This window comes from Pituophis catenifer, unplaced genomic scaffold (assembly GCF_029215685.1).
Source record: "Pituophis catenifer annectens isolate HBS135680 unplaced genomic scaffold, rPitCat1.0.hap2 SCAF_25, whole genome shotgun sequence".
NCBI lineage: Eukaryota > Metazoa > Chordata > Lepidosauria > Squamata > Colubridae > Pituophis > Pituophis catenifer.
Window position 1 is genome coordinate 694,671 of NW_027256905.1, and position 71,912 is coordinate 766,582.

The window sequence follows — 71,912 nt, forward strand, 5'->3', positions numbered from 1 at the left end:
CAATCGTCTTCTTCTCATCAGGATCCATTCCCTTATCCAAACTAAGTTTGCAGCCTGATAATAATATTCCCATTTTGGTAAGCCGAATCCCCCTCTTTCTTTCACCTCTTGGAGCATTTTAAGTTTAATTCTGGGCTTTTTATTTTGCCAGATAAATTTAAGGACACATTGATTTAGCTTTTTAAAGAAATTGTTGTCTAATCTAGCTGGTGCTGTATAAAATAGATATGTCCATTTTGGGAGGATATAGGATTTTATAATCGCGATCCTACCTAATAGAGACGTCTGAAGGTTCTTCCATTGTTCTGTTCGTTGAAGTAATTTCAAGTAATTATCTTCTTTGATTGTTGAGCATTTGGCTGTTAATATAATACCTAGATATCGTAATTTATTGACAATTTGAAATCCCAAATTCGCTTCTAATTCCTTCCCCTGCTTTGTTGTTAAATTTTTAATGATAACCTTAGTTTTTTCCTTATTTATTTTTAAGCCCACTACATTTCCGTATTTTTCTAACTCATAGATCAAATTTGGGCCTGATAGAATAGGATCTTCCAATATAAATACTAGGTCATCGGCATATGCTTGTACCTTATATTGTTGGTCCTTAATATGCAATCCTTTTATCCCCGAGTTGCACCTAATTTCCCTCAATAAAGGTTCTAATGTTAGGATGAATAGCAACAGAGAAAGCGGGCACCCCTGTCTAGTTCCTTTCTCAATGCAGATTTGTTCAGATACATCTCCATTAATTAAAATTTTGGCAGACTGCTTCGAATAGATTGTTCGAATTGCCCAGATAAACCTTTCCCCAAATTGCATGTGTTGTAATAAGCCCACTAAAAAACTCAGCTCACTCGGTCAAAGGCTTTTTGCACATCCACAAAAACCAAAGCCAGTTGTTTATCAATGTGGGTTTCATAATGTTCCAAAACATTCATGATTATTCTCACGTTGTCTCTAATCTGCCTACAGGGTAAGAAGCCATTTTGATCTTCATGTATAGATTGACTTAGGAAACCTTTTAGCCTCTCTGCTAATACTGCCGCAAATAGTTTGTAGTCTGCGTTAAGGAGCGAAATAGGTCTATAATTCTGGATTAGGGATAAATCACTACTATCCTTCGGCAAGAGGGTTATTAATGCTTCTGACCAGGAGTTCAGGATCTTTCCCTCCCGGATTACCCCATTAAATAAGTCTGTCATGTAAGGGTTTAAGACTTCCCAAAGTGCCTTATAATATTCTATCGGGAGACCATCCGTACCGGGAGTCTTTCCTATTTTTTGTTTTCCCATAACCCTTTCAATTTCCCCTTCCATTATCTTTCTGTCCAGTATTTCCCTAGACATATCCGATATTTTAGGTAGGTCAGATTCTTCCAGGTATTTCCTTATTTCCTGTTCAGGCTTATCTTCTTTTCTATATAACTTGGTATAAAATTCCTGCACTATTCTTTTTTTCCCTTCTTCCCCTGTGATCCAATCACCATTTCCATCTCTCAAGTTGTGAATTCTACTTTTTTCCTTTTCTTTTTGTAATCGGTATGTAAGTCATTTTCCCCTTTTTATTTGCATTTTCAAATTGTCGTTGTTTCATCCACCTATTTTTGTTTCTAAATCCTCTTGGTCTAGTAAATTAATTTGGTGTTGCATTAATTTCAAATTCATATTAAGTTCTCTATCATTTGGGCCCTGTTGCAACGCAACCTCACTTCTTGTCAGGTCTTCTAATAATTTGTCTCGTTTAGCCTTCTCCTTCTTCCGTTTCCCAGCTGTATAATTTATCACTAAACCCCGAAACACTGCTTTAGCTGTTTCCCATACATTTAAAAAGTTTGCATCTTCATTATTATTTTCCCGGAAGAAAAAACCCATCTTCTTCTTTACATAAGTTAAAAATTGTTCGTTTTTCAGGACCCTCACATCCATTCTCCCCCTAGGCCTTGTTTTCAACCCTCCCCATGATATCAAGAGTGGATTATGGTCTGCCCACTCATTGACACCTATCTCTACTTTCTGTGTTCCCTGCCGCAATTCCCCCGATATCCAAGCCGCATCTATCCGCAACCAAGATGAGTGCCTGGCGGAGAAGTACATGTATTGTCTACCTTCTGGATGTTTTTCCCTCCAAATGTCTTTAAGTTCAAATTCTTCTTGTATTTGATGGCAAATAGTAGGCAGCCTTTTCTTTACAGAGCTCTTTTTCCCCTCCTGTTTCCTGTTTTCAGATATATAGTCTTTATCTTTATCATCTATGGCGTTAAAGTCCCCCACTACACAAATGTGTGAGTAATCATATTCTACCAATTTACTATAGAGACTCTGAAAAAAGTCTTTCTGATTCCCATTGGGTGCATAAATACAAACCAGTAAGCATTTTTTACAACAAATTTCTACTTCAATCATTAGAAGTCTCCATTCTTCATCTGCAAAAATTAATTTCGAGTTTATATGCCTTTGGACATAAATTGCTACTCCTCTTTTTTAGTTTCCGCTAAAGACATATATAATTGACCCAGTTTGGTATAATTCAATAAATAAAGATGTACTTCTTGAAGGCATATTATATTCAGACATGCTTTTATTAATTTATTAAAAATCTTTTTTCTCTTATTTGGGCTATTCAGCCCATTGATGTTAATTGACAATAGACAAATTTCCTCCCCCATCCCTTCTCTCTTCTGTTGCCCTTACTTGCCTTCTGTTTGGAGTTTCTTTTTTGTTTGTCTTATTTCTCTCTGGCTCAGTCCCTCAACTCCTATCTCTGGCTCAATTTGCGTCTGTCATTTCTGACAGCTCCCAGCTCCCCTTTAAGATCTGATGTTAAGTCCTCTAAGTTTTTGGAGATAACTTCTTGGTTTTTTGTCATCACCTCGTACATTGCCTGCAATATGTTCTGTAGATTTGATAGCGATGGAGGTTTCCCTGCAGCAGCTAGATCATCCAAAGATTGGATGATCCTGTCACACCCCATTGTAGCATTCTTAACAACCGTGTCACTCATTTCACAACTGCTTCTCTTCACCATGGTGACAAGATAGGGCAAAAACATAAAATGTTTTTGCCCTAACGAAGCCAGCTCCAGACTTCGTTCGCCACGGATGGGACTCATCTTTCCAGGGCCAGGAAGCCCAAACCACTGTGAGATGGTGGCTTTCGGACTTTTTCTGACTTTTCCCATCTTGCCTTGATTAGGATGGCCAACCACCATGAGAGGGTGGTTGGATAGTTTCCCTCAGCTGGACTGAACGTGAGGACTCCTACCCATTACTGTGAGAGGGTAATGGTGACTCTTCCGATTAACTTAGTCTTGCTTCCTGGACATCTGAAACCATCATTATAAACCCCTAGGCCATGTCTAGGCCAAACTTGTATTATCACTCTAGTGTTAAAATGTATTCTAGGGCAAAGCTTCTTGCGCTGCGAGATTCCCCCCTCTCGCAGGCCTGGCCCTCTATGTTATCGAGGGCCCACCTTAATGACGGATCTTGGGACCCTGAGAGGTGGCATGTCGCAAAAAGGGGATTGAGGGGTTTTTTAAAGACTTTTTTAAATAGACTTTTAAGGGGTTCTGAGGGTGGGGGAGGTTATGTGGGTTTGGGGGAAAACCCACGGGGGTTGCAGACCAGTCCGGTTGCTATTAATGGTGCCGTAGGGGGTGCGGACTCTGGGGGAAAGGGGACTGTTAGAATGCCCTCTAGTGAGGGCTTCTCTATTAACACGCTGAGTGGGAGGGGCAGGTATGGCGGGAGCAGGGGGCCATATCATGTGGTGGGGGCATGTGCTCGCTATCTCCGAGCGATTGCATGCCCCGGTCCCCTTAGCTCTTCCCGTTCCCCAGGCTGCTTAGAGTCTCAGCGCCCGAGTCTCCAGCTGATGTTATGTAATGCCAGGTCCGTGGTAAATAAAGCCCCCCTCATTTGTGATCTTATTCAGGAGGGGGGAGCGGACCTGGCAGGTATCACGGAGACCTGGTTGGGCCATGAGGGGGGAGTTCCCCTCGTGGAGATGTGCCCATCAGGCTTCCGTGCATTTCATCAGCCGAGAGCTCAGGGCAGGGGCGGGGGGGGTGGCGGTCATTCTAAAAGAAGGTCTTGATCCGAGGGAGACCACTGTACCTCAGATAGCCGGATGTGAGTCCCTTTTTGTGAAGTGGGGTCGTGGGGCGCAGATGGGTCTGTTGATCACGTACCTGGCTCCCTGCCATGTGGCAACGACCCTGCCCGAGCTCCTCAATGTTATAGCTGAGGTGGCGGCTGATACCCCCAGACTTGTGGTCATGGGGGATTTCAACCTGCCATCCATCGGTGAAACATCTGAGGTAGCTCGGGAGTTCATGGCTTCCATGACGGCCATGGACCTGACCCAAGTAATTCACGGCCCTATTCATATGGGGGGACACACTCTGGACTTAGTTTTTATCTCTGGTCAGTGGTTGAGTGGCCTTGATATAGGGGATGTAGATATTGAACCCTTGTCATGGTCTGACCACTCGCTCCTTCGACTTGACTTTCTGACTGCCGTACCCCGTCGCAGGGAGGCGGAACCGACCAGGTGGTTCCTCCCCAGGCGCCTGATGGACCCTGATAGGTTCCAGATGGAGTTGGGCCATTTCCTGAGACTCTAGCTCATGACTCGGCTGATGACCTGGTGGCCGCCTGGGATAGGGCGGCTGCCGGGGCTTTGGACCGGGTCGTGCCTTTGCGGCCTCTGACCCGGCACCGAACTCACTTAGCTCCTTGGTTTTCCGAGGAGCTGAGGGAGATGAAGCGCCGGAAAAGACGTCTAGAGAGCGGTTGGAGGGCCAGTCGTTCCGAGTCTGACTTGACACTGGTAAGGTCTCATATTAAGACCTACCTAGTGGTGATAAAAGCGGTGAAATCTAGCTATTTTGCCGCTCTTATCGCGTCATCAGATAACCGCCCAGCCACCCTGTTTAGGGTGACCCGCTCCCTCCTCCATCTGGGAGCGCGGGAGGACCCCTTGCAGGGCCGAGCTGAGGATTTTGTACAGTATCTGGATGATAAAATAACTCAGATTCGGGAAGACTTGGCCGCCGACTGGGTTAGTTCAGACGAGATGACTGAGGCAGGCCTTGAGAGTGTTATCTGGGAGGAGTTCGATCCTGTGGCTCCCGAGGACGTGGACAGGATCTTGGGACGACTGAACGCAACCACATGTTTATTGGACCCGTGTCCCTCCTGGTTGGTGCTGGCTTCCCGGGAGGTTACACGAGGCTGGCTCCAGGGGATTATCAACGCTTCTTTGAGCGAGGGTGTCCTGCCGGCCGCCTTGAAAGAGGCGGTGGTGAGGCCTCTCCTCAAGAAGCCATCCCTGGATCCGGCTACTTTGGCTAACTATCGTCCAGTCTCCAACCTTCGCTTTATTGCGAAGGTTGTTGAGAGTGTGGTGGCGTGACAGCTTCCCCAGTACCTGGATGAAGCTGTCTATCTGGATCCGCTCCAGTCCGGCTTCAGACCTGGGTACAGCACGGAAATGGCATTGGTCGCGTTGGTGGATGATCTCTGGAGGGCCCGGGATAGGGGTTATTCCTCTATCCTGGTCCTATTAGACCTCTCAGCGGCTTTTGATACCATCGACCATGGTATCATGTTGCGCCGGCTGGAGGGACTGGGAGTGGGGGGCACCGTTCTGCGGTGGTTCTCCTCCTATCTCTCCGACCGGTCGCAATCTGTGTTGACAGGGGGGCAGCGGTCGACCCCAAGGCGCCTTGTTTGTGGGGTGCCACAAGGGTCGGTCCTCTCGCCCCTCCTGTTCAACATTTATGTGAAGCCGCTGGGTGAGATCATCCGTGGTTTTGGGGTGGAGTTCCATCAGTACGCTGATGATACTCAGCTGTACATTTCCACCCCAGACCATCCCAATGATGCCTTGGAAGTGATGTCCCAGTGCCTGGAGGCCGTGCGGGTCTGGATGGGGAGAAACAGGCTTCGACTCAACCCTTCCAAGACCGAGTGGCTGTGGCTGCCGGCGTCCCGGTATAGCCAGCTGACGCCATCGCTGGTTATTGGGGGCGAATCATTGGCCCCCACTGAGAGGGCCCGCAACTTGGGTGTCCTCCTGGATGCGCGGCTGTCTTTAGAAGGGCATATGACAGCCGTGGCCAGGGGGGCTTTTTGTCAGGTTCGCCTGATACGCCAGTTGCGCCCCTTTCTGGACCGGGACTCCCTACGCACGGTCACTCAAGCACTCGTCACTTCTCGTCTGGACTATTGTAACGCTCTCTACATGGGGCTCCCCTTGGGGTACACCCGGAGGCTCCAACTGGTGCAGAATGCAGCTGCGCGGGGGATTATGGGAGCGACGGGGCGCTCCCATGTGACTCCTCTCCTGCGCGAGCTGCATTGGCTTCCGGTGGACTTCCGGGTGCGCTTCAAGGTGTTGGTGATCACCTTTAAAGCGCTCCATGGCTTAGGGCCAGGGTACTTACGGGACCGCCTTCTGCCACCAATAGCCTCCCATCGGCCAGTTCGCTCCCACAGAGAGGGCCTCCTCAGGGTGCCGTCGGCCAGACAATGCCGGCTGACGACCCCCAGGAGGAGAGCCTTCTCTGTGGTGGCACCTACCCTATGGAACAATCTACCCCCAGAGATACGAGTGATCTCCGACCTCCGGACTTTTCGTCGGGCCCTAAAAACTTATTTTTTTCAGCTAGCCAGTCTGTCCTGATTTTAGGGTTAGTTTTAAAATTTTAATATTTATTTTAATTGACAAGTTTTAAATTATGGGCCAAATTTATAAATTATTTTAACTTTATTTTTTAACTGTGATGTTTGTATAGATGTTTTTTATCTGGCTGTTCACCGCCCTGAGTCCGAAAGGACAAGGGCGGTATAGAAATTCGAATAAATGAAATGAAATGAAAAAATGTGAGGACAGCCGTAAGTTCGAGGACTGGTCAAAAGTGCAAGGACCAGTCAGAAATGACTTTTTTCAGCCCTCTGAGTAGTCCCTATGCAGATAGCCATGACCACCGGGTCACATGACCAGCTAGCCATGCCCACCCAGTCACATGGCCACCAAGCATTTGCAGAGTGGCAGAGGCAGAAGACCTGGCTCACATCCTATTTGATTGCTGCCCGCAGAAGAGGGTGAGAGGCAGGTACCTTGGTCCATAGACCAAACGAAGGACCCATTGGGAATCCCATATCAAAGCGACTCACCTTATCTGTAGCCAGAATTTGAAAACAACATTTAATACAGCTCAGTACTTGAGCAAAATGGCTCGGTTGAGATCGGCATTTGTGGGGCTGATTGGGGTAGGCTGAAGGGGTGATATTGAAATATAATTTTATCATATTTTATTTATCCATATATTATTGTATTTTATTCCAATCTCATTTTGAATTACATTTTATTCAAATTCCATTTTAAATTGTTTTTATCGGCTTTTAGTAATAATTTGTGTTTGGAACTCTGCACTTTGATTTGGTCCATGGACTAATCAATCAAAAAAAAGAAACATAACCTTCAGGTGTTGTAGGAAAAATTTAAAAAGGTTAAAAATTATTTGAGTATCATTTTGAAGACAGTTTTTATCCACTTAGTTATCATACCATCCGCCCCTCAGTTTTCTAATCACATCACACAATTGTTTGTGAGTCCGATACTGAAATCCAGTGATATCACCAGAGTTCCCATATTCTATTTAGGAAGTGCAATGATGGGTGAGAATGACTTTTGGGATGAGGAGAAGAGAGGCTGCCTAGGGAAGGATCAGAGAAGAGGGGAGAATCCAGGGGTGAAATTCATTTATAGCTCTTTTTTAGCTCTTTTTTTAGCTCTTTTTAGTTTTTTGCTTTTTAAGTGTAAATTGGGTTTTAATTGGATTGTTTTAAATTGTGGGCCAAAGTTGTATAATTCTTTTAATTGATTTTAAATTTTGTATTAGTATGTTTTTTATCCTTGGCTGTGCACCGCCCTGAGTCCAAATAGGAGAAGGGCGGTATATAAATTGAATAAATAATAATAATAAAAATTTACCTTCCCTACCGGTTCGCGAATGTGTGCGCACTACCACAGAGCCCTCATCAGAGCCTCCCCCAGACTCCAGGACTGGCCCATGTCCCTCCCCAACCTCCTCACTGTCCGAATCTGCTGCCAGCTCCACTGGCCACTGGTGGGCCACAACAGCTACACGGATTCTTCCTTCGGCTTCTGTCAATCCTGTCTCCAGGCGCAGAAGTGCATTTGAGACACAACGTGGCATCTGGAGAATTGATCTGGTGAATTTGGATTGAACTACTTCTAATGATGTAAAACATGAAGCTGACGGTCCGAGCAACGTCCCATAAAGGAGCTGTGCTAGCGACTTGGGCACAAAAAGCTTAATAGCAGCAGGGACATAGTATCCTCCCTTTGTGCGGAAACAATGAAGAATGGTGCTGGCTGATCTTTGGCCCAGGGCAGCTGCATGTTTCTTGAACCCTTGGCCTGAATGGCCACCCCCAGGGATTTGAAGGTGCTTCCCTGCTCTATTTAGTGGCCATTTAGATACCATGAATAAAGTTTTGGCCTTTTTGATCTTTGTTTTCTCATCATTTATGTCCAGTTGATTGTAATTGCAGTGCTGGAGAAGGGCTCGCAAGGCTCTTTTAAGGCCTTCTGGTGTCCTGGAGAGGATCACAGGGGCATCTGCATAGAGCAGGAGGGCAATGCTTCGGTCACCTATTTTTTTTGGGGGGGGTGATTTGGTTTGTTTAGCCATTTTACCATGCCAGTTATGTAAAGGTTGAAAAGCAGGGGGGGCAAAATGCCCCCGTTTAAGTTTTAACTGACTTCGAGAGGGACCCCTGCATATCACACCTCACTTTGAGGGATGTTTTAGTATGTAGGGCAGGTAAGAGATGAAGAAGCCTGTGGTCAATTGAGGCAGCTTCCAGCTTCTCCCATAGCTTAGTCCTGGGAACCGTATCAAAGGCTGCCTTGAGATCTATAAAGCAGGCGTAGAATGATGCAGGTCTATTTGATACGTATTTTTCAATCAGTTGATGAAGAGCCTTGATAGTACAGTGGTTTAGTGCACCCTGTTATTAACACAGCTGCCTGCAATTTACTGCTGGTTCGAATCTCTCCAAGGCTCAAGGTTGACTCAGCCTTCCATCCTTTCTAAGGTAGGTGAAATGAGGACCCAGTTTGTGGGGGCAATAAGCTGACTTTGTATAAAATATACAAAAGTATGAAGGCTATTGCTTAACGCATTGTAAGCTGCCCTGAGTCTCCGGAGAAGGGCGGCATATAAATCAAATTTAAAAAAAAAAAAAAAAAAACTAAGCACTGATCGGTAGTGCCTCTCCCCTCTCTAAACCCGGCTCCCTCTTCAGCGATCAAATTCTCCAGAGCCAGCCACTCTCCATCTGGAGGTGTTTTCCATCAGGATGACCAGGGAGAAGATTAGCCTGACACTTTCTTCTTGATCAACCCATGCTTTCTGGGAATCAACCTCTTGTTTTCCAAGAGTTTATGGATCATCTTTTTTTCCCTCTGTTCATTTTATTTGTCATCTGCTCTAGAATGTTCCCTATAATTGACCAATTGTGTTAATTAGATTTTCTCTATGCTTTGTCAGTATATGATGGACAATTTTTTCTTAAACTTTCTCATTCACTTATGAAGATAATGACAGTATTTGTATCCTATTTAACAATATTTGGCGATTAGACAATTGTGGAAGAAAGATTCAATGTGGGATAAGAAACAAAGTTTTCTACTTTTCAAATTCCTGGATGTTCCCATTGTAGTTTCATCCCTTTCTGGAGAAGAATGAATATTGGAATATTTCCAGCATTAAATTGTACTTGGACCAAAATGGAGAGTTGACAGCAGATCTGGTCATCAAAATCTTCTTGGTTCTCCCCGATGAGGATCCCAGGAGAGAGATTCTGGCGTATTCTCTAAGACAGAAACTTTCTATCGACCAAGATGTTCTTTCACAGCTAAAGTTGCTCAATAAGGTGGGAGAAATTTTGGTGTCTTTTCTCTGTTTTCCAAAGCCTGAGGTCCCATTTCAAGTGGGCAAAGCAGAGGTGAAATGTTACCAGTTTGCTCTGGTTTAGGCAAACCGGTAGTACCGTATTTTCCGGCGTGTGACTGGGCGTATAAGACGCCCCCCCCCCCCCAATTTTCCTGTTAAAATATAGGGTTTGGGCTACACTCGCCATGTAAGACTACCCGCACACCAAATAAAAATTAAAAAAACATCAGATTTGATTTCAATATGGTAATTTTAATTCAAATGCTTATGACATGCAGGTACTTAGCAGGAAAACTGTCACTTATAAACATATAATTGACTTGGTGTGTCCAAGTCAATGTCACTTCTTTGCCCTTTTTTAACCTACAAAACACAACACAACACAACTGGCTCACCCACAATGTAAAAGCAGCTGTGCTAGACCTAAAATGGCCCCTGCAACAAGCAGGAACCCCACACAGCCACAAAAAGCCCAAAAAGAACAACTTTCACACTTTGCACACACACAACACAACACAAAACTAGTTAAAATGGTATTGTTCTTACAGTGAACAATGTGATTCAGAAAAGTCTAGAAAGAAAGGGGGGGGGCTTTCTGAGCAATAGCTTAACAGAAATATTTCAAAAATAAACAATTTATGCAAAAGAACAATGGAAAGTTAGTGATGCAGAATCACACCAGGCCATGGAGACAGTGGGTTGCTGGGGAAAATAAGGCCATATTGTTGAACAGGAGCTCTGGATAGGTCGAGAGCTTGCTAGTCTCCAGCCAATGGGGAAGCAGGACAGTTTTGAGTGATGGGAGGAAGAGCATAAAACCTCTTGCATGCTTTCATCCGGGTCCACCTGGTGGATTTGAATAGAATAGAATTTTTGTTGGCCAAGTGTGATTGGACACACAAGGAATTTGTCTTGGTGCATACGCTCTCAGTCAGGGGTGAAATCTAAATTTTTTTGCTACCGGTTCTTTGGCCGTGGCTTAATTAGTGGGCGGGGCTTGGTGGTAAGGTGACTGGGTGGGCGTGGCCAAGTCAATGTCACTTCTTTACCCTTTTTTAACCTTCAAAACACAACACAACACAACACAACACAACACAACTGGCTCACCCACAATGTAAAAGCAGCTGTGCTAGACCCAAAATGGCCCCGCAACAAGCAGGAACCTCACATAACCACAAAAAGCCCAAAAAAACAACTTTCACACTTTGCACACACACAACACAACACAACACAACACAACACAACTGGCTCACCCACAATGTTAAAGCAGCTGTGCTAGACCCAAAATGGTCCCTGCAACAAGCAGGAACCTCACACAGCCACAAAAAGCCCCAAAAAACAACTTTCACACTTTACACACACAAAATTCCACATACAGCTTTGTGAGATTTTGTGTGTTTGTGTAGTTAGAGTGAAACACTACAGAAACACACTAAAACTCAGAAAGCTGCACAAATATTATTTTAATTTATTTTTATTTTTATAAACTTCCTAAACTTTAAATGGCTAGGTCTAAAAAAAGAACAACTAAAAAACCCCCCAATTAACTATTTTTTTTAAAGCTCCCAAAGGGGAAAAAAACTTACCCATTAGAACAGGGGTCTCCAAACTTGGCAACTTTGAGACGTGTGGACTTCAACTCCCAGAATTCCTCAGCCAGCTTTGCTGGGAGTTGAAGTCCACAAGTCTTAAAGTTGCCAAGGTTGGAGACCCCTGCATTAGAAGGTACAAGGCAGGCAGGAAGACAGGCAGGCAGATAGAGCTGCTCACCGATGAGCTTGATTGCAGGCAGGGAGATTCAGTTGCTTGCTGATGCAATGGATTGCAGGTATTGCGACCAGCAGCTAAGGTAAGCAAGCTGGAGGCCATTTAAGCCATTTAAAAGAAAAACAAGGCTCTGATGATTGCGCGGCTCAGCTGGGCATGGGGGTGGGGGCAGGGATGTTTGCTACCGGTTCTCCTCTTCTCTCCGGCGTATAAGATGACCCCCGACTTTTGAGAAGATTTTCATGTGTTAAAAAGTCCTCTTATACGCCGAAAAATACGGTAATAAAAACTATCAGTTTGGGCAAACTGGTAGTAAAAAATACTTTTAAAAGGTAAAAAAAGGTTCCAATGATCATGCAGCACAGCTGTGATCATCGGAACTTTTTTTCTTTAACCTTTTAAAGCAATTTTTTACTACCTATTCGCCCGAACCGTTGGTAAAAAAAATGCTTTAAAAAAGTAAAAAAAAAAAAAAAAGTTGGCCAAGCCCACACAGTCACATGACCACCCCAAGCCACGCCCACCAAGCCACACCCACAGAACCAATCACAACAAATTTTACATTTCGCCACTGGGGCAAAGCCCGGAGTCTCCAGGGTGGTTGGCCTCCCATGCCAGGTGGTGTCATCTCATGGAAGCTCTTCAAGAGACGGGACCTAAGTGGAGTGGCTTTGCCATGTTTTATGGAAACTTTTCAAGGTCTTAATGGTCAGAGGTTTCTTTCTCCATCACAGTTTTACTCTACATTAAAAAATCTTATTTATTTATTTATTTATTTATTTATTTATTTATTTATTTATTTATTTGTTTGTTTATTAGTTCGATTTATATATGCCGCCCATTTAATACAGCTCAGTACTTGAGCAAAATGGCTCGGGTTTTTTTTTTTTTTTAATTTATATGCCGCCCTTCTCCAGAGACTCAGGGCGGCTTACAATGCATTAAGCAATAGCCTTCATACTTTTGTATATACCTGCTTAGTAGGGCTTTAAAAATCTAATGGAATAAAAGCTTCCTAAAATTTTTACAGTAAACTTTGTTCTCAGTTTTAATAAGAATATATCATCATACTTAAAAAAATATCAATTCCATCTCTCTAGACTTTATTAAATAGAAAATTACTTTATTGTAATGTTAAATTCTAAAAGCAAAAGGGAGGAACTAAAGGAAGAATCTGCCAGTTGTTATACCTCCTGCATCTGTTTAGAAGTAGTCAGAGGTTTCCTATTTACCTCAGTGAAGACCAGAGGCTACTTGTCTCCATCCATTTCTGCCTCCATTTTCCATGGACGGAGAGTCCTAACACCTTTTCTTTGGCATTCCTTGATTTTTTGCTCAGTCTCTGCCTCAGTCCAAATGTGTGGAAAGTTGCCATCCTGGATTTGTCAAGAGGGCTCGAGAAGGAGAGCCTGTTTGCTGCTATGACTGCGTTCCTTGTCCGGAGGGGACCTTCTCCACTCAGGAAGGTGGGTCACACTGAAGAAAATGGGAGGCTTTGTGGAACTGGATCCATCCAGAATCTTTTCATGAAAGTGCAAGTTAAAAGACAGATGGAAGCTCACCTGGGGTTTTTTTATTTTTAATCTGCACAATTTCTTATCTAAACGGAGGTAAATCAAAAAGACTTGGAAGGAGGGGCTGGGAAGAGATGGGAGGAGGAGGTGGCAGACGGGGCAAGCTTTACTAACAGCAGAGGAAATATCTCTTCTGCTTTTTAGTTTGGATATGTGCTGCTAAGTTCACCTTTCTAGGAACATCTGAGGTCTTTGAAACTAGATGAATTGTTTCAGGTCCACCTTCTGAAACACCTTGCAATTCATTGTTTATTGGCCTCCCTTGAGGATCACTGAGAAGGTGTCACTGGGCCATAATCTGGTGCTGTGGATAGTTATGGGGGGGAACTCATTACACAAATATTCTGCCAGTCATGTAGATCAATCAATCAATCAATCAATCAATCAATCAATCAGAATAGAGTAGAAGGAACTTTGGAGGTCTTCTAGTCCAGCCCCCTATTCAAGCAGGAGACCCTATACCATTTCAGACAAGTGACTATCCAGTCTCTTCTTAAAAACCTCCAATGTTGAAGCACCCACAACTTCTGGAGGCCAGCTGTTCCACTGGTTAATTGCTCTCACTGATAGGAAGTTTCTCCTTAATTCCAGGTTGCTTCCAGATGTTACAAGATACTGTAGGTATCCTCCAACTCCAGTATATTAACTGCCATGTGGGAAGACTCAGGATGTTTGCCTAAAAAGATTATATGATTCATTATTAACCTCTAATAATGTAGGTTCCTATGAAGATTCTACACATTACACTGGAAATAATTAACATCCTAGAACCTCTCTCAACTTCATATACCTAGCTACATTTTTTAATAAAAAAAATCCTTCTTATGCTCCTTTTAATGAAATAGTTAAGAAATACTTCTTGGAAAATGCCCATGGTAACAGCTGTCATCCAAAAAAGCTATTTCTTGAAATGTAAAAAAACCAGTATATTGCTGTTTGAAATATTGCTTTTTGGCTTTCTCAGATACACAAAAATGCACCAAGTGTCCAGATGATAAATATCCAAATGTGGACAGAGTCCAATGTATCCCCAAAGTCGTAACCTTCCTTTCTTATGAGGAACATCTGGGCATCATCCTAGTCTCTTTTGCCCTACTCTTCTTCCTAACCACAGGCCTTGTTTTAATCATCTTCATGAAATACCGAGAAACTCCCCTTGTCAAAGGCAACAACCGGGACCTCTCCTACATCCTCCTGTTCTCCCTCCTGCTTTGTTTCTTGTCTCCTTCTCTCTTTATTGGTCAACCAAGGAAAGCCACCTGCCTTCTCCGACAAACGGTTTTCAGCATCATCTTCTCAGTTGCTGTTTCTTCTCTCTTGGCCAAAACCATCACGGTGGTGCTGGCCTTCCTGGCCACAAAACCAGGAAACCGAGTGAAGAGATGGTTGGGGAAGAGTTTGGCCAACTCCATCATCCTTTCTTCTTCTGCTGTCCAAATTATCATCTGCTCCATCTGGCTGGGAGTTTCTCATCCCTTCCCTGACTCTGACCTCCACTCCCATCCTGGAGAGATCATCCTGCAATGCAACGAAGGGGCCGTTGTCATGTTCTACGTCACCCTCAGCTACATGGGCTTCCTGGCTGCCATCTGCTTCACGGTGGCTTTCCTGGCCAGGAATCTGCCTGGGGCCTTCAACGAAGCCAAGCTGATCACCTTCAGCATGCTGGTCTTCTGCAGTGTCTGGGTGACTTTTGTGCCCACCTACCTGAGCACCAAAGGGAAATCCATGGTGGCTGTGCAGGTCTTCTCCATCCTGGCCTCCAGTGCTGGTCTGCTGGGCTGCATCTTCATCCCCAAGTGCTACATTATCCTTCTGAGGCCAGACCTCAACACAAAGGAGCAGCTCACAGTCAGAACAAATGTAAAAACATGAGATATAACACCATTATGATACTGGAAGAATTGTTAAAGATTTTATTTGAAAGGAGATATTCTTTACATTTAGATAGTATGCAGGAGTCAAAGAAAATCATATGTATATGTTTCAGATTTGGAAATTATTGAATTCTTCACAAAGGAGCAGCTTACAGCCAGAAGAAATGTGTAAATGTGAGACTGAGGAATTTCAACTTTTAACATTTTCCAGTTCAAACATAGATAATGGTCCAAGCTCTTCTCCATGCATGAGTGAGACAACTATTTTTCTTGAAATAAATAAAGGGTGTGTGGAAGATTTTAAGGAGACAAATTTCTTGGAGAAATGGGAGCATGTTAGCAAGACAGAAATATAGAAGGAATGTATAGAGCAATGTTGATGCCTTCATTTCTCAGTACATTTTACCCAAACTGCTTTGGCAACGCAACTGAGACTTTTTTTTTTGTTTACACAATAACTCTTTCTTGAGGGTAGCAACAATTCAAGGGTGGGGAGATAACTTGAGTCTTGCTAATTCTGAATATTCGTGCGTACATCATCTATTAAATGAAATATGCATATGTATGATTATCATTTTCTCCTCCTTTCCTGGTATGTATAAATATGAGTCCATCCTTCTGTCTGTAGGATTTCCTCCCACTATTTTCTGGGGAGAAATTCCTCCAATGGACACTGAATAAATAACAACTGCTGTGAGCCTGGATTATTGGTTTTTTTAGGTCCTGTGTTTGATTCCATAGAAACTGGTGTCAGGAGTGGGATTCACAATCTTCCATCTGCCACCAGGGACAACAGATGGGGCAGCCCTATAGGGAGAGTGTTGTGAGATTGATCCCATAACTCTTCCCACTGCCACATAAAGGCACCATTGAGAAGTGTGTGAGAGACCACAGTCTGTGTCTAAGTGTCTCTTGTGGCTGGAAAGGTTTGTGGGGTGTTTGTGGTCCCTTCCGTCCCAATTTCTCAGCCGCCCTGGCCCTGCTGTGAGCTCAGCCGAGTGATATCTGGAGTTATCCAGGAACTGAGGGAGAATTTGGGTTTGTGGAGTGAGTGGGACACTCTGTGTGGAAGAATGGAGGCTGACCCAGAGGCTCTGTGCAAACTCCCTTTTTCCTGTTGTCTGAATGGAGGAATTCAGCTGATCCTAGGCAGGGAGGGAAGTGGATGATGGGGCTCCAGCAGACTCTGATTGGGGAAGGAATTTTTCCCAAAAAAACAGGGAAACCTGCTGTGTCCCAGGGCTGGGAGGGGGTCCGATGCCCCCACTGGTGCCCCCAAAGGCTGCAAAAAAGTGATTGAGTGAAGTTGGAAGGGATGATTAAAAAAAACACCTCTTCCTCCTTGTGAGAAGAGAAATTCCTGTATCTGCACAAGGCTGTGACAGAATCCATGCAAACAGAAGCAGGAAAGCCAGTTTTTATTTTTGTTAGATTTTATTTTCATTGTTTTATTATTTTTTCAAATAACTAAAGGAGGTGAACATGTCCAACTCTTCTTCTTCCTCCTCTTTTCCCCACAACAATCACCCTGTGAGGTGGGCTTGTCTGAAAGAGAGTGTCTGTCCCGAGGTCAGCAAACAGGCTTTCAGGGCTAAGGCAGGACTTGAACTCAGGATCTTCTGCTTCCTAGCCTGCTGCCTTAACCATTGTCAATGTTAAGGTAGGGCGGATTTTGGGCAAAGGCCCTGCTGGTCACCACTGCCGCCTCGTCTTCCAGCAGGAAGCCCCAAGTCCCCCCACCCCCTGGGTCTTTTTGGGGTAGAGCAGCCCCATCCGAGAGCAAAGGAGAGAACCTCCTGGACACAGAGAGCCCCCCCCCAACTCCTCGGGTTCTGGAGGTGGGTCCTTGCAATAGTCATTGTCATTAACTGAGTATTTCCGACATCAGCTGGTCACTCTGCAGGTCCCACAGGAATGAAAGCCCCCCTGCCCTTGGTGTGGTGGGATCAGCCCCATGAATTGGATGGCTGCATCCAGGCAGTTTTCTTGAGAGCAGGAGAGGTCGGCCTCTGCCTTTTTCTCTCTCTCTGCTTTTTCATTTTTTTCTCAGTTTATAATATAAAATGCAGAAATGCAGGAGAAAATGGTAGGGAAAACGGGGGAGGGAAAAGGGAGAAAAAGCTTCTGGCTCCCTTCTCATCCGAACCCTGGCATCTCCTGGTGGTCTCCCACCCCTGTTTAAATCCAAGTCTGCTTCAGCTTGTCCAGATCAGTCCACTACTGCATCCTCTTTTTTTTATTGAAAAGTTTTATAAGAAATACAAACAATTTCTCCCCTCCACCCTTTCCCCTTCCCCACATAATAGAAATTGTACATTTTCTTATACATAAGAAATCCTACATATACATGTTTCCCTTAAAGAAAGCATTAAAATAAGACATTTTAATTACATTCGGAGTTGCTCTTCTTCTCTTTCTCCCCTCATTCCACAACAAACCTTCTTCTTCTCCTCCTTTCTTTCCCTTCCCTCCCTCCCTCCTCTTCTCTCCTACTTTCTCCTGCCTCCTCTCCCACCTCATCCTACTTTAAGGTGACCAGATTTTAACATTGGTAAAGAGGGACATTGTGGGCGTGTCTTATTTTGTGAGCGTGGCTAGTTGGTCATGTGACTGGGTGGGCGTGGCTAGCTGGTCATGTGACCGGGTGGCCATGGCTATGTGTATAGGGTAAGGTGAACAGATTTTAACATTGGTAAGAGGGACACCATTGTGGGCGTGGCTTATTGTGTGGGCGTGGCTTGGAGGCCATGTGACTGGGTGGGCGTGGCTAGCTGGTCATGTGACCGGGTGGCCATGGCTATGTGTATAGGGACTACTCAGAGGGCTGGAAAGTCATTTCTGACAGGTCCTCACACTTTTGACTGGTCCTCACACTTATGACCATCCTCACATTTATGCCCGTGCAGCATTCTTAACAACCATGTCACTCATTTCACAACTGCTTCTCTTCACCATGGTGACAAGATAGGGCAAAAACGTAAAATGTGAGGACAGTCATAAGTTCGAGGACTGGTCAAAAATGCGAGGACCAGTCAAAAATAACTTTTTCAGCCTTCTGAGTAGTCCATATGCACAAAAGGACTAACCAGAGGGCTGAAAAAAGTCATTTCTGACAGGTCCTCGCACTTTTGACTGGTCCTCACACTTATGACCATCCTCACATTTATGCCCATGCAGCATTCTTAACAACCATGTCACTCATTTCACAACTGCTTCTCTTCACCATGGTGACAAGATAGGGCAAAAACGTAAAATGTGAGGACAGTCATAAGTTCGAGGACTGGTCAAAAATGCGAGGACCAGTCAAAAATAACTTTTTCAGCCTTCTGAGTAGTCCATATGCACAAAAGGACTAACCAGAGGGCTGAAAAAAGTCATTTCTGACAGGTCCTCGCACTTTTGACTGGTCCTCACACTTATGACCATCCTCACATTTATGCCCATGCAGCATTCTTAACAACCATGTCACTCATTTCACAACTGCTTCTCTTCACCATGGTGACAAGATAGAGCAAAAACGTAAAATGTGAGGACAGTCGTAAGTTCGAGGACTGGTCAAAAGTGTGAGGACCAGTCAAAAATAACTTTTTCAGCCCTCTGAGTAGTCCATATGCACAAAAGGACTAACCAGAGGGCTGAAAAAAGTCATTTCTGACAGGTCCTCGCACTTTTGACTGGTCCCCACACTTATGACCATCCTCACATTTATGCCCGTGCAGCATTCTTAACAACCATGTCACTCATTTCACAACTGCTTCTCTTCAACATGGTGACAAGATAGGGCAAAAATGTAAAATGTGAGGACAGTCGTAAGTTCGAGGACTGGTCAAAAGTGTGAGGACCAGTCAAAAATAACTTTTTCAGCCCTCTGAGTAGTCCATATGCACAAAAGGACTAACCAGAGAGCTGAAAAAAGTCATTTCTGACAGGTCCTCGCACTTTTGACTGGTCCTCACACTTATGACCATCCTCACATTTATGCCCATGCAGCATTCTTAACAACCATGTCACTCATTTCACAACTGCTTCTCTTCACCATGATGACAAGATAGGGCAAAAATGTAAAATGTGAGGACAGTCATAAGTTCGAGGACTGGTCAAAAGTGTGAGGACCAGTCAAAAATAACTTTTTCAGCCCTCTGAGTAGTCCATATGCATTAAAGGATTACAGCAATAGAGAGGGATGAAGGAATGGAAATTAGAGTAGGAGTGAGGGTAAGAGAGGGAGGAAGAGAGGAGGAGAAGGAGAAAGAAAGAGGAAGTAGGGAGGAGAAAAAGAGGGTGGTGGGAAGAGAAAGTAAGAAGGAAAGAAAAGAGAGAGGTGGTAGGTTTGAGGAGAAAGATTGCTGTACAATAAAAAAGATGAAAGGGAAGAAAGCCAACCCCAAACAAATATAAAGATATTAAGATAAAGAATGAATTGTTAAACTTTAAAGAATAAAAGAGAACAAATATGAATAAATAGCAATAATTAGAAACACACATACAAACATACAATGTATTTTCTTTGAACAGAATATTTGGCTGGTTCACAAATTTAAACAGCGTTTAGTCATTTCAATTAAATTTACAATTTCTATATTTCCTTTTTGCCATATTTATTCCTCATCTATTTTTTAAAAAAACCAATATTACCCTTCATCCTCATCTCTAATCTTAATCAAATTCAATATTTCCCTTCTATTCTATATTATACCCCTTCCCATTGTCATCTATTTTTATATCCATCCTCACATTGTTTAATTATGTAATTATGTAATACAGTTGTTTAATACAAATTCAACATTTTAATATAAATCAATTAGTTATAAAACTATCTTTTTTGTATATTAATCAATATGAACATGAATATTCCAATTATTTCCATGCAATCCAATTTCTTACAAATCAATTAATTATATTTACCAATAATAATAAACCAAATAATTTCTCCCATATATTCCTCCGAACCACAACTTAACCATTTCTGCTTTCAACACAATATACAATTAATAGTATCTCAATTATTACAATTCCCTAGTTAAATACAGCTTTTTTTCCTTTGTGTTTTAAAATTTTGAACTCTCCTCCTAAATTTCCCATTGTTTGCAGTTTTTCACCTACCTTTTTTGGGGAGGAAAAATAAAAATAAAAATAAATCTCTCTCTGCCTCATTTTGTCACGCTGCACCAAAGACCCTGGTTTCGGTTTCGTTTTCGTTTCTGAAGCTTAGCTAGGGGAAAAAAAAACTGCTTTACACTGATTGCCTGTAGGGCGGCCCTTTGAAGCCCCGGGCAAGAGTTTAAACAGTTTTTTTTTCTTCTAGCCATCAGCTGGGGCTCAAGAAAAATCGGGACTTTTTTGAAACGCCACGGGACGCGGGACAAATTGCTCAAAAGCGGGACTGTCCCGCCAAAAGCGGGACGTCTGGTCACCTTATCCTACTTCCTTTCCCTTTCCCCCACTTCTCTCTTCTTTCCCCCTTCTCACCTTCACTCCTACTCCTGTCCCCTTCCCTTCCCTTCCTCCTCTCCTTTCTTCCATTCCTCACCCTCCCTCTCCTCTTCCTACCCTCTCCTCCTCTCTCCTTTCTAACTTCTTTGCTGTGAAATATTTTCCTCCTTTAGTGTCTGAGCAACTCCTATATTCTACTCATAGAATATACTTTCTTCTGCTACAACCTTTCTCTATTGACCACTTTCCCCCCCCATCCCTTATCCCACCCTCCCCACCCCCCCTGACTTCCCAGAGCAAAAACAGGGTATAGCATCTAACAAACATATGCTAAAATAAACTAACAAATTATAAAGTTCAAAACTCTCACATGTTCTTTAACTCCCTTGCTCCAATTCATCAACCTCCCTTTTATATATTCTCAAAACCAATTAAATTAAGTTCATTCTTCCTACTTATAAATTTTTTTTTTCCTTGATGTATAATCCGATACTTTAGCAGTCTTACAAACAGTAAAAATCATGAATAAATTCCATTTCTATACCCTCGAACATCATTCTTTTTAAACATTACTCCCTAGTGAAATTCTGAGTTTAATATTAATCCTCTTCCTTCAAAGAGAGAAAAGAAAGAGAAAAGAAAAAAAAAAGGAAAGAAAAATTTTTCATCTTAAAATCTTACACATTTTATCTCATATATCTTTTAAAATAATATAGTCTTATGTTAAGCATTTTAAAAATATCTTGGTACCTTTGAAACACTTGTTTACCAAATATAAATTTCAGAATCTACAGGAGGATGTCTTTCAAATTTTCAATTAACCGTCTTAATACCTCTAACATTTTAGAGAGCAGCCCTTTACTACCAAAACTAATTATCATTTTGCAATAAAATTCTGAATTTAACATTAATCCTCTTCGCTTCAAAGGGTTAGGCATCTTAAAAGCTTATACAATTTATCTCATATATCTTTTAAAATAATATAACCTTATGTTAAACATTTTATAAATCTCTTAATACCATTAAAACACATATTTGCCCGATGCCAATTTCAAAATCCACAGGTAGATATCTTTCTTAATCTTCTGTTCTTCTCTTCTTTCTATATTTTTTCCAATCCTTTTTTTTATAAATTCTTTCAACAGCCCCCCCAATTTTATTTTTGAAACTTTTAAAATGGTGATTTGAGGTTGATGTTTCTGAAATACTCGCTCTCTTCTTGAGGTCACGTTTTCTAACTTGAAATCCCCAGTTCGTCTTGTCTTGCTTGTATAATCATTCAGTCCATTTCTTTGTCCATATAGCCAAAATTTGTTGCCATAAAGATTGTCAGCTTGCAATAAAGAAACTATTTGTTGCTTTTCTGTCATTTGACTGGAAACGTCCACCAAAATCTTTGTTTCAACTGTGCCAGCCAGTCTCTTAATCCTGTCCATCTCCTGATCTTCCAAAAACAAATTCTTCTGAATAATTTCCTGCTGTCCCTCTAACAACTGCTTATATTTTCCCAAGCTGTTTTTTGAAAAAGCCCCTTTCAATTGTATTCAACAGGGCTGAAGTAAAAGAGTCTAGAAGTTCTTGAAAAGCCTGGACAGTCACGGCTTGGGAATTTGCTGATTCACCAGCCCTGTTGTCAGCCATATTTCAGCCACTTTGTATTCATCCAGCTATCAGGACAACAATTCAACTCTTTTCCACACCAGATTTTAGTTAAAGTCAGTACCAAATTCTTTTCCTCAATACCAAATTCTTTCCATGGACGCTTCCCCTTTAAAACTTTCTCTTAGGGTGTAATCCAGTAGCTGTATCACTGTTGCAAACTTTAACAAGCCTTAACAAGCACTTTCCCTGGTAGTTTCCTCCTCCCGCCCTCAGGCGCCATTTTCTGCATTTTAAAACGGAGTTTAAGTGTTACTTGCAAGTTTTCCTTTTGTTTTCTCCTGATTTGCTCTGTCTGGAATCAAAGTAAAGATGTTAAAAGTCCCCCCATTGATTTTCAGCAGATTTTGGTCGCAGCTTCTAGCTCTGCTTTGGTGGAGTCGTCCCTGGTCTGGAGCAGCTTAACAGGCTTCTATAGGGAGCCCACACCCTTTGCGCCCCAGGATTTCTCCTAGCACACTTAGGGGGCTCTACCTCCGCCTGTCGACTCTTCTCTCTCCCCTTTGCCTGGGGAGAGGGTTCCAAGCCTCCAGACAGCTGTTTTTCGGCTGTTCTGGGGCTTTTACGGAACCGGGGATCGGGCGCTCGTAAAAGAGCGTCTTCAAAGCTTGCGGAGCCAACCGGAAGTCCGTGTTTTTCAAACTTTTAAGATGAATGGACTTCAACACCCAGGATTCCCCACCCAACAATGCAGGGACTTCATCATACTGGCCAGGAGATTCTGGGAATTAAAAGTCCATTCTTCTTAAAATTCCAAGCTTGAAAAATGCTGGTCGACATTATTCCCTTATATAAGGAGTTAAAGCCCTGCACCAAAACTTGGCTAATTCACACATTGCTGAATAAGCCGGAGACCATTTTGCAATGAATCCTAGTTTGTTCAGCTAATCCCTGGTTAGGCTTCCTCCTTTTAAGATGTTGTTTTATATCTCTGGGTTGATTAGCAGCCTCACCAAGAAGCCAGGAACAAGCTGAGAAACTGCGGATACACCTCACATTTCCAAAATAGTTGATTGAGGCCGACATTTATAATTCTTTGGTTTTAATTGCAATATGTCTCTCAAGAGTCACTCTTTATAAAGCTAAATTCCTTTTCCTACAGACTTTGATCTTTTTTAAAATCTGCTTTTAGTTTCTGTTTTCTATTCTTCTCTCAAAGTTTTAATTTTTCTTTCATTCTTTACTGTATCTTTTAAACGTTCCATCATTTTCTCCGTCTCTTCTCTCCTTCTGATTCTGGGCCTCATCTGAACAGGATTTCCTAAAAGAAAGCAGATTTCGCATTCAAATTCTCCAGTTCTCAGGGAAGACAAAAGTCCCGCCTCTCTTTCTCTCTAGTGGCTGCTTCTATTCCCACCCCCTTCGTCATGACAACCCTGTAGCCAATCAAAGAGGGGGAAGAGACGGTTGCCTGGGAGCTTCCCTGCCCTCAGCGTGATGGAGAAGAGGCTGAAGAAGCCAAGCCAAAGGGGGGAGGGGAGTCAAATAAAGAGCAAAATTCAAAGCTTTGGGGGGGATGAGAAGGAGGCAAAAGCTGCCAGAACTCCAGAGGGAGGGCTTAAGCCCCTTCCCCAGAAAAGGCTGCAATGAAGAGGGTCTCCTCAGCTGGGGGCTCTGGAGGGGCCACAGGGGACCCCCATCTTCCTCAGAGTCACAGAGGGTCCCCTCCAGGGTGAGGCTGGCTGCCCTTTCCTCCCGGGCAATGTGGGATCCCCCTTGGAAGACCCAGCCCTGCATGGCTACTCCCCCAATTGGGCCTCTCCTGGAAAGACATGGAGCCCAAGCAAGGCTGGAGAAACCCTGGGGGCTGCGTCCCCCCAACATTCAACCCAGGGACCCATAAACCAGGTTAGTCTCTTCCCAGGAATTCCCCAGATCCCCTCCTCCTTCCTGGCCATCCTGGGCTTTCTCCATGGGTCTGGGCTTTGCTTTGCCCTGGGTGCCCCATGCATGGAAAGAGATGGCTGAGCAACATGGGATATGGTCTCCCCTGTTTCCAGGACTCAGAAGATGGAACCTGGAGGGGGATTTTGCAGATCTGCTTCCCTTCCTCACCACCAGGCTCCCCAGCTTCCTTCTCCCAAGAGGGGCTCCCCACTCAGCCAGGCAGAGGTCCCCTTGCCTGGCCTGTGCATGGGAAAGGGTGGCAGGGGAACATGGGACATGGGCTTCTGCATTCCCAGGTCTCTGAAGATGGAAGTTGGATTTTGCAGATCAGCTTTCCATCTGCAACACGAGGATCCTGAGCTCCCCTTCCCTCCCTCCCCTCCCCACATGGGGTGAGAGGCAGCCTTGATTTCTCCATCTTTTTTCACTTGTTTTTTTGCTAACCTCTCTGTGTTTATGTCTCTCTGTGTGTTTTTTCAACTATGCAAAGTTCTGATAACTACTTTCTCATTAAAGTTTAATCTCTTCATCTCTTTTCACTTGTTTTTTTTCCTAACATCCCTCTCTCTCTCCCCCCCTCTCTTTCTCTAATTTTTTTTTAACTCTGCAAAGTTCGAAAAACTACTATAGTTTTTCACTAAAGTTGATTTTGTTCTTAGAGACTGGCTGCACTATTGCATCAGCCCTTTTCTGCGGTGCCCTTGAGCATTAGCTTTCAAAATAAAGTAAATTTTGGCTCCAACTCAGCTGGCAGCTATTTCAGATCTGTGTCAACCTCTGGAATTAACTGGCCCCCAGAGTTTTGTCTTTCATCACTATGCAAACAAATATCAGATTTATTTGTTATTTCAGCCACAGGTGTCATGTATTCCCTGCATGGAGCTCCCAAAACTCTAAATTCTAGATGATGGATTTAATTCCATCTCTGCTCCTGTTATTTTGAATCACATGGGGATTATTTCCCTTTCATTTCCCTCCAGAGAATTTCCCAACAATCTTTGACTGCAAGAACTAGCTGAATTATCCAGGGATCCCTCCTGAGAGGGAGAATTATGGTAAAAGTTTCAGCTCTGCTCTTTGGCTGAATCCTCCAGGGGAGACTTTGGGCAGAGAAATATGGTGTTTTGGGACAGGCAGGGTCTGTGCTCTTGAATCTACATCTCTCTCCTTTCCAGAGGAAGCTGAGTGTTTCTCTGTGTTGAGAAAAAGCAACTGGATGTTCCACCTTGTGAAAGTCCTTTGAATTCTTCTAATTCTTCTTTAGAAACAGGAAAGGGAATCATTGATTCACCCCATGAATGATGGACCTCCTGCTTCTGCTTCTGCTGCTGATTTTGTCTCATCCAGTCTCTGGGAAGCTGAGAATGAAATGCCCACTGAGTTTGGAGAACCAGGATGGAAAACAACCACAGAGCTTTTACAGCCCAGGAGACCATCTCATTGGTATAGTCATCACTGGAAGTGAAAGATTGCATAGAAAGTTGCTTTTCAATGTGGCTCCTTCTCTTCAGTTTGTTTTCCATGATCCGTAAGTCATTCAGGGTGATGGAGTTGCACTCTCTCCATTCTAACACTCTCCTTCTTTTCAGTTTTTTTATTTTTCATTTATTCCTATATTGGGGAATATGTCTAATTTCCTGAATGATTTTGATTTCTATGGCTTCTCTCTTTGGTCCGATTTTGTGAAAGAGACTCAAATCCAAAAATGGGTCTGAAAAAAAGCTGAAAGGGCTGCAGATTATTTTCCTTTCTCACTTCAATCCTTAATTTATCACTTGAATAATGAATTTAAAGTAGTGGTGAAATCAGTTGTAGTTGCTGTATTTCAGCCCGTTTCCATATTTGTGTAACTGATCATTGCTTTTGGATCAATGTTGGTTTAAGGCTCAGTAGACTTGTGGAGGATTATATATTAAAATCAATATTTATTGTTGCTTTTGATTATAATACCATGTTTTAACAATAGGGATCTTTATGGTTTTTCATATGGCATACGATTCATTTTCAACATTCAAATGGTCAACAAGAATTCCCAGCTCCTGCACAACCTCACACTTGGCTACAACATCCATGACAACCATTTGAGCCCTTTCCGCACTTCAGATGCCTTGCTGGACATGCTCTCCACTGGAGAAGCCAATGTCCCCAACTACGGCTGTGGAAGGAAGGAGAATCTTCTGGCTCTTCTTGATGGAGCTGACAGGGAGATCTCCATCCAGATATCAACATTTGGAGGCACCTACAAAGTCCCACAGGTTTGTCTTTTTTTCTCCCTCTGGTAAAGTGAGGGGTGGGTGGTGGTGGGTGAGGAATAGATGCAATCATGTCTTCTCCATGGAATTCAAGAGCTGCTTTTCTCTACATTAGCAAAAACATCAATGTTTTACCCCATTATGTTCATGTTGAGATTCATCAAAAAAGGCCTGAAATGTAAGCAATACATTCCCTGGAGAAGACATTTTATCAACTATTTAACTGATCAAAAAATATCCCTGGTTGTTGGGGCTTCTATTGGCATCTTCATTTTCACAGATAAATAATGTCAGCCCTATCCAGTTGGATTGAAGTTGGCAATAATAGCACTTTACCTGTCTAAATGTGGAATAAAAAGGGCTCTAGCAATTATAGGCCAAATAGACTAGCAGATATTCTGGCTAAAATTTATGCCATGATCCTCTTAGTTAAACTTGAGAAAAATGCATTCTTTGCAGAAGAAGCAGAAGGTTTTAGGTAGAGTTAAATGCTTTGTAGATTTTGTAAAAAATAATGCATAAATTAATAATCTAATATTGGCAACAAGTTTGTCTTGAAATATCTAATTTATATCAGTGAGGTAAAACAATGTTTGCAGGTTTTCTAGATGTTAGTGCAGCATTTGACTCAATAAACAGAGAAATATGATGGAGAAAATGTTTTGCCCTCAAAATGGAGCTCAGCCTGTTGGCCCTGATCCAAGCCCTTGTTTGAGAGGGAGGTTTGGGCTCAATGGAGCCATGAGAAGAAGAATCTATGCTTACCAAGGGGGAAGGGAAAGATGCATATTTGAACCTTTGTTCTTCAGTCTAGATATGAATGACTTACTAGGACTAATGCAGGGTCAAAAAACAGATCACAAATAAACGTTATTTCATTCTTTGACAAAAATGACTAAATTAGTGGACCAATGAAATGCAGTGCATGTAGTATACAGAAAAGGACGAGGGGTGACATCATAGCAATGTACCAATATTTGGGGGGGCTGCCACAGAGAAGAGGAGGTCCACCTATTTTCCAAAGTACTAGAAGGCAAGACAAGAAACAATGGATGGAAAGTAATCAAGGAGAGAAACAACCTAGAACTAAGGAGAAATTTCCTAACTGTGAGGAATGGAACGTCTCCCCTTCAGAAATTGTGGGTGATCCATCACTGGAGGCTTTTAAGAAGAGACTGGACAGCCTCTTGTCTGGAATAGTATAGATAGATACAGATTAACAGAGTTGGAAGGGACCTTGTAGGTCATCTAGTCCAAGCAGACCCTACACCATTTCTGACAGATGACGGTCCAGTCTCTTCTTGAAAGCTTCCGGTGATGAAGCTCCCACAACTTCTGAAGGCAACTTTATCTCTTTATTTCCAGGTTGAATCTCTCCTTGTTCAGTTTCCATCCATTATTCCTTGTCAGGCCTTTGTCCGACCTTTGGGTGCTTTGGAAAATAGCTTGACCCCCTCCTCTCTGTGGCAGCCCCTCAAATATTGGAAGACTGCTATCATGTCTCCCCTGGTCCTTCTCTTCACTAGACCAGCCATGCCCAGTTCCTGCAACCGTTCATTGTACGTTTTAGCCTCCAGTCCCCTAATCCTCTTGGTTGCTCTTCTCTGCACTTTTTCTAGAGTCTCAACATCTTTTTTATAGTGTGGTGACCAAAACTGGATGCAGGATTCTAGGTGTGGTCTTACTAGGGCTTTATAGGGTGGTATTAGTACCTCTCTTGATCTTGATTGTATCCCTCTGTTAATGCAATTTAGGATTGCATTGGCTTTTTTGGCTGCCGCTGCACACTCTTGACTCCTATTTAATTGGTTGTCCACCAAGAGTCCAGGATCCCTCTCACAGTTACTGCTATTATGCCTGGTTTACTGCTTGAACAGGGGGTTGGACTAGAAGACCTCCAAGGTCCCTTCCAACCCTTTTATTTTGTTATAAGTTCCGTTATAGGTACACATGTTTGGCCTGCTAAATTCCTATTGGAATACACTGATTTACAGAGATAATGTGATATTATCATACTTACACATTGAATTGTATACCCTGTGAAGAAGACTTGAATTGTTTTGTCATAATAATTATCTGATAATTTATAAAGCAAGTTCAAAAGTGATGGTCTTTGGGAAATGACATCATAGCCATAGATGGTCAGCCATTAGAGCAAGTAACACCTTTCCTTACCTGGGCTTGTTTTCTCTGAGCCTGAATCTTGGCTCCCTCATCATCCAAGGAGCTCAGTTAGAGAAAGGGCAGGAGTGAAAGTGGTGCTTAAAGGAAAACCTCACAGCTCTCCAGCTTCCTCAGCCCCAGTTATTAAAGTATATGAGGCCCAGTTTTTCCCCCATGTTCTTCCATCAATCTGATGTTTGGGGCTCCAGAGAGAAACCACCAGCAGAACCAACCCAATCTCAGCCTCTGAGGAGGAACTTGGGGTGGGTAAAAGGACTCCAGCTGCTGCCCTCAGAGCTGATTTGGGAATTTACACAATTTCTGCTTTGTCTAAATTCAGAAAATGGACATTGGCATAAAATGTAATCTATGGAAACTAGCAGACTCTGAAAATTGTGGCTGTTGGAACAGACAAAACTTCAATTAAAGACCAAACTTGGATTATGCAACTGACAAATCTTATTAGGCTTTGAGGTCTGCCTGTTTCTTGTATGTTTCTTGTATAACTGGAGAAAGAAGTTAAAAAAATTCCTCCAAAAAGAATCTGGGATAGAGAAGCAAAAAAAGATGCAGCAATCCTCGGAAAATTATAATAGGCCCTTTATTGGAATAGAATACTCCAGTTGGCATTTGCACGTGTTAATCTAATTGTAATCAATTGTAAGGGTGATACAGTAATATGGTTTACATTTTTATTGTTTTTTAATTTGCTCATTATTTTCCACTTTTATTATACAATCTTTTTTTTTTTTTTTTTGCTTTAATTTATATGCCGCCCTTCTCCGGAGACTCAGGGCAGCTTACAATGCGTTAAGCAATAGCCTTGATACTTTTGTATATTTATACAAAGTCAGCTTATTGCCCCCACAATCTGGGTCTTCATTTCACCTACCTTAGAAAGGATGGAAGGCTGAGTCAATCTTGAGCCTGGTGAGATTTGAACTTGCAGTAATTGCAAGCAGCAGATGTTAATAACAGTGCTTTAGTCCACTGTACTACAGGCTCTTTTTGCTAATAGTCTGTCTTTAATATTTTAAACAATGTCTGATTAACAAACTATTCTAATAACATTCATGAGAACCAGGTTGGATTTATTAAAATCTAATATTTTGGACTTGATTTGACCCCAAATATAACATAGCATTCTTCATTGCTTTTTCAGATCCGTCATGACATGGTTTCAGAGGCTCTGAGTGATAAAAGTCAATTCCCTTTTTTCCACCATATGGAGGCCAAAGAAGGATTCCAGTACCCAGCAATTGTCGAACTGCTCCTCCATTTCAGATGGACCCTGATTGGCCTCTTTGCTTCAGACACAGAGAAGGGAGAGAATTTCATGAGGACTTTTACTCCTGTGCTTGTCAGGAGTGGAATTTGTGTGGTTATATCACAACTGTTCTCAACAACTGGATATACAGCATACCTCAGGGATTCCCTCTCTAAGTGGAGACAAGTCAACATCTTTGTTCACTTCATAGAATTTGATTCCATTTGGGGCAGAATTCTTCCTTTCCATTTAACATTCATGCGTCTGCCAGGACCCATTGAAGGAAAAGTCTGGATCCTCACAAATTTTATAGGGTATAAAATAAACAAGCATAGAACGCGCAGACTTCTCAAATACATCCATAGTATTTTGAACTTTAGTTATCAGGTAAAAAAAAGGCCAATTGATTCTGCCTTTGAACCCCATTTCTTTGTGGAAAGAAAGTTTCAAGATCTTTATTTCCGCTGTTCTCTTTCAAAGAACGTCTTTTCTGTCAAAGGCCGCAGAAGATGCACCCAGAAAGCCCCACTGGAGACCCAGGAGAAAAGGAACAGGATCCGGGTCCCAAATCACTCTCTATGTTATAGTATCATGAAGACTCTGGCCCAGGCCTTGAATGCCGCTTATTCCTCCAGATCGAGGAAGAGAAGGAAGGAGGGAGAAAAGACTTTGGGGTCTCCAAGGCTGCAGCCATGGCAGGTATGGGGTCCCAATATGGATTCATTAATCTTAGATCCTTTGTAGGAGGAATCCAGAGAAGAAGGTGGGGAACCACCTCAACAGATCTGTCCAATTCAATTGCTGAGGGAATAATGGTTCCAAAGAGTAGATACCATGGCATTTTTATATTAAACTCTGCTCATTTGAAAATGCTGTATTCTTTTTTAAATAAAATTCCTGTATTTGTGGGTTTGTGATGAGCATGGTGGAATTTCCCCTTTGTTCCGTCCCCACTGCAGGTGGGTCTGTGTGCAGCTCAACAGGCAGCTCAACCCCCCTCTTCTCCTCCAGTGAAAGGGAGCCTGGGGTGGCTGGGTGTTTCATTGGGTGAAAAGGGCACGGAGAAACTGAGGAAATGCAAGGAGTGAGAATCAAATATAAATAGGAGATAGGCAGCATTAACTAACAGCCAACAAAGAAGTAGCTGGAATCTCTCCAGGGATGCTCCGTGTGAGGGACGGAGGCCTCTGGATGACCATGTGTTTCGGTCAAACCGGCTGCTTCCGTCTCCTCCAAAGGCTGAGAGAAAAGGGAGTCTGGCTTCAGGCCATACAGTTAGGCTTATCTGCCCCTGGCCACTAGGTGGGGCTAGAGCAACAACAGCACAATAGTTACATGTTGTGGCATGATAACCTTTATAAATTTGGAGGAGACCCTGAGACCATCTAGCCCAACCCCTCCTCTCTGCAGGAATCCCAGTTAAAGCTTCTCTGACTGATGGCTGCTCAGTCTTTGCATTCAGACAATCCATGAAGAGGAGACTGAACTTCTCTGCTTCACTGGCTCAACTCTAAAACAGCAAATTCTCCTCCAAGCGTGGTGCCTGCAAGGGGACCTGGTACTTGAGTTGGGGTCTCCCCAAACCAGAACGTTCACTTCCTGAGATTCTTACTGCTGCATTTGCCTTCTTTCCATGAACATCTCCCTGCTGACTCAGATTCTGTTTCCAGTTACTGTATTTTTCAGAGTATAAGATGCACCTTCCCCCCCCCTAAAAGGGGGTGAAAATTTAGGTGTGTCTTATACACCAAATATAGCCTGGCCCACCCACTGGCCCCCACCCTTTGGCCTCTGCCTCCTTGCAAGCAAACAGCAATAAAAAACAGCTCCTTTCAGCTTCAGCACATCCTATTTAGCACAAGTTGATTGGATCGGCCTCCCAACTCTCAGCTGATTTGCACAGGGCTCTGCTGCTTGCTGCAAAGAGGTAAATTGCTGGAGCAGATTTTTTCCGCTTGTGCTAACCAAGCTATGCTGAAAATGAAAACGTAGGTAAAGCAGGCTGTTTTCTGTTTGCTGAAGTTGGGTAGAAGAGTCTTTAGTGTCGCCCAGGACATGATTGACAGGGCAGACCCGGTGTCGATCTCCATCTCGCATGGCCTCCCTTCGATTTCTACTTTGGTGTAGATTTTCTCTTTGACGGACGTGCTGGCTTGGTCGATTTTCGTGCTGTAGGCTTCCTGCTTTTGATTCTCGCGCCGGTTTCTCGCGCCGCCATCTTTGGTTGGCTGTTTATGTCGCACTGGTTCTGGTTGGCTGTGGTGGTCACGTGGTTGGTAGTTTCTTGGAATTATGGCTCTACAGACCCTTGCCAAGTGTCCTTTCTTCTCACAACGCCTGCAAACGGCGTCTCGGTATTTGCAGGTCTGTCTCTCGTGAGCCCCACCACAACTCGAGCAGTTTCCTCGGCAGTTGTTTTGTTCCTTCTTCCTTCTCTCTGTGTGGAAGATGTCCTCGTCCGACTCCTCCTCGATGCTGGTCTGCGCTTCCTCCCGGTGCACCGGCGTCGACTTAGGAGTGTCTTTGCTCAATAGCAGGCGTTGTAGAGCTTCGGCGGCTTTTGTGGAAGCTTCATCCGCTCTGGCCTCGTCTAGAGCACCGGCTAGGGTTAAGTCTGGCTTTGCGAGTAGCCGCCTCTGCAGTCTCGTGTCTTTAACGCCACAAATTAATTGCTCGAGAAGCGCGTCGTCCAGATCTCGATAGTCGCAATGGGTTGCGGCTTTTTGGAGGCTTGCCATGTATGCGCTGACCGGTTCTCCTTCCCTTTGTACTCGTTGCTGGAATTCATAGCGCTGTACAAATTTAGAAGGCACAGGAGCGTAGTGGGTTTTGAGAGTGGCTTGGAACGGTCTGGACCGGCGTTGGTTCTCATAGGGATTCCTCCATCTCGAACACGTCTGGCCTGCAGTGGCTCAAGAAGAGGGCTCTCTTGCGATTTGCTGAGAGTCCTTGCATCTCGCTGGTTTCCAGGGAACACTCGAACCTGGTTAGATACGACCCCCATTTCTCCCAGGTTGGGTCGAAGGGTTTCATTAGACAATCACAAACATTTCCCCATTTGAAACTCTTGCTCAAATTAGATACATACATAACACCCCCTTATTCTCTTAAGTCATCCTTTAAGTTGTTTTACACTTTAAAGGGTCTTCTTGACAATTTCCCTCCATCCCAGATGATCCTGTCTCCTGATAGCTTTTTGCTCAAGGCTTCAGTTCCTGTTTCCTGGGGAGCTCTTAGCAAGTCATAATGCATTGTCTCCACTGATTACCATTTGTGGTCACTTTACATAGTCAGAAAACAGCAGGCAGATAGTCTCACACTTTACAATTGATAAAAGAATGACCTTTATTTATTTCCTTTAGTTCTGCCCACTTGGAGTCTTCAGGGTCCATGGCCTCTCCAGCCATCTCCAAGCAGCCTGCCTTCAAACCAGACTCTTCCTTCAGGGATGACAGCAGCAAATTCAGTTCCAGTCCATCCATCCAATCCATCCGATTCAATAATTGTTGCTTGCTTCTGATTATCGCCTTTAAGTTGATTTAAAACTGTTATGTTGGGTGAATGAGGACGCAGCAAGCCAGAGTAGTTAGTGACAACAGCTCTTTATTATATGGTGAGAATCCAGCAACTGACCAGGGGAGCCAGCTCCCTTTATATACCTTGCAGCTGTGGTGGTCAGCCAATCAGCTGAGGGTCAGTTAGTTCAAACTTCCCGCCAAACAAACCTATTTACATAACACTCCTCCCCTCCCAGAAGTCACTTGGGGTGTCATTTGCATACAAAGTCTCTCAGGTGACTAGGGCGTGTACGATGCCTAGTTGACCTGCGCAGTTCAGTCGGAGGGGCGGCGTCGAGCAGGTCGGAGGGACTTTCTGTTTCTCCCTGCTCCGCCAATGAGGCCTCCGGAACCTCCTCGTAGGCGGCGACTTCTTCGGCTGCTGGGACTACCTCGATGGGGCGGCGCTGGATACCCGAATCCTCAGCTAAGTCCTCCGCTCTATTCGGGCTAGTGGTTTGTGCCTCTGGTTGGTAGTCGTGGTCAGAGATGGGGTCGTCTAATGCCTCGTCTGTGTTTGTGGTTACCCGTTTTCTTAATTGGTCAATGTGTCTGCGCCAAACTCTCCCGTCCCCCATGTCTACCCGGTATGACTTGGGGCCTGTGATTTCTGTGATTGTTCCTGCCTCCCAGAGTGGGCCCTGTCCATAGTTTCTGGCGTGTACCGGTGTTCCTATGGTGAACTCTCTAAGTTTCCTCTCCCCCCCCTTGAATACCTCTGGGGAGTAATTGGGGTTGAGTCTATCTAGTATTCCCCGGAGTTTCCGCCCCATTAATAGTTCGGCCGGACTTCGGCCTGTGGCTGTACAGGGTGTGGAGTGCTGGGCTAGTAGGAACTTGTCTACCCTTTCCTGCCAGTCCCCGGGGCTTAAGCGTGAAAGGGCCTCCTTTGCTGATCTAACAAATCTCTCAGCCTGTCCGTTACTAGCCGGGTGAAACGGGGCAGAAAGGACGTGTCTGATCCCAAGTCCCGCTAAGTAGCCCTCAAACTGTGTTGCGGTGAACTGTGGCCCGTTATCTGACACTAGGATGTCCGGTAACCCATGTGTGGCGAATAATTGTCTTAGCTCTCTAATGGTTGCGTCGGTGGTAGTGGCCTTCATTAGCTTGATCTCCAACCATTTGGAGAATGCGTCTACGACGACCATGAAGGTCTGTCCATGGAAGGGGCCTGCAAAGTCAATATGTATTCTGGACCAGGGTCCCTGGGGTCTTTCCCACTCTCTCACTGGTGCCGTTGGCGGGTCTGATCTGGACTCTTGGCAGGGCTGGCATTTCCCCACCCACTCGGTGATGTCTGCATCCATGCTGGGCCACCAGACGTAGCTCCTGGCTAGCCCCTTCATTCTTACAATCCCGGGGTGCCCCTCATGCAACAACGTTAGAACCTTTTCCCTTAAGCGTGAAGGAATAACAACCCGATCGCCCCATAGTAAACAACCCCCTTGCATTGTCAACTCGTCCCGTTTTCCCGCGAATGGCTTAAATTCCCCGCTCCCAATCCTTTCCGGCCACCCCCTCATAACCCAACTTGCGACTGTCCGGATCACGTGGTCTTTGGTTGAGGCTCTCGCAACCTCGGCTGATGTGATGGGCCCAGAGTCCAAAACGTCTATCAGCAGGATGGGGATGCCGGGTGTGGGGTCTTCTAAACTGTCGGGTAGTGGGCATCGGCTGAGTGCGTCCGCGTTGCCCATGTCCGCCCCTGGTCGGTGTACCAGGCGATAAGAGTATGCTGCGAGGAAAATGGCCCAGCGTGTCATCCTGGGCGAAAGTGCTGCCGGGGTTGGTCGATCTCCCGCGAGGAGACCCAGGAGCGGTCGATGATCTGTGATCAATTCAAAGTCTCTCCCGAACAAGTACTCGTGGAATTTCTTTACTCCCGAAACGGCGGCTAGGGCCTCTTTGTCGAGCTGGCTGTAATTTCGCTCGGCACTTGATAGGGTTCGGGAGTAGTATGCGATGGGCGCCTCTAGGCCATTCGGGAGTCTGTGGCTCAGGACGGCTCCCACCCCGAACGGGGACGCATCACATGCTAGGACAAGGGGAAGCGTTGCGTTGTACTGTATCAGAAAACTATCGGCTGACAGCAGTTTTTTAATGCCGGCAAATGCCCTGTCTTCAGCCTTCCCCCATTTCCAAATGGCTTTTTTGGTTAACAGTCTATGTAGGGGTTCTGCCACTGTTGCCTTGTCTTTTAGGAAGATGGCGTAAAAGTTTAATAGCCCTAGGAAGGCCTGTAGCTCTGCCTTGTCTTTGGGGGTGGGTGCTTCTCGGATTGCCCTGATCTTGCTTTCTGTGGGGTGGATGCCGGTGCCATCAACCCTGTACCCAAGGAATTCGACTGAGGGGACTGCGATCATGCATTTGTTGCGTTTTACTCTGAGTCCTGCGTCCCTGAATTTCCTTAACACCTCCCTCAGCCGTTCTCTTAGCTGGTGCTCATTGTCGGCGGTAATGAGCACGTCATCGAAATAGGGCACCACCCCGGGGATCCCCTGTAGTAGCCGCTCCATGGTACTTTGGAACAGTCCGGGGGCCACGCTTACTCCGAATTGCAGGCGGGTGCACTTGAAGGCCTCTCTGTGGGTTACGATAGTCTGTGCTTCTGCGGTAGCGCCATCTACTGGCAGCTGCTGGTACGCCTGCGCAAGATCGAGTTTTGCAAAAATCTTGCCAGGGCCCAGGGAATGCAATAGGTGGTGAACGACGGGCACTGGATAGGCGCTCTGCTGCAGGGCCTTATTAATCGTGCATTTATAATCGGCGCATATGCGCACTGACCCGTCCGGCTTGACCGGTGTAACAATTGGGGTCTCCCATTTGGCGTGGTCAACTGGAACGAGCACCCCTTGTTTGATTAATTTGTCCAGTTCAATGTCTATTTTGGGCTTCAGGGCAAATGGTACCCGCCTTGGCTTTAAACGGATGGGTGCAATGTTGGGGTCTAGATTAAACGAAATCGGGGTCCCCACATACTTGCCAAGCCTTTCGTCGAACACGTCCTGGAATTCCTGCATCAGGTCTTCCTTCAGGGTGCTTCGAACGTTCCTTACTCCGGTGAATCCCATGCCTAGGGCCCTGAACCAGTCCATGCCCAGGAGGCTGGGGAGGTTGTCGCTGACGATGGTGAGGGGCAGTTTCTCGGTAAACTCCCCGTACTGGACTTGGAACTCGCCTCTGCCTTCGACGGGTATGTGGTTCCCTTGGTAGTCCTTCAGTCTGCGTTGCTGCGGCTGGAGCTGTCGCTTGTGTACGCTGGGGATGGCTTTCTTCAGGTTCTCCCAAGACATGATGGATATTGGTGATCCCGTGTCTATCTCCATCTGGCACTCCCGTCCCTCGATCTCGACCGTGGTGTAGGTCTTTTCTCCGGGCGAGGTGCAGGTCTGTGCGATGCGTATGGTGTAGGCCCCAGCGTCTTCGAATTTCGCGCCCTTCCGGTTTCCGCCATCCCTGTTGGGCCTTCGGTGTGGCGCCGTCTCGGATTGGGCAGATTGGCCACGTGGTCTGTAGCTCTGGTGTGCCTTCGATCTGCAGACCCTCGCGATGTGGCCCCTCTTTTCGCAGGCACGGCAAACGGCGTCCCTGAACTTACAGTTTTGTCGTGAGTGGGACCCTCCGCAGCTGGCGCATCCGTCTCTGGGCTCCCTCCGGGCTGTGCGGGACTGCTCGGTGCGGTAGACCTCCTCCTCAGACTCCCCCTCGCTCGCAGTGCTCACGGCCTCCCGATGCACTGGCGCCGTTTTCTGCGTTGTCTTGGTTAGGTGGGAGCTCTTTAATCTCTCGGCGGCCTTTACTGACGACTCTTGCGCTCTGGCTTCGTCTAGCGCGATGAGTAGGGTCAGGTTTGACCTCGCAAGCAGCCTTCTCTGGAGCCGGCCATCTCTCACTCCGCAAATTAGTTGCTCTAGGAGCATCTCATCGAGGTCTCGGTACTCACATTGGGTTGCGGCCTTACGCAGGGCAGCGACGTACTCGCTGATCGATTCGCCCTCCTGCTGTAGCCGTTGCCGGAATTCATAGCGTTGGACGTACTTCGATGGCGTTGGTGCATAGTGGTCTTTCAGCAGAGTCTGTAGCGTCGACCAGGAAATGTTGTGGACCGAATTCGGCTCTGACAATGCTTCGGCTGTGTCGAAGACCCTTGGCCCGCAGTGGCTCAGGAACAGGGCTTTCTTCCGAACGTCCGGTAGCCCTTGCATGTCGTTTGCCACCATGAAGCACTCGAACCGAGACATGTAGGATCCCCACTTCTCTTCCTTGGGGTCGAAAGGCGCTGGCGGGGTGTAGGCAGACATCGTTTCGGGGATTCTCCTGTGCTCCGCTCGCTCGCCTGGCTGGATTCGGTTGCGGTCTCTGGTCCCTTCTCTGAACGTGGCTTCAGCTCTTTCTCTCGAGTGTGGCTTCAGCTCTCCTCTGCTTCTGGCCTCAAAATCCCATCCTCGTCGCCAATGTTATGTTGGGTGAATGAGGACGCAGCAAGCCAGAGTAGTTAGTGACAACAGCTCTTTATTATATGGTGAGAATCCAGCAACTGACCAGGGGAGCCAGCTCCCTTTATATACCTTGCAGCTGTGGTGGTCAGCCAATCAGCTGAGGGTCAGTTAGTTCAAACTTCCCGCCAAACAAACCTATTTACATAACAAAAACCACTGTTATTTTATCAAACTTTTTAAATGAAGCGAAGTCCATCAGCTCTTCATGGAGTCTTCCATCAGCATAGGGAGTTCTCGGTCCTTTCTCTGCTTCCTCGGAAACAAGGCAGTGACTCAGCTCTTTTGCTCCTTTGAAGTGACTTCAGCTTTTTCTCTCTCTCTGTCTGCGTGAGCGTGTTTCAGTCTCTCAGTGTGTGTTGCGGGCTAGGAAAGCCCTCCCTTATATACTTCAAGAATGTCCGTTGGAAAAGCCCGGGAAAACTTGAAATCAGTTACTGTGGCATGATTGGTCAGTTCAAGTTTACAAGTTGATAACCAATCAATGGTCACAGCTAATCCTGAGAGGACTTATCTCTCACATTAAATTACATCAAATTAGCTTACTCTAGGATCTACATCTTAGATCAAATCTTGCGTGAAGGGGATTTATCAACTTGACTGTATTAATAATAACATAGAAAAATTGATGTCCAATAGCAAAAAGTTATCCCTAACCTTCAATCCCTGGCCTATTAATTAAAGTATATAAAGCAGTGGTGAAATCTAAAATTTGTTACTACCGGTTCTGTGGGTATGGCTTGGAGGGGAGGGGCTAATTTTTTTTTAACTTTTTTTTTCTACAACCTCTTTGGCGTAAAAAAATGCTTTCAAAATGCTCTGACGATCCCAGCTGAGTTACCTGATCGGCAGAGGCTTTTTAAAAAAACCTCTGCCAATCAGGCAACTCAGCTTGGATCATCAGAGGCATTTAAAAGAAACCCACCATATTTTTATCCAAAAAGCCTTGACTTTCTTACAATTCCATGTTGGAGATGTGATAGTTTAGATGCTACATATTATCATGTTTGGTGGAATCATTCTTAATGTATATGTATATCATAGGTCTTTAAAGGTAAATTAATAAATACATAAGTCATATCTTTTGCTTACCTATGTAACCTTTCCTTACCTCGTTATATTTTCTACCATCCACAGTACATCTTCTCTTTCTATTTCATTTAACTATTTCTTGTACTCAGTCTGGTCTCTTTCATTTTTTATTTCATCTTCCTCTTCTCTAACCACCCGTACCACTTGTCCCACACGCTATAATAGTCAGAATCTTCTCTATCATTAATTTCTAGCGTTAATTTATTCATCTCGGCACATTCCATTATTTTGCCAATTACTTGTTCCTTAGTTGGTATTTTTTTCTCTTTCCATTGTTGAGCGAAGGCGATTCTTGCTGCTGTTGTTATATGCACTGCCAAATATTTCTTCTTTTTTGCCATTTCCGTCTTGAGAATTCCCAGGAGGAATATTTTAGGATCTAATTCAAAGGTTTCACCTATTATTGCTGAAAGCCAATTGCCAATCATCTTCCAATATTTTTTTGCTTGAGAGCAGGTCCACCAGCAATGGTAAAAAGTACCTTGCTAGTGTCCGCACTTCCAGCACTTTGGATTTAAATTGGGATAAATCTTGGCAATCCTAGCTGGTGCTAGGTGCCACCTATAGATCATCTTGTACTGGTTCTCCTTGTAGGTAGTTGCCTTAGTAAGTCTTATATTGTTATTCCATATTTGATCCCATTCTTCCAAATTTATATTTTTCCCAATATTTTTGGCCCATGCTAACATTGGATCTTTAACCACTTCTTCCATCAGGTCATATTCTACTAAATAGAATAAAATAGAATACTAAAAGGTTTTTTTCTTTTAAAAGCCTTTGACGATCCCAGCTGAGCCACATGATCATCAGAGGCTTTGTTTTTTTACTTTTAAAAGCATTTTTTGGTCGAAGAGGTTGTAGAAAAAATGCTATTAAAAGTAAAAAAAAATCCTCTGATGATTGTGTGGCTCAGTTAGGCATCGGGGGGGGGGGGGCAGGGATTTTTGCTACCGGTTCTCCGAACCACTCACCTCCATCACTACCGGATTGGGCAATTCGGTCTGAACCGGGAGCATTTCACCCCTGATATAAAGGTTCCCCCTATGCTCTTGTATGGAGCAGAAGTTTGGGATTTCTACTCAACCACAGTACTAGAACAAACACAGTCCCAGCACCTGAGCTGTATTGTGGGTGTAGATCTAAGGACATCTGCTGCAGCAGTTAGAGCTGGATTGGGAATATATACAATTCATCCACTATCCAAAATCAAAGCATATAACCACTGGCACAAAGTCAATGAAATGAAATGGAGTTATGCTTACTAGAGCAGATAAACTCACAATCACAAACCTCTTCGATCACTAAACTGATTAATTTTGGAAGTAGCTGTGGCCTTCCTGTCTCTTGCGTAAAAGGAGAACAATTCAAAAAAACAGCTGCCCAAAGAATTAAGGATGTAGAAGCACAAAATGACATGGCTATTCTTAGTAAGGTGGGTAAGTTGAAATGGCTGAGCAAATACAAACCTACTTTTCAACTAGACAACTATTTAAAGTTACAACTGCCAAAACATCTTAGGGAGAGATTTACGTGAGTGAGATTCAAACAGCTGGACACAATGGTCAGATATGGGAGATTCCACTCTAGACCTTATAATGGACGTCTCTGCATTTGCAGAGTGGCAGAGGCAGAAGACCTGGCTCACATCCTATTTGATTGCTGCCCGCAGAAGAGGGTGAGAGGCAGGTACCTTGGTCCATAGACCAAACGAAGGACCCATTGGGAATCCCATATCAAAGCGACTCACCTTATCTGTAGCCAGAATTTGAAAACAACATTTAATACAGCTCAGTACTTGAGCAAAATGGCTCGGTTGAGATCGGCATTTGTGGGGCTGATTGGGGTAGGCTGAAGGGGTGATATTGAAATATAATTTTATCATATTTTATTTATCCATATATTATTGTATTTTATTCCAATCTCATTTTGAATTACATTTTATTCAAATTCCATTTTAAATTGTTTTTATTGGATTTTAGTAATAATGTGTGTTTGGAAATCTGCACTTTGATTTGGCCCATGGACTAATCAATCAAGTAAACAAACATAACCTTCAGGTGTTGTTGGAAAAATTTAAAAATATTAAAAAATATTTGAGTATCATTTTGAAGACAGTTTTTATCCACTTAGTTATCATACCATCCGCCCCTCAGTTTTCTAATCACATCACACAATTGTTTGTGAGTCCATTACTGAAATCCAGTGATATCACCAGAGTTCCCATAATCTATTTAGGAAGTGCAATGATGGGTGAGAATGACTTTTGGGATGAGGGGAAGAGAGGCTGCCTAGGGAAGGATCAGAGAAGAGGGGAGAATCCAGGGGTGAAATTCACTCACCTTCCCTACCGGTTCGCAAATGTGTGTGCACTACCACAGAGCCCCCATCAGAGCCTCCCCCAGACTCTAGGACTGGCCCATGTCCCTCCCCAACCTCCTCACTGTCCGAATCTGCTGCCAGCTCCACTGGCTACTGGTGGGACCCAACAGCTATACGGATTCTTCCTTCGACTTCTGTCAATCCTGTCTCCAGGCGCAGAAGTGCATTTGAGACACAACGTGGCACCTGGAGAATTGATCTGGTGAATTTGGACTGAACTAGTTCTAATGATGTAAAACATGAAGCTGACGATCCGAGCAACGTCCCATAAAGGAGCTGTGCTAGCGAATTGGGCACAAAAAGCTTAAGAGCAGCAGGGACATAGTAGCCTCCCTTTGTGCGGAAACAATTAAGAATGGTGCTGGCTGATCTTTGGCCCAGGGCAGCTGCATGTTTCTTGAACCCTTGGCCTGAATGGCCACCCCCAGGGATTTGAAGGGGCTTCCCTGCTCTATTTTGTGGCCATTTAGATACCATGAATCAAGTTTTGCCCTTTTTGATCTTTGTTTTCTCATCATTTATGCCCAGTTGATTGTAATTACAGTGCTGGAGAAGGGCTCGCAAGGCTCTTTTAAGGCCTACTGGTGTCCTGGAGAGGATCACAGGGGCATCTGCATAGAGCAGGAGGGCAATGCTTCGGTCACCTATTTTTTTGGAGGGGTGATTTGGTTTGTTTAGCCATTTTACCATGCCAATTGTGTAAAAGTTGAAAAGCAGGGGGGCCAAAATGCCCCCGTTTAACCCCCTTTTGAGTTTTAACTGACTTTGAGAGGGACCCCTGCATATCACACCTCACCTTGAGGGATGTTTTAGTATGTAGGGCAGGTAATAGATGAAGAAGCCTGTGGTCAATTGAGGCAGCTTCCAGCTTCTCCCATAGCTTAGTCCTGGGAACCGTATCAAAGGCTGCCTTGAGATCTATAAAGCAGGCGTAGAATGATGCAGGTCTATTTGATGTGTATTTTTCCATCAGTTGATGAAGAACTAAGCACTGATCGGTAGTGCCTCTCCCCTCTCTAAACCCGGCTCCCTCTTCAGCGATCAAATTCTCCAGAGCCAGCCACTCTCCATCTGGAGGTGTTTTCCATCAGGATGACCAGGGAGAAGATTAGCCTGACAACTTTCTTCTTGATCAACTTTCTGGGAATCAACCTCTTGTTTTCAAAGAGTTTATGAATCATCTTTTTTTCCCTCTGTTCATTTTATTTGTCATCTGCTCTAGAAGGTTCCCTATAATTGATCAATTGTGTCAATGATATTTTCTCTATGCTTTGTCAGTATATGATGGACAAATTTTTCTCAAACTTTCTCATTCACTTATGAAGATAATGGCAGTATTTGTAACCTATTTAACCATATTTGGAGATTAGACAATTGGTTGGAAGAAAGATTCAATGTGGGATAAGAAACAAAGTTCTCTGTTTTTCAAATTCCTGGATGTTCCCATTCTAGTTTCATCCCTTTCTGGAGAAGAACGAATTTTGGAATATTTCTGATAGCAAACTGTACTTGGACCAAAATGGAGAAATAAAAGCAGATCTGGGCATCGGAATCTTCTTGGTTCTCCCCAAGGGGGATGTCAAGGAAGAGTTTCTGGTGTATTCTCAAAGACAGAGACTTTTTATCAAAAAAGGTGCTCTTTCACGGCTAAAGTTGCTCAATAAGGTGGGAGAATTTTGGTGTCTTTTCTTGTTTTCCAAAGCCTGAGGTCCCATTTCAAGTGGGCAAAGCAGGGGTGAAATGCTACCGGTTTGCTCTGGTTTGGGCAAACTGGTAGTAAAAATACTTTTAAAAGATAAAAAAAGGTTCCAACGATCGCGCAGCACAGCTGTAATCATCGGAACCTTTTTTTTTTTTACTTTTTAAAGCATTTTTTTACTACCTATTCGCTGGAACCGGTAGTAAAAAAATGCTTTAAAAAAGTAAAAAAAAAAAGTTGGCCAAGCCCACCCAGTCACATGACCCCACCAAGCCACGCCCACCAAGCCACGCCCACACAACCAGTAACAACAAATTTTCCATTTCACCACTGGGGCAAAGCCTGGAGTCTCCAGGGTGGTTGGCCTCCCATGGCAGGTGGTCTCATCTCATGGAAGCTCTTCAAGAGACGGGACCTAAGTGGAGTGGCTGTGCCATGTTCTATGGAAATCTTTCAAAATCTTACTGGTCAGAGGTTTCTTTCTCCATCACAGGTTTTACTCTACATTAAAATATCTAATGGAATAAAAGCTTCCTAAGTCTTTTACAGTAAACTTTATTATCAGTTTTAATAAGAATATATCATCATATTTTTTAAAAAATCAACTCCATCTCTGTAGACTTTTATTAAATAGAAAAGTCCTTTATTGTAATGTTAAATTCCGAAAGCAAAAGGAACTAAATGAAGAATCTGCCAGTTGTTTTACCTCCTGCATCTGTTTAGGAGTAGTCAGAGAATTTCATATTTACCCCAATGAAGACCAGAGGCTACTTGTCTCCATCCATTTTTACCTCCATTTTCCATGGACGGAGAGTCCTAACATCTTTTCTTTGGCATTCCTTGTTTTTCTGCTCAGTCCCTGCCGCAGTCCAAATGTGTGGAAAGTTGTCATCCTGGATTTGTCAAGAGGGCTCGAGAAGGAGACCCAGTTTGCTGCTATGACTGCATTCCTTGTCCAGAGGGGACCTTCTCCACTCAGGAAGGTGGGTCACACTGAGGAAAATGGGAGGCTTTCTGGAACTGGATCCAAATTAAAAAACAGATTGAAGCTCACCTGGTTTTTTATTTTTAACCTGCACAATTTCTTATCTAAACGGAAGTAAATCAAAAAGACTTGGAAGGAGGGGCTGGGAAAGAGATGGGAGGAGGGAGTGGCAGACTGGGCAAGCTTTACTAACAGCAATTAGTAAAGTTCACCTTTCTAGGAACATCTGAGATCTTTGAAACTAGATGAATTGTTATACGTCCACATTCTGAAAGGCCTTCAGAAGTTGTGGGAGCTTCATCACTGGAGGTTTCAAGAAGAGACTGGACTGCCATTTGTCAGAAATTGTGTAGGGTCTCTGCTTAGGCAGGGAGGAGTGGACTAGATGACCTACAAGGTCCCCTCCAACTCTGTTGATCTGTAATCTGTATATTGGCCTCCCCTTGAGGATCACTGAGAAGGTGTCACTGGTCCATAATCTGGTGCTGCGGATAGTTATGGGGGGAACTCATTAGACAAATAGTCTGCCAGTCATGTAGATCTGTTCCACTGGTTAATTGTTCTCACTGTTAGGAAATTTCTCCTGAATTCCAGGTCGCTTCCAGATGTTACAAGATACAGTTCCCCTTTTTCCACCAGATGCGTCCCAAAGAAGGATTCCCGTACCCAGCAATTCTCCAACTGCTCCTCCATTTGAGATGGACCTTGATTGGCCTCTTTGCTTCAGACACAGAAGAGGGAGAGAATTTCAATAGGACTTTCCTTCCTGTGCTTGACAGGAATGGAATTTGTCTTGATATATCACAACAATTTTCACCATCTGAACATACAGCCCCCCTCAGGGATGCCCTCTCTAAGTGGAGACAAGTCAATGTCTTTGTTCTCCTCATAGAACATGTTTCCCCTTGGACCAGAATTCTTCCTTTCCATTTAACACTTAGGTGTTTGCCAAGACCCATTGAAGGGAGAGTCCGGATCCTCACAAATTTTAAAGACTATACAATAAACAAGCACAGTCTTCTCAAATCCATCCATAGTATTTGGAAGTTTGGTTATCTGTCAAAAAAAAGGCCAAAAAAGGAACCCCATTTCTTTGTAGAACCCTTGTCTCCATCAATTTCTACCTCCATTTTCCATAGATGGAAAGTCTTAACATCTTTTCTTTGGCATTCCCTTTTTTCTGTTTAGTCCCTGCCTGAGTCTAAATGGAGGAAAATTGTCATTGTGTCGGTTTGCTGCTAGGACTGCGTTCCTTGTCTGGAGGGGACCATCTCCACTCTGGAGGGGTTGCGAGGAGATGGGAGGAGGGGGTGGCAGACTGGGCAAGCTATACTAATAGCAGATGAAATATCTCTCCTGCTTTTTAGTTTGGACTTAGGAACATCTGAATTCTTTGAAACTTGATGAATTGTTTCAGGTCCACCTTCTGAAAGACCTTTCAATCCACTGTATATTGGATCCTCCCCTTGAGGATCACTGAGAAGGTGTCACTTCTATGTGGTTCTATGGATAGTTATTGGGTGGAACTCATTACACAAATAGTCTGCCAGTCATGTGCATCAATTAATCAGAACAGAGCTCGAAAGGAGCTTGAAGGTCTTTTGGTCCTACCCCCTGATCAAGCAGGAGACCTTATGCCATTTCAAAGGAGTGACTGTTTAATGAAATCGTTAAGAAATACTTCTTGGAAAATGCCTGAGGTATCAGCTGTTATCCAAAGAAGGTATTTTCAGTAAGATAAAAGAACAGAATATTAAAGAAATATTGCTTTTTTTGCTTTCTCAGATACTGAAAAATGCACCAAGTGCCCAGATTATAAATACCCAAATAAGGACCGAGTTCAGTGTTTCCTCAAAGCTATAACCTTCCTGTCTTATGAAGAACATCTGGGCATCATCCTGGTCTCTTTTGCTCTACTCTTCTTCCTAACCACAGGCCTTGTTTTAATCATCTTTATTAGATATCGAGAAACTCCCCTTGTCAAAGCCAACAACCGGGACCTCTCCTACATCCTCCTGGTCTCCCTCCTGCTTTGCTTCTTGTCTCCTTCTCTCTTCATTGGTCAACCAAGGAAAGCCACCTGCCTTCTCCGACAAACGGTTTTCAGCATCATCTTCTCAGTGGCCATTTCTTCTCTCTTGGCCAAAACCATCACGGTGGTGCTGGCCTTCCTGGCCACAAAACCAGGAAACCGAGTGAAGAGATGGTTGGGGAAGAGCTTGGCCAACTCCATCATCCTTTCTTGTTCTGCTGTCCAAATTATCATCTGCTCCATCTGGCTGGGAGTTTCTCCCCCCTTCCCAGACTCTGACCTCCACTCCCAGCCTGGAGAGATCATCCTGCAATGCAATGAAGGGGCCGTTGTCATGTTCTACGTCACCCTCAGCTACATGGGCTTCCTGGCTGCCATCTGCTTCACGGTGGCTTTCCTGGCCAGGAACCTGCCTGGGGCCTTCAACGAAGCCAAGCTGATCACCTTCAGCATGCTGGTCTTCTGCAGTGTCTGGGTGACTTTTGTGCCCACCTACCTGAGCACCAAAGGGAAATCCATGGTGGCTGTGCAGGTCTTCTCCATCCTGGCCTCCAGTGCTGGTCTGCTGGGCTGCATCTTCATCCCCAAGTGCTACATTATCCTTCTGAGGCCAGACCTCAACACAAAGGAGCAGCTCATAGACAGAACAAATGTAAAAATATGAGATATAACACCATTGTGATATTGGAAGAATTATTAAAGTTTCTTTTATTTGAAAGGAGATATTCTTTCCATTTAGATAGTATGCAGGAAAAGAAAATCATATATCTATGTTTCAAAATGGGAAATTGTTGAATGACTGGAATTCTTCTAGCTTTCTTCCCTTTCAGCTCAATAAAGAGAACTCTGTAAAAGTCATTCAGAGAAATTTGCTGTTCAGAAACAGCTTCTGAATGTGACACCTTATAAAAAATAATTTGGGCCCTTGTTCCTACAGCTAAAAGTGTGTGTGAGAGAGAGTGAGCAGGAAAAGAGGCCAGGAGGAAGCTGTGAGAACCAAACACCAGCCTAGTTGCCTGATCCTCTCCGTGAGAATGCCAGAATTATGTGAAATGCCATGTTTGACCGGCTCTCAGCTGGGGAGGGAAATCTTCATCCCTCTTATATAATTCTTTGTTGAGTTGCTGATTAAAACCTCCTTTGCAGAAAGTGTTCAGCAGAACAGCTGTCTGGGATTTCAGTTTGGGATTGGTTTGGGGTTTTTTTTTTGTGTGTGCTTCACACCAAAATAATAAATAAATATTAAAGTGTATTAAGAAATTGCTACTGTATTTTTTTTCTTTCATCAACCATAGAATTATGTAAAGCCGCTGGGTGAGATCATCCGTGGTTTTGGGGTGAAGTACCACCAGTACGCTGATGACACCCAGCTGTACATCTCCACCCCGGACCACCCCAACGATGCCCTTGAAGTGATGTCCCGGTGTCTGGAGGCCGTGTGGATCTGGATGGGGAGGAACAGGCTCAGGCTCAACCCATCCAAGACCGAGTGGCTGTGGTTTCCGACGTCCCGATATAGTCAGTTGATGCCATCGCTGACTATTGGGTGCGAATCGCTGGCCCCCACGGAGAGGGCTCGCAACTTGGGTGTCCTCCTGGATTCACGGCTGTCTTTAGAAGAGCACTTGATGGCCGTGACCGGGAGGATTTTTCATCATGTTCGCCTGATTCGCCAGTTGCGTCCCTTTCTGGATCGGGACTCCCTACACACAGTCACTCATGCCCTCGTCACTTCCCGCCTGGACTACTGCAATGCTGTCTACATGGGGCTCCCCTTGAGGAGCACCCAGAGGCTTCAACTGGCGCAGAGTGCGGCCGCGCGGGTGGTTATGGGAGCAACATGGTGCTCCCGTGTGACACCTCTCCTGCGCGAGCTGCACTGGCTCCCGGTGGTCTTCCGGGCACGCTTCAAGGTTTTGGTCACCACCTTTAGAGCGCTCCATGGCTTAGGACCTGGTTATTTATGGGACCGCCTACTACCAAAAGCAGCCTCCCACCGGCCGGTACGCTCTCATAGAGAGGGGCTCCTCTGGGTGCCGTCAGCTAAACAATGTCAACTGGCGGCCCCCAGGAGGAGGGCCTTCTCTCTGGGGGCACCCACTATCTGGAACGATCTCCCCCCCAGAGATACGGAGGATCCCGGATCTACGCACTTTCCGCCGTGCTCTTAAGATTCTCCTATTCCAGCAAGCTGGCCTGGCCTAATTTTCTCCCCCTTTTTAAAATTCTTTTAAATCGAAATTTTAATCTGTTTTAAATTATTGGGATTTTTTAATTGTCTCAGGCTAAATTATTTAATCTGGTTTTAATTATGTCTTTTAACTTTTGTATTTATGTATTTTATTTTGTGCCTGTTCACCGCCCTGAGTCCTTCGGGAGTAGGGCGGTATATAAATCTAAAAAACCAACCAACCAAACAAACAAACAAAATAGCAGTTTTAGCAGAAATTATAATTTCTACCTAAAGCAATTTCTCTGCTCCTCTTCCAAGATTGTTTTATCTGTGAAGGGCTGGAAAAGATGTCCAGAGAAAGGGGACCTTGAGACTCTCCCCAGGAAGAGGTTGAGGGGATCCTGTCTAAAGGCAGCCGCATCATTGACCAGGTCACAAACCTTCAATGCTGCATAATATTCATCCAGGTCCAAGAAGGGGGTGAATGTGGTTGGGGGACTTCCAGGTTTCTAGGAAGAGGCACCCATGGAAGCTGTTCTGATCTCCAACCACACAAATTGCTGATCAATTGGGAATCAATTTTTATGTCTTATAATGGCTCCTAATTGCAAACAGGATCCCTTTGCAAATTCCATTCTAAGGAGATAAGAAAAGCTCTGATGGGTCAGACCAAGATCAGTCTAAGATTCACAGTGACCACACAAATCCCTCTGGTTCTCCCACAAGCAGAAGGCGGAGAGACTTATGGCTTTGCCCAACATGGAACAGGCATTTTTCCACAATTTCACTTTCCTCCATCAAACCACACAATATTGGAAACTTGGCCATCTCACACTCTAGAAATCCCCAATTCTGATATCCCACATCAATCTGAGAATATTTTTCCAAGTTTCACACCCCCAATCAAAAAGTACTAAGGCAGGACTGGAACAGAGGTGGGTTTCAGAAGGTTCTGACCGTTTCTGGAGAACTGGTACGGAAATTTTGAGTAGTTCGGGGAACCAGTAAATTGCACCTCTGACTGGTGCCACTCCCATTTATTCTCTCCCTCTGGAGTCCCAGCTGATCGGGAGGAAATGGGGATTTTGCAGTAACTTTCCCCTGATACGCCCACCAAGCAAAACCAACTCTGGTAGCATTTTTAAGTTAATTCTTGCTCTTTCCTTGCCACACATATTTCCACGTTATTTTCTTCAGCTCTTCAAAGTATTTTTTTCTCCAGTTTTATTGGTATAGTTTGAAAGAAAAATAATATTTTTGGTAATACATTCATTTTTATTAATGCTATTCTTCCCATTAGTGATAACTGCAAGTTTCTCCATTTCTCCAGGTCTGTTTCAATTTGTTTTTTCAGTTTATAATAATTGTCTTCCTTGAGCGTTGCACATCTTGATGTCAGATGGATGCCCAAATATTTCACTTTCTTCACAATTTGGACGTCCAGTTTCTCCGCCATCTCCTTCTTTTGATTTTCTCTCATATTTTTAACTAATATTTTTGTCTTATATTTGTTGATTTTCAGTCCTGCTACTTTCCCATATTCTTCTATTTGCTCTAATAGTTTTGGTGCTGTCTTTATTGGAGCTTCCATGATAAACACCAAATCATCTGCAAATGCTTGTAGTTTATATTCTTCTTTCTTGATTCTCATTCCTTTTATTTCCTTTTCCTGTCTCACTTTTCTATTTAAAACCTCTAATGTCAATATAAATAATAACGGAAATAAAGGGGATCCTTGTCTTGTTCCTTTTCTGATATCTATTTTCTTTGTCATTTCACCTTTGCCGCTTGGTCTCTCTATATAGTTTGGATCCTATTTATGAATCTGTCTCCAAAATCCATCATTTTCAACTGTTTTATCATAAATTGCCATAATTCACGTTATCAAACCCCTTTTGTGCATCTGAAAACAGCAGCGCTATTTGCTTCTCTGAGGGTAATTCATAATATTCTAATTCTGGGGAGCCAGGAGGGGATCGAGGGGAGAAGCTCTGGCCTTGGGACTCAGGAGCTCAGCCGGCCTGAGGGGGAGACAGGGAGGCCCTGAGGAAACTCCGGGGCTTAAACCAAGATGGACTTTATTCAAGGAGCCAAAATAAGAGATTAAGTTCCACACACAGAACAGAATCTGAAAAGGGATGAAAAAAGCCACGAAGAGAATTCTAGCTACATCCAGTTTCCTCCTTTCCCTCTTTCTACTAGAGGTTCCCGCCACAAAATGGAGGACGATACACTTTAGCTGTCCCTCTCACTGCCTGTAGGGGGCAGTCTATACTCTGGCCTTTAAGCCACACCTGGCCTCCGCAGGCAGTGAGAGGGACAGCTAAAGCTGGAAAAGACCCCGCATCCTCCATTTTGTTGCCCAAGTCCCTTTTTGGAGAGGATTCTTTTGCCCTCCGTAAAGAGTGGAGGAGTTAGAATAATGGACAAATGGAGTCGAAAGAGACCTCAGAGGTCATCCATCCAACTCCCAGTGAAGGGTTTACTAGAGCGTCTTTCTCAGCCTTAGCAACCTGAAGAGGTGTGGACTTCAACTCCCAGAATTCCAGTCAGCACTCAGGGTCCTTCCTCCACTGGGTCCTTCCATGATTTAGTGGTCCCTCTCACTGCCTGTAGGGGGCAGCCTATACTCTGGTCTTTTAAGCCATACTTGGCCCCTGCAGGCAGCGAGGAGGACACCTAAAGCTGGCAAAGACCCCTGTGTTCCTTTAGGTACATTTTCACAAGGCCTTTTGGATACGAATAATATTTAATCTTTTGTGGTATTTCCCTCTCAGCTCCCCTTCATCATCTGGGCCTGGAGAGGAAAACCTGGACTCTCTGGAGCTTTATTTCCAGATCCAAGGGGCGACATTTCAATCTGGGCTCCATCCCCACAGAAGGGGCAGAATCTGGGGCTCCCTGACCTCTCCAGGCACCCAACGGTTCCCCCCTCAGAAGGAGCCGCTGTGGCTGAAGGGAATTCGGGGCTTGAAGCCCCTTCAGGATTGGCTCATCCATGGATAAGCCCCGCCCCCAGGTGAAGGCTGCTGGCTGGTGGCTATTCAGAGCCTTGGCTTGTGACGTCAGAGGCTCCTCCTGAGCTCATTGGCTGGAGCTCACCATGGCAACCTCCAGCATCCTTGGGGAGTCTGGACCACATAATGGAGGCTCTGCTCAACATCCCTGGAAAGTGGCTGGATTGGATGGCAGCACTGGGGGCATCACAGGGCCTCCCTCGCCTGGGCTCCTCAGGGGGGAGAGACCCTCCCCTTTAAGGCAGAATTAAGGGGGGAGAGATGAGTGAAATGGGGTTCAACCAAACACGAGAGACGTGCTGATACCTGCCGTGTCTGCAGCCTCCATACCTGTCACCAAACTCCTCATCCACCATCTCGAAGGTCTTTGTCTCGGGAAAGGGGCTGGGGCTGGCTGGCTGGCTGGTGGTGAAGTGTGCTAGAAAAAATCTGCAAGTTTTAAGGCCCAAAAATTGGCTTCAGGCTGTCCCAGTTGGATGGAGATTGTGACCCCAAAGCTAGAGGTTGACCTGCTCAATGATTTGGGAAAATTAACCTAAACTGTGATTCCATTGGCCAGATAGTAGTTATTTCCCAAACACATTTGGCTTGGCAACTGAAGTATTCATTTATTTTCATTTTTTATTACTTAGGTTTTTATACCACCTTTATTATTTCTCTAAATAGCTCAAGGCAATGAATGTATCTAAGATTCCTTCATCCCCACAAGACCAACCTTGTGAAGGCTGAGAGAGAGACTGGTTCCAGGTCACCCACCTGGCTTTCGTGGCTGAGATGAGACTCCTAAGTACTTGGGGGGGGGTCTGACTTAATTCCAATGGTCATCACCTTTTCCTGTTATCAGAAATCATAGCAATACAAAGACGGCCAAATTGATGGAGAGCCGATACCAGCTTCTTTGGAGGGTTTTGAGCAACAATATGCCTTGAGTTGGACTCGGAATCAAATGGGAAATCAGGATAGTTTGAAGAGAGATCAGTATTGAGGGATTCTGTTGGTGTTTCTTGAACTAGGCCCCTTTAAGGTATGGGGGAGACTTCAACTCCCAGAATTCTCCAGCCAGCCAGCATGCAGAATTCTGGGAGTTGAAGACCATCCATGTGTTAAAGGGGCCAAGACTGTGGTTTTTACACAAAGTTGTTGTAGTGTAATTTAATGACTGCTTTGTCATTTGATTGTATTAACCCTCATCTGTTCCCTATTTGTAGGTTAAGGTGACAATGAAAAGGAAGTAGTCAATAGAAGCCTACAGCTGAAAGGAACCTTGTAAGTCAACTGCCTGCCTGCCTAATTGATTGATTGACTGATTGATGGATTAATTCTATGTCATGAAGTTGAATGTTGATGCCTAGCAACCCATAGATGATTTTCTCCGTGTAGATCTGCCCCACCTGGTCCTTCGGGTCTCCCAACCTTCCCCCATCCCCACTATAGCTGCTTACTAGTGATCCTTCCCTTCTTTTCTTTCCTTCACCCATGTCAGCATTACCGACTTCTCCAGGGAGCTTCGCCTGCATTGATTGACAGCATTGAAACTGTGTGGACTCTGAGTGGCCAAAGAGGTAGATGGATGACCTGTCCCCAGTCTGGATTTTCAGGTCTCCCTAAAGTTCACCCATCCACACAGTAATCAAATCCATTAACCTTACCCCAAATTGTCCCCTCCTTCTCTTCCCTTCCACCTTTCCCAGCATTAGGAACGTCTCCAGAGAGCTGGTTTTCACTTGATGTGCCCTCAAATATGATATTTTGAACCTGGTGGTTTTTAGTTGAGAACAGATCTGGGTAGATTATATCTAAAGGATCCTTTGGCAGGAGACCCCTCTGCAGATTGTCCATTGGGTCTTCACTCCTCCCGCATCTCATTCTAGCAGAAGATGATGGACTCCAAAACTGTAGGAAAAAACCAGAGTGGAAAAGGCAGGTTAGCAAAATTGGCCCTGAACGGAGAGAGGATGTGACTGTGTCTCTCCATTTTTCAAACAGGTCAGCAACAAGGAAGAAATGGTCAATATCCTTGGGAGATCTCTCAGTGACCACTGATGGTCCCAACCTCCAGGTTGATGAACTGAGAGACTCCTTTGACTTTCAGTCCCAGAAATTCCAGAAAAAAAAATCAATAGATGAAAGATCAGCACAGCTGCCTCCAGGAGAAAGTGGATCAACTTAAGACCACAACAGAAGACCTGCAGAAAACCTGCAGAAGATCATGCTTTCAGTTAGAGCTAGAGAAGAAATCTTTGGTGAAATACATTGAAGAATGCCACAAAGAACTGCATGAGGTCACTAGCCAAGTGTCCATCTCAACCAAGAGAAGCCTGACTCTGAGAAAGACCTCGAAGAGGTGAGGAACCTTCTGCCAGGGGTTAAGAGGCAGCTCCAGAGTCTGCAGCATCAACTGGCTGAGATGGACCACTGTTACCATGTGGAGAAAAGCCATTACAGCCAACTGAGAAAGTCGGACTATGAGAGAAAAGAAGCAGAAGGACCTCAAAAGTCTGCAGCAGCCACATCTAACCTCCCAGATCCGGCTCTGGCCAGACTCAACTGGCACATTAGGTCGCAAGTCTCCCCACCTTCTCCCAGGTACACCAGATGAGAAACATGATGTAACTCTACTTTATTGGAAGGGCACATAAGAGAACCTTGCATGTCTGAAAGTACAAATCTCCCACCAACGCTTTTGAAAGCCTGAAAAATGAGGGAGGGTCCTTTCTGAGGTTCTTTCTCTGCCAATTATGCACCTGGGGGCTCCCTTCCCCCCTTATCCGATCGTTCCCTGTGCAGCATCTTCTCCTCTATTCTTCTATATTGTCATTAATACAGGTGGGACAGTTGAAGAAATAGGATTTTTTCAGGATGCAACATTTATATCGACTCTTAGACAAAGCTACTTTGATGTTGTTTTAAAAATACCACCCAGTTTTTAGAACAATATCTATAATTTCCTAATAGAGTGCATAAGTAAAATCCAGTAGAAAAATATATAATTTTTAGCAGGAGGACTTAACAAGCTCTCCTATTTTATATAAGAACAAACGAATGGCAGCTACAATGTGAATCTTTCATTAAGATTTCATTTGTACTTTTTCTCATATCATTTCTTTTTTTCAAATCAATTTTTTATTTCATTCAAAACCTCCAAAAAATGAAAAAAAAAATGACAAACAAGCCCCCAAAGCTAAATAAAACTAGATTAAAAAGTGCATAAAAAAGAAAAAAGGGAAGAAAAAAAACAGTTCAGGTGAGGAAACCAGGAGTGAGGGAAAAAACCCCCTGCTGAGTCTGGCTGCCATCTTGGGGAGAGTCGGAAAAACACTTTCCTTCCAGTGGTTCAGCAGCTGCCACCCCTGGATGCTCAGCCAGCAGTCTTGAGTCCTGCAGGTCATTTTCCACCAGATGTCCAGGAATTTGAACCCCTGGCACGGTCCTTCCTGACCTGGGCAACTGGAGAGCCCACCTGGGTTTCTGTCATGTGTGTTTTTCCCTATTGTTTATGGGAGAGGCATTCTTTGTCCGATTCCTCTCATGAGTCCTGTCCAGTATGGTTGAACCTCAGGTGTAGCCCCCATCTTCCTCTGAGCACACACGCCCCACAACCACGTCAAGGTCCTGCCTCACAGGGGGGATTGTGGTTCTTCACACTGTCAGCCAGACTGGATGTCAGCTCTTCCAAGGAAAGCGGCCTTTGGCAATTGACCGATGGTGAGGTTGTCAATGCCATGGGTGTCGAAATGGGGCTCCAATTGTTTTGGGATTTCACTGATGGCAGTTATTCATTATGGGGCAAAAGAAGCACCAATTTAATATTTTAATAATAAAATAATAAATAAGCAAGAAGCAATAAATAAATAAAACTTAGCAATCAAATTAGTATTTAAAATTACCAGGCTCCCACTCTTCTTTCTTTTTAGCTTCCAAGGCCAGCCATCCCCACCCAAAAACCCAAAGCAGGAAATGCAAAGCAACCCAGGACACCAGGTGACCTCAAGAGACCCCAAATCCTCTCCCTTCAGCTAGGACTCTTCTTTCGGACAAATCCTTGGTCCACTCACTTCTTGCCGCCTCCAAGTTGTCCACTGATTGCAGTCAGCTGGGTTTTTCCGTCTCTTGAATGGAATCCATCCAAGAATTAAATAACAATAATATCATCATAATGGGAAAAACCTGACAACCAAATTAGTTCAAACACTTACCAACCATCACATTGTCGTGCAAGGTAGAAAGTCTACAGACCCCATTAAAATGCTGAGACGTTTCTGAGGTTTCTGAGACACCAAAATAAATAAATAAATAAAAATCAGACCAAAATAAATCTGAAAGAAAGAAGATCTGAAAGAAGAAATATTTAGAGAGCAATCTTGAATTTAAAATGAATTTATTACAGCCCCAAATACACAAACAGAAGAAAAGGTATATTACGTAGTTATATATATTACATGTATAATACATATTTACAAATACAGAACTGCTGCGGCCATCCAGAGGGAAACCCCAAAGTTCCTTGGAGACCCTGGAAAGTGACCTTGTTCCTCTTTGGGGTCCATGCTTGGTTTGGCCTCTGCGTTGAAGGTGTTGCAAGTGTCACCAGAAGCACCAGCTGAAGATGAGGAGGCGGCTTCCATCACTGGAACCTCCATACCGGAATCCATCACTTCCCACATCACCATCATTGATGAAAGACGATGCCAGACGTTCAGCCCTGGTCAACAATGGGATGGTTGGCATCTCAGCCATGGCCGCTCTTTGTCCTGGGGCAAAAGAAGCACAGATTGAATATTTTAATAATAAAGAAACAGTAAGCAAGAAACAAAACAATTTATAAAACTGAGCAACCAAATTAAGATTAAAGGCTCCTAGTTTCCTTTCCTGTTGGCTTCCATAGTCCAACCACCCCCACCCAAAACCCCAAAGCTAGAAATGCAAAACAAAAGGCATTAAGAATTAAATAACAACAACAATAATAACAATATCTTTCAAATAGAAAAATAAAGAAAAACTGACAACCAGATTAGTTCAAACACTTACCAACCATCACATTGTCGTGCAAGGTAGAATGTCTGACATCCTCCTTCGTTCATCAATGATGGTGATTTTGGGGTTGATGGGTTCGCGTATGTAGGGTTCCACCGTAATGATGGTGGCCTCCACATCTTCAGCTGGTGCTTCTGGTGACGCTTGCAACCCCTTCAACGCAGAAGCCAAACCAAGCATGGACCCCAAAGAGGAACAAGGTCACTTTCCAGGGTCTCCAAGGAACTTTGGTGCTTTCTCTCTGGATGGTCGCAGCAGTTCTGTAGCCCTTTTTCTGGGGATTGGAGAAGAAAAAGAGAATAAAATATAACTGACTGGTACATTCTTTTCTTAACAAGGATAATAAACCTATTCTTAATGGGGGCCCCATTAGTGGAGATTTTCAAGGAAAGCTTGGGGGTTGGACTAGAAGACCTCCAAGGCCCCTTCCAGCCCCGAGGGATTCTATCCTTTCTTCTGTTAGTCCCACTAACATTTTGGGAGGCTTTCAGTGCCCCAGGGCTCCCCGGGTTGTGGTGAGGCCACTCCCCTGATCAGGAGCCACTTACCTGCACTGGTGGAAGAAAATGCAGAGGCCAACCAATGCATAGACCCCAAGGACAAATAAGGTCACTTTCCAGGGGTCTCCAAGGACGTTCTGGGGTCTGTCAAGGGATGGCCGCAGCAGCTCGTTTGGGTCCATTTCTCTCTCTCTCTCTCTCTCTCTCTGATCCACTCAAGCTTTTATAGCCTGCATGGCCCCACCCATCAATGGAAAAGAGTTCAACAAAATCCAGCAGGGGTGGGATTCAAATAATTTAACAACCATTTTAAGTATAAAAAAATGGATATTAAGACTTCTTTTGGGGAATCTTACTTTACAGCAGGCGGGGGGAGGGAGGCTGCACAGAATTTAGCACCTGGCACCCAGATTGCTTCTGTTTCTGTCCATTTGACTCGTATGATGGACAGTAGAAATCTTATGATCTGTGTGAAGGTTATAGAGAACAGCAGACTTAACAGTATCTGAATGAGGATGGTATTTATTTTATACAGTTTGTCCTGAGAGCATCAACCAGGCAGGGCAACAGTGCAGTGTTGAAAAACGAATAAAAGTAGTAAAAACAGTAAAAGTCTGGCTCTAAAGAGACTCATTATCATCTGAAGCATTAAAAAAAAAACACCCCGTAATTCACTTAGTAATGGCCGAATCAGAAACCTACAGCTGGCAGAACCCAACTTCCCTTCCTGATATAAATTGTGCAGCACAAGATTCCAAGAGTCTTTCAAAGGAAGGTCAAACTGGCGTTGAACTAACACACTCCGTGCTCTTTTTCATGACCAGGAAGCCTACATTGAACAGGAGCTTCTCAAGGGGTTTAGGAAGCACCGGGGAGGCTTCCATCCACAGACCCCTCTGGAAAAGCCAGGCCTTGGCTCCTCTCTGCCCCTCCAGCCAGGAGGACCTTGGGAGGAAAGCATCCGGGGGGGGGGGGTTGGAGGGGGGGAGAGATCAGTTTGAGGAACTAAGAGGGGCTGCCAGATCACCCCCTCCCCATTGACTATGTCAGCCACAACGGAGGGTGAAGGAAGGAATGGGGTTTTCAGGAGACGAGGGAAATGGTGGATATCAGAGGAGACTTTAGGCTGAGTTCATAGCTGGGGTGAGACAAAGATCAGACACCAGGACATTGCATGAAAAAGGAGTTACAGGTAGTCCCTGACTTACGACCACAATTGAACCTCAAATTTATGTTGTTAGGGGAGATGTTTGTTAAGTGAATTTTGCCCCATTTTACGACCTTTCTCACCACAGTCATTAAGTGAATAATTGCAGTTGTTAAGCGAATTACCACAGTTGTTAAGTTTGTATCACGGTTGTTAAGTGAATCTGTCTTCCCCCTTGATTTTGCTTGTGGAAAGGTTGCAAGAGGGGGGTCCCGTGACCTTGGGACACAGAGACAGTCATAAGTCCGAACCATTTGCCAAGTGTCTGAATTCTGATCAAGCGATCATGGGATGCTAGAAAGATCGAAAGTGTAAAAAATGGTCACAAGTCACCTTTTTTCAGTGACGCCGTTGTAACTTTGAATGGTCACTAAATGAATTCCTGTCAGTCGAGGACTTACCTGTACTATATTCATTAGGGGAAACTAAGGAAGATCCCCTATATGAACTCGTACCTGCCTGGTATTTAACCCAGAAGGATTTCTAATTTCTAGATCAAAGGAGGGGGAATCCTTTGGATTCTGCGCAAGATCAGTAGGATCTTGCCAATCTCAGGGAAGGGATCCGCTGGGTCCTCAGCTGGGCGGATCCAAGGAAGAAGGAAGAGGGAAGCCAGCAGCTCAAAAAGAAGCTTGAATGGAGGCGGAAGCCACCACAGCCTTCGATTCTCGGTTCGGTCATGATGGGGATTTGGAGGCAGTTTCTTCTGCAGCATTTTGGAATTTAGAGGCTGGTTTTGTGCATTTTGTGATTTGATTTGAATTAGTTTGTCTCGCAAAGGCCGGCAAGGAGTCTGAAAAGTGCCGGTTTCCTTGGCTTTTTCACCTGGTTTAGCCAAGGTAATTCATGCTAGCTGGGAAGTGGATGATGGGGCTCAGGGAGGCCGTCAGGGTTCCGACCGATGCCCTAATTAAATCGTGAGCCTCAAGCGGAGCTTCAGAAGAAATCCAGGTATTGATTAGGAGCTTCAGGTAGGCACGGACCAAGGGAAGCCAACTCTGAGCTCACTTAATTCGCACCTGGGCTCTGACCCTGTTTCCCCTCCCCCCAAGGCAGGGGTGAAATGCTCTCGGTTCTGACCGGATCTCCTGATCCAGTAGCGATGGCGGCGGGTGGTTCAGGGAACCGGTAGCAAAAATCCCTGTGCCCCCCCTCCCCCCCCACAAGCCCAGCTCAGCTGTGCGATCATCAGAGGCTATTTTTTTTTTACTTTTAAAAGCATTTTTTCTACAACCTCTTCGGCTGAAAAAATGCTTTTAAAAGTAAAAAAAAAAAGTTGGCCATGCCCACCCAGTCACATTACCCCCCCCCACCAAGCCACGCCCACAGATCTGATAGTAACAAATTTTACATTTCACCGCTGGTTCAGTCCCTGACCAAGTATCCTACAGGGAGTCCTCGATTTATATCCATTCATTTGGCGACAGTTCCAAGTTCCACGGCCATTGAAAAAAAGCAATCTATGATGGGTCCTCGCACTTACGACTGGTGCAGCATCCCCTTGGACACATGGTCGCTATTTGGGTGCCTGGCAATCAACATGGATTTATGACCAGGAAAATCAGTGGGCGAAGCGGCGTTTGTTTCATGACTGCAGGATTCACTCAACAACCCCAGTGATTCGCTTAACAACGGTGGAAATAAACATGGTAAAATTCAGCACAACTCACTTAACGACCGCCTAGCTTAGCAATGCCATTTCTTGTCCCAATTCTGGTCGTAAGTGGAGGACTAGCTGTAGGATGCAGCAGCAGTCTGATTTGGAAAAGCTTAAGCAGGGCTGGGAGACCACCAGGAAATGCCAGGGGTAGGTTGAGGAGAGGGCAGTGGCCAACCTATCTTGCTATGAAGAAAAGGTGGGGCTTTAGTGACTTTGAGCCAATCAGTAAGTGACTCTGAGTTCTAGTCCCGCCTTAGGCATCAAAGGTAGCTGGGAGCTTTGAGCCAATCACCTGGAGGCCCCAATTTCAGTTCCCAGGGCCCAGCTAGGACTTCAGGGCCAGACTCTATGCTGCCCCCTACAGGCAGTGAGTCTTAGCTGAACCCTGGCAAGAGGGAGGGGCTGTGATGGGGGCGGGGCTCTCTGTGTCCTGGAGTTTCTCTCCTTTGCTCTCGGATGGGGCTGCTCTACCCCAGAAAGACCCGGGGGGAGGAGGGGACTTGGGGTCCTGCTGGAACAGGAGGCAGCAGTGGTGACCAGCAGGGCCTTTGCCTAAAATCCGCCCTGCCTTAACATTGACAATGTTTAAGGCATCAGGCTAGGAAGCAAGAGATCCTGAGTTCAAGTCCTGCCTTAGCCCTGAAAGCCTCTTTGCTGACCTCGGGACAGACACTCTCTTTCAGACAAGCCCACCTCACAGGGTGATTGTTGTGGGGAAAAGAGGAGGAAGAAGAAGAGTTGGACATGTTCACCTCCTTTAGTTATTTGAAAAAATAATAAAACAATGAAAATAAAATCTAACAAAAATAAAAACTGGCTTTCCTGCTTCTGTTTGCATGGATTCTGTCACAGCCTTTTGCAGATACAGGAATTTCTCTTCTCACAAGGAGGAAGAGGTGTTTTTTTTAAATCATCCCTTCCAATTTCACTCACTCCCTTCTTTTGCAGCCTTTGGGGGCATCAGTGGGGCAGGGGTAGGTTCTAAAAATTTCTACTACCGGTTCTGTGGGCGTGGCTTGATGGTCATGTGACTGGGTAGGCGTGGCCAACTCAATGTCACTCACATCAAGCAGTGCCTCGCCTGGCCCCTCCCCTCCCAGCCACTCCTTGTCACACCCAGCCTCAACGTATCTCTAGTTCTGTCAAAATGTTGTTCACCTTTTTTCCACTTTATTATCTACATACTAGAGATGCACTTTCCTGGACCACTGAAAGGAGGAAAAGGCTCCCATGCTTTGCCCAAGAGCGTGATAGGCAGCGGGCTTTTAAGGGGCTGCCAGAAAGAATGTATTTTCCAAAGCCCCAGAAGGCAAAACAAAATGGATTTCAAAATTTTTGACTACTGGTTCTGTGGGTGTGGCTTGGTGGGTGTGGCGTAACATGGGACGGTTACTTCAAAATCCCCATTCCCTCCCCACCCCACTAACCTGCTCTGGGAAGGAATCAAACTCCCCCCTCTTCATTTCCCCAAATAAAATATTACTCATAGGAAAAGAAAGGAAAAATCAAGCTGCTAAGAAGGAACCTGCCTGATGCTCATTCCACATTCCTGCCAGCTGCATAAAGGAAACTTTGTAAGAAGAAAACAGCTACCGGTGCTTAGAGATAGTAGAAAGTGGAAGCTGGAAGTTTGGCTCCATTTACAAGCAGGCAGAAAACTCATTCAAGACAGGATATTTCACAATGGAAATGGCCCAAACCTTTTTAGAAACACAAAGCCCATGTTGCACAAACCCCAAAACTTCAAAAACATAGAACCATATAAGAATCCCTCCTCCTTATCCAGTTTGTTGTTCAGCTGACCCAGAAACGAACTTCTGAATGTCACTTCGCTTCTGCAAACAAAAACTTCCCTCCAGCAGCTGCTTCTTGGCTTCTCAATTTAAAGCAACGGCGTCTTGATTTTTTTCCCCTTCTTTCTCAAGTGAACCCTGATTTTTTCCTTCTAGCCGATCAGCTGGGAGTCGAGAGGCAGTGAATAGATTGGGGGTGGGGCCAGGAAGAGGTGGTATTTACCGGTTCTCCGAACTACTCAAAATTTCCACTACCAGTTCTTGCGAACTGGGGAGAACCGGTAGCTACCCACACTGCAGTGGAGGCATTGGACCCCCTCCCAGCCCTGGGACACAGCAGGTTTCCCTGTTTCTTTGGGAAAAATTCCTTCCCCAATCAGAGTCTGCTGGAGCCCCATCATCCACTTCCCTCCCTGCCTAGGATCATCTGAATTCCTCCATTCAGACAACAGGAAAAAGGGAGTTTGCACAGAACCTCTGGGTCAGCCTCCATTCTTCAACAGAGGGTCCCACACACTCTGCAAAGCCAAATTCCCCCTCAGTTCCTGGATACCTCCAGACATCACTCGGCTGAGCTCACAGCAGGGCCAGGCAGGCTGAGAAATTGGGACGGAAGGGACCACAAACCTTTCCAGCAACAAGAGACACTTAGACACAGACTGTGGTCTGACAGAAGCTCCTATGGTGCCTTTATGTGGCAGTGGGAAGGGTTATGGGATCAATCTCACAACACTCACCCTATAGGGCTGCCCCATCTGTTGTCCCTGGTGGCAGATGGAAGATTGTCAATCCCACTTCGAACAACAATTTCTGTGGACAGAAAAAGAGGACCCAAAAAAACCAATAATCCAGGCTCACTGCAGTTATTATTTATTCAGTGTCCACTGGAGGAATTCTCCCCAGAAAATAGTGAGAGGAAATCTTACAGACAAAAGGATGCAATCATATTTATACATTCCAGGAAAGGAGGAGAAAATGACAATCATACATATGCATATTTTATTTAATAGATGATCTGAGCATGAATATTCAGAATTAGAAAGACTCAGGTTACCTCCCCAGCCTTGTATTGTTGCTACCCTCAAGAAAGAGTTATTGTGTAAACAAAAAGAAACATCTCAGTTGCGTTGCCAAAGCAGTTTGGGTGAAATGTACTGAGAAATGAGGGCATCAACTTTGCTCCATACATTCCTTCTATATTTCTGTCTTGCTAACATGCTCCCATTTCTCCAAGAAATTGGTCTCCTCACAATCTTCCACACACCCTTTATTTATTTCAAGAAAAATAGTTGGCCCACTCATGCATGGAGAAGAGCTTGGACCATTTTCTATGTTTGTACTGTGGAAAATGTTAAAGGTTGAAATTCCTCAGTCTCACATTTACACATTTCTTCTGGCTGTAAGCTGCTCCTTTGTGAAGAATTCAAAAATTTCCAAATTTGAAACATATACATTTTATTTTTTGGACTCCTGCATACGATCTAAATGGAAAGAATATCTCCTTTCTAATAAAAGAACCGTTAACAAAGAAACTATAATAATTCTTCCACAATCACATTTGTGTTATATTTCATGTTTTTCCATTTGTTCTGGCTGTGAGCTGCTCCTTTGTGTTGAGGTCTGGCCTCAGAAGGATAATGTAGCACTTGGGGATGAAGATGCAGCCCAGCAGACCAGCACTGGAGGCCAGGATGGAGAAGACCTGCACAGCCACCATGTATTTCCCTTTGGTGCTCAGGTAGGTGGGCACAAAAGTCACCCAGACACTGCAGAAGACCAGCATGCTGAAGGTGATCAGCTTGGCTTCGTTGAAGGCCCCAGGCAGGTTCCTGGCCAGGAAAGCCACCGTGAAGCAGATGGCAGCCAGGAAGCCCATGTAGCTGAGGGTGACGTAGAACATGACAATGGCCCCTTCATTGCATTGCAGGATGATCTCTTCAGGCTGGGAGTGGAGGTCAGAGTCAGGGAAGGGGGGAGAAACTCCCAGCCAGGTGGAGCAGATGATAATTTGGACTGTAGAACAAGAAAGGATGATGGAGTTGGCCAAGCTCTTCCCCAACCATCTCTTCACTCGGTTTCCTGGTTTTGTGGCCAGGAAGGCCAGCACCACCGTGATGGTTTTGGCCAAGAGAGAAGAAACAGCAACTGAGAAGATGAGGCTGAAAACCGTTTGTCGGAGAAGGCAGGTGGCTTTCCTTGGTTGACCAATGAAGAGAGAAGGAGACAAGAAGCAAAGCAGGAGGGAGACCAGGAGGATGTAGGAGAGGTCCCGGTTGTTGGCTTTGACAATGGGAGTTTCTCGGTATTTAATAAAGGTGATTAAAACAAGGCCTGTGGTTAGGAAGAAGAGTAGAGCAAAAGAAACCAGGATGATGCCCAGATGTTCTTCATAAGACAGGAAGGTTATGACTTTGGAGATACATTGGACTCTGGCTTCATTTGGGTATTTATCATCTGGACACTTGATGCATTTTTCTGTATCTAAGATAGCAAAAAAGCAATATTTCTTTAATATTCTGTCCTTTTCTCTTGCAAGAAAAACCTTCTTTGGATAACAGCTGATACCACAGACATTTCCCAAGAAGAATTTCTTTACTATTTCATTAAAAAGAGCATAAGAAGGAATTTTTTAAATTAAAAAATATAGCTAGTTATATGAAGTTGAGGGAAGTCCTAGGATGTTAATTATTTGTGTAATGTGTAGAATCTTCATAGGAAACTACATTATTAGAGGTAAATATTGAATTATATAATCTTTTTAGGCAAACATCCTGAGTCCTGCCACATGGCAGTGAATATCCTGGACTTGGAGGATACCTTGTAACATCTGGAAGCAACCTGGAATTAAGGAGAAACTTATGAGTGAGAGCAATTAACCAGTGGAACAGCTGGCCTCCAGATGGTGTGGGTGCTTCTACATTGGAGATTTTTAAGAAGAGACTGGACAGTCACTTGTCTGAAATGGTATAGTGTCTCCTGCTTAAACAGGGGGTAGGATTAAAAGACCTCTAAGGTTCCTTCTAGGTCTATTCTGATTGATTGATTGATTGATTGATTGATTGATCTACATGACTGGGAGACTATTTGTGTAATGAGTTCCCCCCATAACTATCCACAGCATCAGTTTATGGACCAGTGACATCTTCTCAGTGATCCTCAAGGGGAGGATTCAATATACAGTGGATTGAAAAGTCTTTCAGAAGGTGGACCTAAAATAATTCATCAAGTTTCAAAGATCTCAGATGTTCCTAGAAAGGTAAACTTAGCAGCACACATCCAAACTAAAAAGGAGAAAAGATATTTCCTCTGCTGTTAGTAAAGCTTTCCCAGTCTGCCACCCCCTCCTCCCATCTCTTTCCCAGCCTCTCCTTCCAAGTCTTCTTGATTTACATCCGTTTATATAAGAAATTGTGCAGGTTAAAAATAAAAAAAACAGGTGAGCTTCAATCTGTTTTGGAATTTGGATCCAGTTCCACAAAGCCTCCCATTTTCCTCAGTGTGACCCACCTTCCTGAGTGGAGAAGGTCCCCTCCGGACAAGGAACGCAGTCGTAGCAGCAAACTGGCTCTCCTTCTCGAGCCCTCTTGACAAATCCAGGATGACAACTTTCCACACATTTGGACTGAGGCAGGGACTGAGCAGAAGAAAAGGAATGGCAAAGAAAAGAGATTAGGACTCTCCGTCCATGGAAAATGGAGGTAAAAATGGATGGAGACAAGTAGCCTCTGGTCTTCACTGAGGTAAATACGAAACATCTGACTACTTCTAAACAGATGCAAGAGGTACAATTAGCAGATTCTTCATTTATTTCCTCCCTTTTGCTTTTGGAATTTAACATTATAATAAGATACTTTTCTATTTAATGTAGTCCAGAGGGATGGAGGCGAAAAAAAGTTTTAAATATGATGATATATTCTTATTAAAACTGATAATAAAGTTTACTGTAAAAGATTTAGGAAATGTTTATTTTATTTATTTTATTTTATTTTGAATTTGTATACCGCCCTTGTCCCTGAGGACTCAGGGCGGTGAACAGCCAAGTAAAAACATCAAATACAAATATTAAAATACAGTTAAAAGATATATATAAATTTGGCCCCATTAATTAAAAACGATAAACAAAACAATTAAAAACACTTAAAAAATTAGGCCAGCCCGGCTTGCTGGAAAAAGAAGGTTTTAAGGGCACGGCGGAAGGCACTGAGGTCATGGATTCTCCTTATCTCTGGGGGAGATGTTGTTCTATTAGGTTTTTTAATATGAAATTAAACTGTGATGAGGAAAGAAACCTCGGTCAAATAAGATCTTGAAAGATTTTCCTAAAACATGGCAAAGCCACTCCACTTAGGTCCCGTCTCTTGAAGAGCTTCCATGAGATGACACCACCTGGCATGGGAGGCCAACCACCCTGGAGACTCCGGGCTTTGCCCCAGTGGTGAAATGTAAAAATTGTTGTTACTGGTTGTGTGGGCGTGGCTTGGTGGGCGTGGCTTGGTGGGTCATGTGACTGGGTGGGCTTGGCCAACTATTTTTTTTTACTTTTTTAAAGCATTTTTTTTTACTACCAGTTCATGAGAAAAGATAGTAAAACAATGCTTTAAAAAGTAAAAAAAAAAAAAAAGGTTCCGTGATCACAGCTTTTTTTACCTTTTAAAAGTATTTTTTACTACCAGTTCACCCGAATGGATAGTTTTTATTACTACCGGTTTGCCCAAACCAGAGCAAACCGGTAGCATTTCACCCCAGATTTGCCCACTTGAAATGGGACCTCAGGCTTTGAAAAACAGAGAAAAGACACCAAAATTTCTCCCACCTTATTGAGCAACTTTAGCCGTGAAAGAGCACCTTTTTTGATAAAAAGTCTCTGTCTTTGAGAATACACCAGAAACTCTTCCTTGACATCCCCCTTGGGGAGAACCAAGAAGATTCTGATACCCAGATCTGCTTTTATTTCTCCATTTTGGTCCAAGTACAGTTTGCTATCAGAAATATTCCAAAATTCATTCTTCTCCAGAAAGGGATGAAACTAGAATGGGAACATCCAGGAATTTGAAAAACAGAAAACTTTGTTTCTTATCCCACATTGAATCTTTCTTCCACTATTGTCTAATCTCCAAATATGGTTAAATAGGATACAAATACTGCCATCATCTTCATAAGTGAATGAAAAGTTTTGAGAAAGATTTGTCCATCATATACTGACAAAGCATAGAGAAAATATCATTGACACAATTGTTTAATTATAGGGAACATTCTAGAGCAGATGACAAATAAAATGAACAGAGGGGAAAAAAAGATGATTCATAAACTCTTTGAAAACAAGAGGTTGATTCCCAGAAAGCATGGGTTGATCAAAAAGAAAGTTATCAGGCTAATCTTCTCCCTGGTCATCCTGATGGAAAACACCTCCAGATGGAGAGTGGCTGGCTCTGGAGAATTTGATCGCTGAAGAGGGAGCCGGGTTTAGAGAGGGGAGAGGCACTACCGATCAGTGCTTAGTTCTTCATCAACTGATGGAAAAATACATATCAAATAGACCTGCATCATTCTACGCCTGCTTTATAGATCTCAAGGCAGCCTTTGATACGGTTCCCAGGACTAAGCTATGGGAGAAGCTGGGAGCTGCCTCAATTGACCACAGGCTTCTTCATCTCTTACCTGCCCTACATACTAAAACATCCCTCAAGGTGAGGTGTGATATGCAGGGGTCCCTCTCGAAGTCAGTTAGAACTCAAAAGGGGGTTAAACGGGGGCATTTTGGCCCCCCTGCTTTTCAACTTTTACATAACTGGCATGGTAAAATGGCTAAACAAACCAAATCACCCCCCCCACCGCAAAAAAAATAGGTGACCGAAGCATCGCCCTCCTGCTCTATGCAGATGCCCCTGTGATCCTCTCCAGGACACCAGAAGGCCTGAAAAGAGCCTTGCGAGCCCTTCTCCAGCACTGCAATTACAATCAACTGGGCATAAATGATGAGAAAACAAAGGTCAAAAAGGGCAAAACTTGATTCATGATTCTAAATGGCCACAAAATAGAGCAGGGAAGCCCCTTCAGATCCCTGGGGGTGGCCATTCAGGCCAAGGGTTCAAGAAACATGCAGCAGAGTATAAGATGCACCTACCTTTTTTGGTGAGGAAAAGAAGACAAAGAAATCTCCCTCTGCCTCTGAGCAATTTTGCCTCATTGCAGCAAACAGCAAACAGCCTGCTTTACTTTCATTTTCGTTTTCAGCATAGCTTGATTAGCACAAGGAGAAAAAAATCTGCCCAGCAATTTACCTCTTTGCAGTAACGTAGCAGAGCCCTGCGCAAAACAACTGAGAGCAAATCAGCTTAGAATTGGGAGGCCGATCCAATCAACTTGTGCTAATTAGGCTGTGCTGAAGCTGAAAAGAGCTGTTTTTTCTTGCTGTTTGCTTGCAAGGAGGCAGAGGGCAAAGGGTGGGGGCCAGTGGGTGGGCAGGGCTATATTTGGTGTATAAGACCCATCTAAATTTTCACCCCCTTTTAGGGGGGAAAAGGTGCATTTTATACTCTGAAAAATACAGTAACTGGAAACAGAATCTGAGTCAGCAGGAAGATGTTCATGTAAAGAAGGCAAATGCAGCCATCATTTCAGGAAGTATCAGGAAGTGACCATTCTGGTTTGGGGAGACCCCAACTCAAGGACCACGTCCCCTCGCAGGCACCACACTTGGAGGAGAATTTGCTGTTTTAGAGCTGAGCCAGTAAAGCAGAGAAGTTCAGTCTCCTCTTCATGGATTATCTGCAGAGACTGATCAGCCATCAGTCAGAGAAGCTTTAACTGGGATTCCTGCAGAGAGGAGGGGTTGGGCTAGATGGTCTCAGGGTCTCCTCCAAATTTATAAAGGTTGTCATGCCACAACATGTATCTATTGTGCAGTTGTTGCTCTAGCACCACTTAGTGGCCGGGGGCAGAGAAGCCTCACTGTATGGTCTGAAGCCAGACTCCCTTTTCTCTCAGCCTTTGGAGGAGACGGAAGCAGCCGGTTTGACTGAGACACATGGTCATCCACAGGCCTCCGTCCCTCACACGGAGCATCCCTGGAGAGGTTCCAGCTGCTTCTTTGTTGGCTGTTAGTTAATGCTGCCTTTCTACTATTTATATTTGATTCTCACTCTTTGCATTTCCTCAGTTTCTCCGTGCCCTTTTCTCCCAATGAAACACCCAGATCCACCCCAGGCTCCCTTTCACTGGAGGAGAAGAGGGGGGTTTAGCTGCCTCTTGAGCTGCACACAGACCCACCTGCAGTGGGGACGGAACAAAGGGGAAATTCCACCATGCTCATCACAAACCCACAAATACAGGAATTTTATTTAAAAAAGAACACAGCATTTTCAAATGAGCAGTGTGTAATATTAAATGCCATGGTATCTACTCTTTGGAACCATTATTCCCTGAGTAATTGAATTGGACAGATCTGTTGAGTTGGTTCCCCTCCTTCTTCTCTGGATTCCTCCTCCAAAGGATCTCCGATTAATGGATCCATATCAGGACCACCATACCTGCCATGGCTGCAGCCTTGGAGACCCGAAACTCTTTTCTCCCTCCTTCCTTCTCCTCCTCATTCTGGAGGAATAAGCGGCATTCAAGGCCTGGGCCAGAGTCTGAATGATACTGTAACATAGATAGTGATTTGGGGCCCGGATCCTGTTCCTTTTCTCCTGGGTCTCCAGTGGGGCTTTCTGGGTGCATCTTCTGCGGCCTTTGACAGAAAAGACGTTCTTTGAAAGAGAACAACGGAAATAAGGATCTTGAAACTTTTCTTCCACAAAGAAAAGGGGTTCAAAGGCAGAATCAATTGGTCTTTCTTTTGCCAGATGACTAAAGTTCAAAATACTATGGATGTATTTGAGAAGTCTGCGCTTTCTATGCTTGTTTATTTTATACCCTATAAAATTTGTGAGGATCCAGACTTTCCCTTCAATGGGTCCTGGCAGACGCATAAATGTTAAATGGAAAGGAAGGATTCTCTCCCAAATGGAACCAAATTCCATGAAGTGAACAAAGACGTTGACTTGTCTCCACTTAGAGAGGGAATCCCTGAAGGATGCTGTGTATCCAGTTGTTGAGAACAGTTGTGATATAACCACACAAATTCCACTCCTGACAAGCAAAGGAGGAAAAATCCTCATGAAATTCTCTCCATTTTCTGTGTCTGAAGTAAAGAGGCCAATCAGGGTCCATCTGAAATGGAGGAGCAGTGGGACAATTGCTGGGTACTGGATTCCTTCTTTGAGATTCATCCGGTGGAAAAAGGGGAATTTCCTTTTATCACTCAGAGCCTCTGAAACAATTGTATGACTGATCTAAAAAACAATGAAGAAAGTTGTATTATATTTGAGGTCAGATCAAGTCGAAAATATTAGATTTTAATAAATCCAACCTGGTTCTCATGAATGTATTAGAATAGTTTGTTAATCAGACATTGTTTAAAATATTAAAGACAGACTATTAGCAAGATTGTATAATTTATCACAATTAGATTAACATGTGCAAATGCCAACTGGAGTATTCTATTCCAATAAAGAGCCTATAATAATTTTTGAGGATTGCTGCATCTTTTTTTGCTTCTATATCCCAGATTCTTTCTGGAGGAAATTTTTTAACTTCTTTCTCCAGTTATACAAGAAACAGGCAGACCTCAAAGCCTAATAAAATTTGTCAGTTGCATAATCCAAGTTTGGTCTCTAATTGAAGTTTTGTCTGTTCCAACAGCCACAATTTTCAGAGTCTGTCAGTTTCCATAGATTAAATTTCATGCCAATAATACCCATATTTTCTGAATTTAGACAAAACAGAAATTGGGTAAATTCCCAAATCAGCTCTGAGGGCAGCAGCTGGAGTCCTTGAGTACCCCAAGATCCTCCTCAGAGGCTGAGATTGGGTTGGTTCTGCTGGTGGTTTTTCTCTGAAGCCCCAAACATCAGATTGATGTAAGAACATGGGGGAAAACTGGGCCTCCAATACTTTAATAATTGGGGCTGAAGAAGCTGGAGAGCTATGAGGTTTTCATTTAAGCACCACTTTCACTCCTGCCCTTTCTCTAACTGAGCTCTATGGATGATGAGGGAGCCAAGATTCAGGCTCAGAGAAAACAACCCCAGGTAAGGAAAGGTGTTACTTGCTCTATTGTCTGACCATCCATGGCTATGATGTCATTTCACAAAGACCATAACTTGCTTTATAAATTATCAGATAATTATTGAGACAAAAGAATCCAAGTCTATACAATCCAATGTGTAAGTATGATGTCACAAGTAAATGCCTTATTCTCCATTATGTAAATAGTACATGAACAGGGTATCAGGGGTTAACTTATTCTTCACTTCTTAATGTATTCATACTTCACCACTCCCATATCTAGCTCCACCCATTGTATATATAAGGAGCTGCATACATCACTTCTTTGCTTCTATCTGTGAATATTCAGTGAATATAGAATGCCTTATGTAAATAAAGAGAGATATATTTGAACTCTTAATTCTCAAATTATTTATTGAGTCTGATCCTGAAAATATCGCAACAATCTGGTAGCAGAGGATGGTTGAATTGACTCAATAAAAACTTAAATATGTCTAAAAGAGATAGGCCCAACACCAGGGCATACAGCAAAGAAATGGAAACGGATCAAGAAATAATCGATGAGTCCACGAATGCAATTTCGAGAGAATCTGAAGAATACACCACAGAAGACGAAGAAATAATGAATGAAGATGATGACCAAGAGGAAAACGAAATAGAAAACAACGAACTCAGGTCAGAGATACTAAAACTTTTAAAAAGCCAAAAGAGCGATGAAAGTATCATCGCGAACCTCCAAGATATACTAAAAAACAACGGAGCAGCGAGAGAGAAGCACATCGCTACTGAAAAGCCAAAAGACTCAAAAATAGTGAGTGATATGCTTACAGACAAAAACGCAGTGAAGAAGAAAAACAACGATCCCGCGCAAAATTTCGAATGGCAGCCATCTTGGTTTCAACAGACCCCCAAGGTGAGCGAAGCAGAGCCAATCAGAAAGCATGATTCAAAATTTCTGGCGCGAAAGGCCTTACTCGATACAGAAAATAAAAAAGAAAAAATATATACCTCAGAAGAATCAGAATCAGAGAACGAAGAAGATTCAACAGACATGCAAATAAAGTCAGCAATGAAAACGCTTTTTGCTGCATTTGGACCGAAACTGAAGATTACTAAAAAATCAACCCAAAAACAAGCAAGCAAGCCAACGCCTCAAAATCTACCCGCTCCTATCCAGACGACGAGAGCACTGACACCTGAACCCAGAGAGCCCTGCAGATACCACCCCACGCCGCAGACTGATCCAAGGACCAGCGCCTTCAGCAGAAGAAAACGAGCACCCGCTATCACCAGGACTCCCAAGATCGA

The 71,912-nt window shown here is 44.2% G+C and overlaps 1 protein-coding gene across 1 annotated transcript; it reads right to left on the reverse strand.

The window, feature by feature from the left end:
- Nucleotides 1-31,758: 31,758 nt before the first annotated feature.
- On the reverse strand, nt 31,759-55,972 carry LOC139326275 (uncharacterized). Its single transcript, XM_070956431.1, has 11 exons — nt 55,828-55,972; nt 53,626-53,765; nt 52,952-53,195; nt 51,633-51,720; nt 41,491-41,677; nt 37,152-37,499; nt 36,935-37,097; nt 36,723-36,850; nt 34,404-36,533; nt 33,783-34,280; nt 31,759-32,664 (listed from the first exon to the last, which is right to left on the reverse strand). The coding sequence occupies exons 1-11, from the start codon at nt 55,970-55,972 to the stop codon at nt 31,759-31,761; spliced, it is 4,977 nt and encodes a 1,658-aa protein (XP_070812532.1).
- Nucleotides 55,973-71,912: the final 15,940 nt, after the last annotated feature.

Bases quoted from the DNA above. Each gene is read 5' to 3' on its own strand.
- LOC139326275 (XM_070956431.1), bottom strand. From the start codon at position 55,972: ATGGTGATGTGGGAAGTGATGGATTCCGGTATGGAGGTTCCAGTGATG. The intron at 53,196-53,625 runs GTCAGGCTTCTC...TTTTTCCTACAG, and splicing joins TCTTCGAGGTCTTTCTCAGA to TTTTGGAGTCCATCATCTTC. The intron at 32,665-33,782 runs GTTCCGGAGGCC...AAATTTGTACAG, and splicing joins AAGTCGCCGCCTACGAGGAG to CGCTATGAATTCCAGCAACG.